Genomic DNA, 72,089 nt, shown 5'->3' on the forward strand with positions numbered 1-72,089 from the left:
AAAAAATGTGAATACACAGCGCAATTGCGTTGTGTTTCCGCTAGTTTATATATAAAAGGGATTCTTCTCTTTAACTGTCATTTTATTTTATTCCCATTTTATTCTTATATTTATATTTTATTTTATTATTTTAAAAATATATGAGGAAAGATATTTGTAATTTTGTGAGAAGTTTTAATTTTATATCTCAAAAGGATAACAAAAGATATAACACCATTTTTAATTATTTTTTTTTTAAATTCAAAACTAAACAAGCAAAGTGAGACTTGTCGAGGAGCGTTGCACAATTGCATCTTTTTCTTTCATCTTCTTTTATCCCATCAAACACCTTTTTGTTTTCTGTTTTCATATTCAAAATTCAAAATACGAGAAGTCGTAGTTTTCTTTAAGAACCACGAAACCAACCAGTAAGTGTTGTTTTTCAATTATAAAGTAGAAGATGAAAATGCAATGTCTGAATTTACTTCTATTTTTTATTCATTTATGCATGTCCTTGGCATTGTATGATAACAATATTGTTATTATTGTGCTAACACAGGTAACGTCACAAAATACATGAAAACAACAATTTAATCAAACTTATAACAAAACTATTAAAGAAAACAAAACAAAAAAGAATAGTAGGATTTTTTTTGAATAAAAAATTGAAAGGAAAAAAAACCTACCTGATAAAAGTGCGTCGGTGAGAGTGAAAGGGGTTAGTCTATGAGACAGAGAGGACTTAGGGAGAAAAGGGGAGGCACGTTAGTTTATGAGCGAAAAGAGTGAGAAAATGGATCAAGAGAAGAAAGAAAAGGGGGTGGTGGTGAGGTGGTGGTGATGGAGGATATGAAGGGGAAGTGGTTGACGGTGATGGTAAATGATATGAACGATTTGACTAAGTCTCTATGCGGGTCTAAGACAAAGAAAAGATAAACATATTTCATTATATTTTCTTCTTTTGTATATAATATTTTTCATGATTAATATTAATGTTGATTGAACCGTTGATGATGAATTTTTTATTATTGCTTAATGGTGTCACATGTGTCATAATGATACAAATAATACATCGTGCTTCTGTTCATGCTAGTGTTTTATAAGTTGTATTAATTTGACTGTTATATTTTAACATCATGTGTCTAAACCTCCTTTAATATTGTTATTAGGATGTTTGATTAAAATTTAATAAAGTAGTTTTTTGTGAGCCGTCTATTATTAACTAAATTTTATATATATATATATATATATATATAAATAAATAAATAAGATTCTCGTCTCTAACTCTTTTTAGCTATATACATTTTTTTTTCTATTTTACCCTTATATCAATATTTTATTCTATTATTTTATTTTGATTTTTCTATCATTTTATAATTAATATCCGTAGTTATCAATTTTTTAAAATTTAAATAAAATAATTATATAAAATAATTGATAGAGTAGTTACAAAACAGATTTTTTAGGTTTAAATAAAATAATTAAAAAAAGAGTTAATAAGTAGTTATCAAACAATTTTTTTAAATTTAAGTTAAATAATTATTGACAAAGGGGTTGAGAGATAAAACGGTTTTTTTTTAATATGATTGTTTTTATATCTTTTTTTTACACAATTATTTTTTGATTTTATCTTTATATTAATAATATTTCATTTTATTATTTTATTAATAACATTTTTGTCAAATTTCAAGGATATTAAATAAACAATGATTATGAATCTTAAACATGTTAACTAGTTATTAAAGAAGTTATTGGTGAAGTTAGTTTCAGTGGTGAAGTTAGTTTCATTGACAAGTGTGAGATGTTACCAGTGTGAAAAAAAAATAAGGGTAGTTGAATCTATATAAAGGATTGAAAGAGAAAGAAGACAAAAAATAAAAGATTAAAAATACAGGGAGTGAAGAAAATTGTGGAGACTGTAAAGGAAACCGCAATAAGCATTTGTTCATCTGTCTAGGTTGGAGAAGACCAAAGCCACTCTCCATGAGAAGTTTAGTCTCTTATGCATTTCTGGTCATTCTCAATGTTCCGTCTTCAATCAACCACAATTTTTCTTGATAGTGAGTATATGAGTGCACATGATCGAAAGGAAAGAACATGACAACCCAGAAGAAATAAGAGAAGATAAATGATACTTAGATGGAGAAGTGTCAGGCACATCAGCACAATGTTGCCACCAAACAATCTTTCGTCGCTGGATAGGCCCACACCCCATGTACTCGGTGAATATAATTAAATGATAACAATGATTGGGTCTAATAATGTGCATGTTCATTTATCATGATTTGAGCCTGAGCATGAGGAATTTTTAGACGTGCTCTATAAATATTGTACTATTTATTTATTAGAGTAGTTTATTAATCTATTTTTTTTTTCTTTTTTAATTTCATAAAAAAAAAGTATCTATTGGAGGGTGATGCTTCATGTTTCAACTTTCTCACTTTTTTCAATTTTATATATTTTATCACAAGTAAACCTTTTTCTTTTTCATATTAATAAACACCTTTTTATTTCTAACTTCTACTATTTTTTCTTTTACAAATTCTAAATAGGGTATCCAATTAACTTCCTACCTTTACTTTTATATGCGTTCTGAAATTTTATATATTTTTATTTTAATTTTAATTCAATACTTATTCAATTTTATGATCTAATTATATAATTATATTGAAACAAATATTAATTTCATCTTATATATTATTGAATTTATCAAGTTGGTCTTATATACTATACAATTATGAGTCAAATAATAATTAAATAACTTCAAGTTCATCCTAACATAACTGGGTATTTGATATAAGATAATAATATATTTAGTTTTTTTAATTTTTTTAAAAGATAAAAGTAAAACGTTGGATTTTTTAAGGAAAACTTTATTACATATTAACAGTACAAGTTGTTAACTTTTATATTAACTAATTTAAAATTTATATAATAATAATTCTTAATTTATTAACAATATAAATTATTTTACATAATAGAAGTAAATTATTAAATAATAATTAAATTTAGAGGAATTATTATCAACGCCAAAAAATAACAAAATTGAAGTCAACTTAACACCAAATAAAAGCATTAAAGTGTTTTTAATTAAAGAAAGCGATAAAAAAATTATCTAAAAAATTACATGAGAAATAAATTTGCATCTATGGGTATTATCTCAATCTGTGTGGACTTTGATGAGAAATATTTGCATACATCAAATATAAGTATATGTATTTTTTAAATAGGGTGCGAAAACATAAATATGTATGTCTATATTCATCTTAAATTATTAAAACATTATTAGTTTATTAAGAAGAAACCTACAAAATTTTATGTTTCACTTTTATTGGTTTTTCTTATTTTTTTTTCATTTAAAGAAACATTATTTATTATATAATTTTCTATTTTTTTAATTATTCGATATCCATTAAATTCACTAATTTTTTAAGTATTTTTTTTTATCTTGTCACAATCTTGATTATGCATTTTATTTTTTCTTTATACTATTTCGTCGAAATAGTATATTTATCTCAAAAAATTAAATATCAATCTTATCACATAATTGAAATCCTACCCAAAACAAGAACAGTTCTTAGAAACTGGGGTGACAGTTTCATAATTGATGGAGTGCACCGACACAGTCATTTGTTGTGACAGACAGCTTCATTCAACCATAGGTTATGTTCCTGTTCCTGCCATATCAATAATGTTTTTGTCTCTCTTTCCAATGCATCACCCATGCAACCATTGAAAGCTCAACTCAAACATTTCCACTTAATCAATTTAACTCACTTTCAAAAGAAATTAAAATTTAACAAACCATAAACTACTTTCATTTATTATTTTATTGGACATTTTTTAATTATTAAAATAATTAAGTTCTATCAAAGTGGTGTCATTTTATTTGTTGATATGATTTTAATGAATTTGAACTGTACCATCTTTCAAAATTCAATTATAACATAATTATAACAAAATTTATCTATTTTGTTAATTATGATATAAAATTACATTACATTGGTAAAAAAAATCTATTTCATTTGCATATCTCAATCTAAATCACAATAACTTATGTTATTGTCATGTGTGTATTCGATGTACGTATATTATCATAGAGAAATAAGAAAGTATAGTTCCTTAAAAAAAAGTTTAATTAATGTTGATAAGTATTAAATAACTTTTGTATGATCCAAACTTTACAAATCCTTTACAACTTTTTCTGACTTTGTTTAATATGTGTATGTTTCTACAGATATATTAAAATCAAACAACTCGAACCTATCAAAACAGTAAATGGTGAATTTGATTGTGTTTAACGGATTTAAATTGAGTTGAGCTTTATTTTTTAATCAAATTGGATATATTTTTGTCTAAAATTAAAAACGATTATCATGTCTACAACCATATATTAGAAAAAACTAAAAATATTAAAACACCTGTTTTTATAATAATTTTTTATACTTCTACTTTTTAATAAAGTTCGAAAAAAAGTTAGTTACCCTTTATCGATAAAAAGAGTCGACATGCTTTAATAAAACTTAATACATTTTTTAAAAAAAAAACTATAGGCACTTAAAGATATTTTTACTTCAAGGTATTTTTTTCTTAGGTAGTGCAATTTTTTTTCAAATATTTTAAAATAATTTTTTTTCAAATATTTTAAAATAATTTTTTTTTCATAAATGAGTAAATTACCGATGTGAAATACGTTTAATGAATACTAAAATCACCAATTTTAGTTAACATCGTATATAAAATATACGTTTTTAATTTTTTAATATATAATAATTTTAATATTCGGATTTAATATTTAAAATTAAAAAATATATATAAGAAATTAGATAAGTTTAATTTATTATTTATAATTATATATATATATATATATAATTAAAGAAATTTAGTTTTTCATCAAATATTTTTTTTAACTAAATAAGTTTTTATAAAATAATTTTTTAATTATATACATAGTAAGACTTAATGACGGGTGGTGATTCTAAGGAGTTTCAAGCTTTTCGGTTTTCTTGTGCTCATATTACCGTTGTTTGTTCGGCATATCATTTATAAGTAATAACATTTGTTGATGATATCTATAGTCTGCAATATATTTTGAAGACTTACAAAGTTAAATTTCATCCAGTTTGAAATCAAATTTATTGATCTATTTATATGGAACTTAATTTAATCTAACACTTTCACATGTGCAGTAAGGAATCAAGCAGACCAAGAACTAATCATATATATAATGAAATTGATGAATCACTTTCAAATAAGTTAAACAAATGCTCTTACATGAATAAAAGTTACAGTAGAATAAATTGTCCATGACCAAATCCACCAACATTAGGATTACTTGTTAATGGTTGATCAAGTTTGATACATTCACCTTCTGAAACAAGAAGTTCTGGTCCTGGAGGTATAATATTAATCACTTCATGCTATTGACAATAGTGTAATGTAGACTCTTCGTATTGTTTTTCTGATGACAATTAAAGTTTCCAATTAACCTTCTCCATTTTAATTTTTCGATTAAATTTTTTGTTTTATTTCGAATTTAGGATTTGACCAACATATTTTTTTATTATGAATTAAATTTACTTTAATCCATTTTTTTAAAATAAATATTTTATATTATTTTATACTATTAAAGTATTATGTAATTAATTTTGCTAAGAACTCAAAATATTTTAATGTATTTAATTTTTAATTATATATAATAAAAAATTATTTTCTAAAAATTCAACCATTGATTATATACAATAAAAATATTTTACAATTTTTCCCAAAATATTTAAAAAACACAAATTTATTTAAGTATATATATAGAAAAAAGTTATAAATAATAAATTAAACTTATTTAATTTTCTATTATTTTTAATTTTTTAATTTAAAGTATTAAAAAACGTAGATTAAATTTATTATATATTAAAAAATTAAAAGCTTATATACGATTTTAACTAAAAATAGTATAATACACGAATTTTAGATTTTGATTTTTTTAAAATTTATGTTACTGCATATTGTAAAATTAGAAAATATACAATTTCATATATAATTTTTTTTAAAAAAGTATATACCATAGGCCATTTTAGTATTCTATTTCACAACGTATCTTACATTGATGATTTATCCATTTACGAATTGTTTTGCCCATTTTGAAAAATTCGAAAAAGAATTGCACTACTATATAAAGAAAAAAAAATCCATTATTCAATTACTATATATTCATTTATAATTACTTTAAAAATCATTCCCGAAATTCTTCTTCAGATAAATGGTATAAAATATTTATACCTTTATAACAAAATAAATTATTTATCTCAATTAAATGGTATAAAATATTTATACCTTTATAAAAAAAATAAATTATTTATCTCAATTATTCTTGTTCATTATTTTTTTTAAACAGTTACTTATACTCAAATAATAGCAATTGTCTTTCACTAATTATTGAACTCTAACAATAATTCCCTAATGCTGAGTTTGTTTTGAAGTATGAGAAGAGAGTGTATATTTTGTGTGTTTATTTTAATAATTTTGAGAGTGGAAGAATAGATAGGGCGAAAGTGAAGATCTTTTTTTCATTTTTCACATAAAGAGATTTATTGTGATTGATATAAAAATTATATATTTTACCTGTGTATATATTTCATTATAATATACAAAAATATTATTAGAATAACAAATTTGACAAAATCCAAGCATTTCGAAATTTGTTTTTAATGATAATTGAGAGAATAATGTAACACTAGAAGCAAAATAACCAAATATTTAGCATATGCTTCTTTTATATAACGATTCCAAAGATAAATTTACTAGTTTTCGTGGGCAATATTCACATCATAAATGAACCACAAAAGTGAATATAATGGACCATAGAAGTATTGGGTTTATATGTGCAGTGGGCGAGAAAAAATTTGATGTGCAGAACCATCCTCCTCTGCATATAATATCTTGTTACATTCATGCGGGTGCGGGTGTCAAATATACGATCAAATAAAGAGATTGCTGATCAAATAATCCAATCTTGTTTGACTTAAAAACTGATTTTCTCAATTTAGTTTCCAATGACAAACGCATTTTACCAAAAATAAATGTTTCACATTAATTAGGACAAAAACCTTGATTTCGAGTCTGAACACAATTTCCCCAACTTCAATCCCAAAATAACACTAAAATAAATAGACTGAAAACATGATGAGTCTACATTGCTTAAAAAGTAAAAAACTAGTGATCAAAGGCAGCAGAGTATAACAAAATCATAAAACTGGAAATCAAAGCTCAGATTCCAGTAAATGCTTTCTTTGCACCGCTAGAAGATCCTGCAGGAATCACTTTCAAGACATTGAACCTCACTGTCTTGGAGAGTGGCCTGCATAGGTGGTAGAAATAAACAATCAGACAAATGCATATACCTATAAAAATACCCCAAAACAATTACATTCATAAAATCTTACCTGCATTGTCCAATAATGACATGATCACCTTCCTTCACACGGAAACAAGGTGATATATGAGCAGGAATATTGGAGTGCCTCTTCTCATACCTTAACATAAAAAAAAAAAACAGTTATAATTACATTTCTGCAATCACAAACATACAAAAATAAACATGGCAGGATAATACCTCTGGTACTTCTTAATAAAATGGAGATAATTCCTCCTAACAACAATAGTCCTATTCATCTTAGCACTGTGACATGTTCCTGCTAGGATACGGCCACGAATAGAGACATTGCCAGTGAAGGGGCACTTCTTATCAATATAGGTTCCTGTAATTAATCAAAGAAGTAGAAAATGTTTAAATTACCTATTTAGACAACAGAACTAAACATATCCTTTCATATGAAATAAAAAAGCAAACAGTGATAATGATATGACAAGTGCAATGCCAAGGGTCTTTTTATCAACACAAATTTTGGATGTTCAATTGCATATTATTAAGTTTGGCATATCTAAGAGACTAATCCTTAAATCGTGTACATAAAAATGTTCATATCAGAAAGATCTCTAACGACTTGGACATGAAAGGAATGTTTAAACAACGAATTGGGCATGAAAGGATTGTTTAATCAAAAAGACATTCCAACGTATCTATAATAAAAATGCACCGACTAACAACCAAAAACCTAATTGGGTATACACTTCTATAACATGAAACATCCCATCAAAGGGACGGATTCAGACGAAGTAAATTATAATTCACAAATATTCCATCCGAAATCTAACTTCTACAATAATAAAAAAAAACATACCTTCGATGGCTTCCCTGGGAGTCTTAAAACTAAGACCAATGGATTTCCAAAAACGGTTACCCCCTTTGCCAGGTCTCTTCCCCTTACCAGTTTTCTTTGAACTGGGAAAACCGGAAAAATAAGAAAACTAATCAGCACCAACACATTAACAAACCACTACATTAAAAAAAAAAATATTGTAGCTTACCTGAGGAACACTTTTGGTTGTTTCAGAAACGCCTTCTCGGTCTGCAATACGAGATAAAGAACAAAATCAACAAAAGACCACACAGAAATTGACAAAGCGAAATGGAGAAGAATCCTACTTGTTCAGCCATGGTGGAGGGATTGGACGGAAAATGCTGCAGAGGAGAGCGCTGGAGTCGCCGCACACAAAAACTCTAATCACTCCTCTCACTAGGGTTTCAAGGGTAAACGCTGCGTTTTTAGAGATTTCCAGTTCTGGGCTTTTCATATTGGGCTTGCTTGAGATTGTTTTTGAAAAACAAATTAATTAGTTTCGTTTTAAATATTTTTTAAAAAGGTTAATAAAATAAACTTATTTTGTTCTAACTTTTAAATCAATATATAGTTTCTGGACAATTCCTTCAAAAAATTTAAATTAATATCATGTGAAGGATTATTTAAAAGGATAATTTATTGTTAAATTTGAATTAAGCTGTAATTTCGTATTTCGTGTGTAAAGTTAGATATGCATCTTCAAATCCATAAATTATGGATTACAAGTAGCATTTTTGTGTTTTTATGTTTTTTAAACTGCATACAATTATTTATTATTAAGTTTTATTTCTTTTTAAATAACAAATTTCATATATTATTTATATATTAATTATTAATTTTTATAAAAAATATAAATAATTATAACATCTATACCTATATACAACGGGGATTTACCTCTTAACTGCTCTTAATTTTTTTTTCATTTTATCTTTACTTAATAATTTATTGTATTAATTTATTTTGGTTATTTGAACATTTAATAATTTCAAAAATTAATAAAATAATTTTTTTATTTTAAAATTTATTTTATTTGTTATTATTTAACTGGAGGGTGGAGAGAGTGAAGAGATTGATTAGTTACTGTTTTAAATATCTTCTTCACTATTAAATAAAGAATTAAAGATATTTGTAATATTTTATACGTTACTTTTCTGATTTAAACTTTATTTTAAAATTTATTTTATTTGTTATTATTTAACTAGTGGAAAGATTGATTAGTTACTTTTCTGTTTTAAAGATCTTCTTCTCTATTAAGTAAAAAATTTAAGATATTTGTAATATTTTGTACATTACTTTTCTGAGATTTAAACTGATATTCTTTTTTATTAAAATTGTATAATTTTAAAATTGATTTAAGAAACAAATTTTATGATTCTATACACATAACCCACGTATCCTACTTCCCACCTTCTCTATCCTATATAGGTACTACTTCTCACTTTCTCTCTCCTGTATAGGTATCTACTCCCCACTTTCTCTCTCTACTGCACATAACACATTATTTTTTTTTTACCATACTCTCACTCTCTTTTCTCTTTCCTGTAAAATCATACTTTCATTTCTTTGATTAATCTTTCTGAAACCCTAATTTGACATTTGTTTCATGAAATTGTAATTGAAGTTTCTGACTAGAGGGAACGAAAAGACTCAAAAACTTTGTGAGCTTCATCACAATCATAGGTAATTCTCTTTATATGCATTTCAATAGGATTCAACAAGAGGAGACAAAGGTACCTGATGAAAGTCATCATAAGACCCTTTTTTGTAACAATTTTATGAATTTAAATGAAATCATAGAGAGCATTAACTAAACTATATTCTCATTTCCTCATATGTATGGTAATGATTGTCATATATTATTGGTTGTTTATAGACCTAATGAAAAATATTGGTTTAATTCTTATAATTGATCAAATATTAAAAATTATTAAAAAAAATATGAAACTCAAATTTTATTTAATTATTTTTTCGTTGAGTTTGTAGTTTTAAATAAATTTTAACTATTACCAAATACATATATTTTTACCCATAATTAATAAAATATTAAAAATTATAAAAAAATATGAAACTCAAATTCTATTTAATTATTTTCTATCTTGAGAGACGGTTTTGAATTCAAATAGTAATTTTAAATTTTAAATTTTGAAAATTCATTCATTATCTTTACCATATGTTACCGTTCTCACTATTTTATTAACCTACTCTTTAACTGTATACTCTCTAACTTCTCATTTGAATGTTATTAAGAGAAATTGTTTTTGAAGAATAAAAAAATACTAAAGAAAGAGAAATAAAAAATGCGGATACACACTATTCTTTTAACTGTATACTCTTTAACTTCTCATTTTAATGTTATTAAGAGAAATTGTTTTTGAAAAATAAAAAGAAAATACTAAAGAAACAGAAATAAAAAATGCGGATACACACTACTCTTTTAACTGTATACTCTTTAACTTCTCATTTTAATGTTATTAAGAAAAATTATTTTTGAAAAATAAAAAAAAAATACTAAAAAAACAGAAATAAAAAACAGTGCTGTGTTCCCGCTAGTGCTTATAAATTTAATTAACAGGTACAAGAAGTAGAAATATAATTTATTAATCAGTTTTAGGTTTTGCAATTTAAGATAAGACAATAATTCAATTAAAATTCATAATAATAATTTTAAAATTTAATTAAGTTTCAAATCATGATAAATTTTTATATTTCAAATTAATTTTATATTAAAAAAAATATTATTTTTAATTAATATATTCATTTAACTTCACTCACTTGTTATGATATTGACAAAATTATCTCTTTTATTATTAACAAAAAATAACACTTAAAAACAACAATGTGAAATAATAAACAATACAAGAGTCACGTCATTCAATTATTTCAGAAAACATAAACAAAAAATTCAATTAAAAAATATATATTTTAAAATATTTAATCAAAATTTGATTAAAATATTCAAATTTATCAAAAACTTAAAATCTAATTAAACCTAATTTCAACAATAAACTCTTAACCTTAACAAAAACATAAAATAAGTGACTTTGACTTGATGAAAAAAGTTTTTATTAAAATGACTATATTTTTTCATGGCTGGTAACTAATATTTAAAACTATATTATTTATTTTGATAATTGAAAGTTATATCATGGTTGTGGTACAGAAATGGTAATGAGTAGGATTTGAATAAAATATTTGTTGAGAGGACCATCGATCCCTTCCATTTTCTCTGCTTCGGTCCCTCACCCTCAAGTTTTCATTGAACTAATTGGAGATGACACTCTCTTATGCTTTCACTCCCTCACCCTCAAGTCCGTTGAACCAAATAGAGGTACTCTCTTAGACTAGGTTTGGATTGAAGAGGGAATTTGTGAGGATTGGAGAGGATGTGTGAGGATATGTGAGGTTGTTTGAATTGAGGGATGATATAGTGGATTTGTGAGGATGATTTATTGTAAATTTACAAAATTATATTTATTAAAAATATTTAAATAATGAATTATGATTTTTTTTTAAGTTTGAATTAATTAAATATTTTTAATATATAATATCCATAATTATTTATATTTTTAATAAAATAAAATATAAAATATTTTAGTGTTAAATTGAAATATTTTTATTATATATATATATTGTTGATATTATAATTTTATTTTATTATTTTATTATTTATAATTATATATTGTTATTAATAGTATAATTAAATATTTTTAAAATTATAAATAATAAATAAATTTATGTAATATTTAATTTTATATATTAAAATAAAATATATGCACAAGAGTATTTTAGTAAAATGCTTACTAAATCTTCACAAATTTCTTTATTCGGTGAAGAACGAAAAACACCTTCCACCTTCTCTCCACTATCAAAATCATAGAAACAGAAAAAAAAATTGGAAACAAATACATACAGTATCAGCCCATAACCAAAGTGTAAAAGATTTAATAATTAATCTAATTATTCGCACACGTAAGTTTTTTTCTTTTATTTATTCCTACTGAAAAGAATTTATATACGAACGTATGGATTAAATTTTAAAGAAAAAGCAAAGAACAATATCTATAGTTAGATTCCAATATCTATTGTTTTACTCCTATCATTTGAAGTAAATTCTCCCCCAACAAATCTCGCTAACTTCAAATTAAAAAGTACAAATTGTTTATTTTAATCTCAATTGGGATATTCACGGATACCTATAAATTCAAATGATCCAACACACACTTTGATTTGATTATTGGTTATTCATATTTTACTCAATTCAACACAATCTATCCCATTAATCATTAGATTGATTTTAGGGCTCAAAATGCAAACTCAAGACATAATTACATAACCACTTATCAACACTGGTTATTTGTTTTGTTGTGAGGTGACCAGATTTTCTACCAATCCATCTTGATTCAATGATCTAGAACGAACTTCAAAGAAATCTCAAACCACGAGATTGTTGAAACGAAACAATGCATTTTGAAGTAATTTATTAAGAAAATTATTTTTTTTCCAAAAAAGAATGTATTTTTTGTTTTCGGGAATTTTTTTTTATTTCGAAGTAGAGTATTACTATGTATTATAGAATTTTAAAGCTAAATAATATGATATATATTTTTATGTGCTTTTTGAATGATAAAAACCTATAAAATTATTATTTTTAATTCTTAGGATTATTAAATTATAACATTATATACATCAGTGCATAACAATGTATTATTTGTTATCTCAAACTACTAGTGGAATTTAGTATGTTGATTAATAAAAAATATTATAAGAAGAATATAGAAAAATATCTTTAATAGGCACTGAATACAAGATTTTAAGAGTTGTTTTTAATCAATGTAGAAGGGAAATATTACATCATGTGAGAAAAATTTACCTAAAAATACAAGTTCCCAGAAGGGATAAATAATAAAATTTAAAAGTCCTCTCTATATAGCTAAAGGATGCTATTGTGCAACAATTACAAAGAAACGAATTATTATTATAAAAAATTATTAAATAAAAATTAATTTTAGAAAAAAAAATTAATTATTATATTGAATAAATTAAATATTATTTTAAAAAATAAAACATTATTGATATTTTAATTAATTTTATTATTGATAAATAATTTTTAAATTGATCATTAATTTTCAATTAAGTTTTTAATTATTAATTTTATAATTTAAAAAAATTATAGTTAAAATCATGATAATTAATTAAATATTAATTTATAATATATTTATTAATAATAAAAATTAATTTAAATATTACTATTTTTTATTTTTTAAATTAATATTTAATATTTTTTAAAATATTTTTTTTAATAATTTATTAGTTGTTAATGAAAAAATTATTTATAGAAAGGTAAGTAAAAGTGGTTGATTGGTCCTCCAAGACTAAATTCAACTACAGTTATACACTCATATGAGCATAATAACATCTATCCAACTCATCCAATTTTTCTACTTTTAAAGTTTATACGTTTAACCTAATAAATTAGACTAGATAAACTTTAAAAATATGAATTTTGCATGGCATAATTGATTAATAAATATTAAATCATTTTTTTATTAAAAAAAATATATGGCTGACTTTATAACCACGCTTTCATTTACATGGATTGTTTCACTTTTATTCTTAATTTTTATCGTATGTTTACTATATTACTATATTTTCACTTTCAAATGTAATTGTAGCATAATCTATATATTCAAAATATTTATTTATTTTATGTTTTAGTTATACAAAATACAAATTTATTTGTATAATACACAAAACTGCAGTACTAAATAATATACGTCTTGTCTTAAACTTATATATTGATAATTTTATTTTATTTTTACCTCTTTGAAGTCTATTTTTAATTTAAATTTCATGTAAAAGTTATCCAAAATGCTACCCAATCTTTCTGATATGAAATTTTATTACCCAGAAAGTAATTCCCTGTTAACACTCTCTGCACAAACTTCATAAATAATTGTACTTTCGATTATCCAACTCAACTTTGTAATTGTTGTAAAAGCTTAACTTTATATATAGAGAATAGAAAGTTTTGAATAAGTAACAAACTGTTAATTTACTATAGATATAACCTAAAATGTAATTAAGACTTTTAATAGTCATGAGAAGGTTTATACTATTATTTAATATAAATTATTTAATTATAAATAATCAGCAGAATCTTACCAAAAATAATGTAATTAAGACTTTCAATAGTCATGAGAAAATTTATACTATTATTTAATTATAAATAATCAGCAGTAAAATTATGAATCTTAAAAAAAAAGTATGGAGTGTATCTGTCGGATAAGGAAAGTGTCTTGTTTCTATTATGCGCGAATGTTGTTTGTCCTGAAATTTCGGTAATATTGGAATATGTATTTGTAAAAAAAAAATAAAAAATAAAAAATAAAATATATATATATATATATATATATATCGTTATATTTATATATAAAGGAAATTTTTATTATAATCATTTTATATGGATATAAATATTTTTTTATTTTACTTTTATTCAATATATTTGATATTAGTATAATAGAGTATTTTGTTATTTTATATGAATTATTTAAAAAATAAAATTATTGTTTAATTTTTTAAATTAATTAATGTACAGTTTTTATAGCCAAACTAACTTCTCAACTCTTTCCTTAATTTCTTATTTCAAGACAACAACAGGAATGAAGAAAGAACATACTCTCATTCATTCTCACACCAAATTTTACATATCAAATAACCTTCATTTTCAATCACTATTTTCACTCTATTTCAAGCAACTATATTCTCGGGTAAAGTCATTATTCTTTCGTATCTTCCATAAAGTTAGTCTTAACCTTAACGTGAATATCATCACACCCTCCGATCCCAAAACTACCGATGGAAGAAGAGAAAAAGCTTGAAGAAAAAGAGATACTCAAACGAGAGAAGAAAAAAAAGAGGTTGTTTAATCAATTCATCATTTTTCTTTTACATGGTTAATAATTTTTTCTTTTCAATTTCAACTCATCCAAAATTATTTTTGTATGTATGTTAAATTTCTATTATCACAAAATATGAGTAAAAGAAAAAAAATGTGAATACACGGCGCAATTGCGTTGTGTTTCCGCTAGTTTATATATAAAGGGGATTTATCTCTTTAACTGTCATTTTATTTTATTCCCATTTTATTCTTATATTTTATTTTATTTTATTATTTTAAAAATATATGAGGAAAGATATTTGTAATTTTGTGAGAAGTTTTAATTTTATATCTCAAAAGGATAACAAAAGATATAACACTATTTTTAATTTTTTTTTTTTTAAATTCAAAACTAAACAAGCAAAGTGAGACTTGTCGAGGAGCATTCCAGCATCTTTTTCTTTCATCTTCTTTTATCCCATCAAACACCTTTTTATTTTTTGTTTTCATATTCAAAATTCAAAATACGAGAAGTCGTAGTTTTCTTTAAGAACCACGAAACCAACCAATAAGTGTTGTTTTTCAATTATAAAGTAGAAGATGGAAATGTAATGTCTGAATTTACTTCTATTTTTTATTCATTTATGCATGTATTTGGCACTGTATGATAACAATATTGTTATTATTGTGCTAACACAGATAACGTCATAAAATACATGAAAACAACAATTTAATCAAACTTATAAGAAAACTATTAAAGAAAACAAAACAAAAAAAAAATATTAGGATTTTTTTTGAATAAAAAATTGAAAGGAAAAAAAACCTACCTGATAAAAGTGCGTCGGTGAGAGTGAAAGGGGTTAGTTTATGAGACAGAGAGGACTTAGGGAAAAAAAGGGAGACACGTTAGTTTACGATGTTTGATTAAAATTTAATAAAGTAGTTCTTTTGTGAGCCGTCTATTATTAACTAAATTTGATATATCTATATCTATACATAAATAAGATTCTCTTCTCTAACTCTTTTTAACTATATACATTTTTTTTTTCTATTTTACCCTTATATCAATATTTTATTCTATTATTTTATTTTGATTATTCTATCATTTTATAATTAATATCTGTAGTTATCAATTTTTTAAAATTTAAATAAAATAATTATAAAAAATAATTGATAGAGTAGTTACAAAACAGTTTTTTTATGTTTAAATAAAAAAATTAAAAAAAGCAGTTAATAAATAGTTATCAAACAATTTTTTTAAATTTAAGTTAAATAATTACTGACAAAGGAGTTGAGAGATAAAACAGTTTTTTTTTAATATGATTGTTTTTATATTTTTTTTTACACAATTATCTTTTGATTTTATCTTTATATTAATAATATTTCATTTTATTATTTTATTAATAACATTTTTGTCAAATTTCAAGGATATTAAATAAACAATGATTATGAATCTTAAACATGTTAACTAGTTATTAAAGAAGTTATTGGTGAAGTTAGTTTCATTGACAAGTGTGAGATGTACCGGTGTGAAAACAAAATAATGGTAGTTGCATCTATATAAAGGATTGAAAGAGAAAGAAGATAAAAAATAAAAGATTAAAAATACAGGGAGCGAAGAAAATCGTGGAGACTGTAAAAGAAACCGCAATAAGCATTTGTTCATCTGTCTAGGTTGGAGAAGGCCAAAGTCACTCTCTATGAAAAGTTTAGTCTCTTATGCATTTCTGGTCATTTTCAATGTTCCATCTTCAATCAACAACAATTTTTCTTGATAGTGAGTATATGAGTGTACATGATCGAAATGAAATAACATGATAACCCAAAAGAAATAAGAGAAGATAAATGATACTCAAATGGAGAAGTGTCAGGCACATCAGCACAATGTTGCCACCAAACAATCTTTCGTCGCTGGACAGACCCACACCCCATGTACTCGGTGAATATAATTAAATGATAACAATGATTAGGTCTAATAATGTGCATCTTCATTTATCATGGTTTGAGCGTGAGCATTTTGAATAAGAATAAGCTATTATACACTACTTTGTGATAATCGATTTTATGAATGTTTTATGAACTTAAGTAAGAAAAGAGAAGAGAAGCGCGTTTTAAGGAGCCGTTGGCCAGCCTTGTGAAAATCCAAGCACATTTTTGCGTTCTGACAATCCTGACTTTACCTCCACTAACACTAACAAGTGCAACAAATATAAATAGATAAATAAATAATTAAATAATAATATTTTTTACTGTTTCTCTTTGTGCTTCTGCTGCATTGGAGAGTGATGCTTCATGTTTCAACTTTCTCACTTTTTTCAATTTTATATTTTTTATCACAAGTAAACCTTTTTCTTTTTCATATTAATAAACACCTTTTTATTTCTAACTTCTACTATTTTTTCTTTTACAAATTCTAAATAGGGTATCCAATTAACTTCCTACCTTTACTTTTATATGCGTTCTGAAATTTTATATATTTTTATTTTTATTTTAATTCAATACTTATTCAATTTTATGATCTAATTATATTATTATATTGAAACAAATATTAATTTCATCTTATATATTATTGAATTTATCAAGTTGGTCTTATATACTCTACAATTATGAGTCAAATAATAATTAAATAACTTCAAGTTCATCCTAACATAACTGGGTATTTGATATAAGATAATAATATATTTAGTTTTTTTAATTTTTTTAAAAGATAAAAGTAAAACGTTGGATTTTTTAAGGAAAACTTTATTACATATTAACAGTACAAGTTGTTAACTTTTATATTAACTAATTTAAAATTTATATAATAATAATTCTTAATTTATATAAATTATTTCACATAATAGAAGTAAATTATTAAATAATAATTAAATTTAGAGGAAAAAATAATTATTTATTATATTAATTAATTTGGATGTTATTTTAAAGATTAAAAAATTATTTATATTTAAAATGATTCTATTATAAATAAAAATTTATAAATAATTTTTAAATTAATATCTAAATTATCTATTAAAGTTTTAACTATTAATATTTTAAATTTTAAATTAATTTATAAGATTAATAAAAATTAATTTAAAATATAAAATAGTAAATAATTTAAATTTTGTTAACTTATAATTAAATATCAATTTAAAAAATATTTTATAAACTTTTATTTTAAATATTAATAATATTTTTAACTTAGGAAATAATATCTAATTTAATTAATAATAATTAACTATTTTAATATTTAAAATTAATTTTTATTTAATAATTTTCTTCTACTCAAACTTTAAAATATATAACCATTAAACACAGTTTTCAAATGTGTTAAGTTACACTACTTTCAAAATAATATATTATGTATATTTGACAATATTTTAAGATCACCAAATCAACAACTGTGGACGTTAACAAAAAAAAGTTAATTGACATTCTAAACTGTATAATGCATGGAATAAATACTTATTTCATTATCAGATAAAAATGTTTTATATGATTAAATTTTACAGTAAATAAATATTTTTAAATATATCAAATCTATTTCTAATTATATAAGAATACTTTGAATCATATAAATTATATGTGTGGTGTTAGATTACTTAAGAAGAGTGAAACTATTAAATTTCATAATGAAGTTTACAGTGTAGGAATAGACGTATAAATTATATAAAATCAAAATTATAATGATCAATACGTAAATATTTTAACATAAAATTATATTTTTCATAATAAAACAAAAAGACATGGTTGTTTATTTATTCTCTGAAAATATGAAAAATATATCAGTTTTAAATTAGTATCTAAATATTAATATACTATAAAAAAAATAGGCTTCTTCTTCCTGCAACTCCCATGTTTTTCTTCCTTCACCCCCACAATTTTAAATATTCCAACATTAACCTTGAGCAATAATTTGAAAAGGGCAACGTTCAGCCCTTCCACAGTCACTGCTCATGTTCATCCTTGGGTATCAACTGTTGTGGAGGTTCTTCATAATTGTTAGGAGCTAGGAGGAGGAGTACACAACGTTGTCGAAGTGTTGTTTGAGTTATAGAGGTAAGATTTAAGGTTTTTTTTAAGGAGCACGGTGGTTATGGAAATTTTGGGATTACCGGATATCAGGATCCGGTAATATATTCCAGATTCATGCATCCGAAATTAATTAAATTATGTGTTTCAGATGAGGGGGTGTTTCGGAAGGTAAAATGTCATAATATGTTGTTCTCCAGATTTATGAATCCGAAAGCTTAAATTTCATTACATATGGTTTGATCCGGTATTGTATTTTGTGTTATGGATTCATAAATCTGGAATGCATCACTTGCATTATGTATTTATGAATCCAAAATTGTATTTTGTGTTATGAATTCATGAATCCGGAATGCGTCACTTGCATTATGGATTTATGAATCCAGAATTGTTTTTTTGTGTTATGGATTCCTGAATCCGGAATAGTCTTTTTGAATTAAGGATTGTTGGATCCGAAATGATTTTTTTAACTTATGGATTCATGGATCCGGAATGCAATAATTTTGTTTCATTTTTTTTTATTCGTAGAAGCATGGACAGTAGTGAAGATTTTGAACAAGAATTATATGATGGTGTGAATGTGTGGGATGATGATGATATTGAGAAGTCATTATCTAAATCGAAGGGATATGAATGTACAGATGCGTTTACTACAAATGAGGTAAAGTTAAGTTTGTAAAGTATGTTTAAGTTGTTTGTTAATTAGTAAATAATTTGTTATGATAACTTTTGTAGGTATTTCGTACTCGGGATGAGCTCCTAAAGTGGGTTAGAAAAGTTGCGTTTGACATTGGTTTTTGTATTGTGATATTGAGATCGGATACTTCAACTGGCCAACGAGGAAGGAAAACATTTGTATTATTAGGTTGTGAGAGAGGAGGTCAATACAGACGATATAAGAAGGATTTACAGGTTATTGAGAGTGGAATTAGGAAATGTGCTTGTCCTTTCAGATTACGAGGGTATCCAGTAAAGAGTGGTGAAGGGTGGATATTGAAATTAATCTGTGGGTCTCATAATCATGAGTTGGCAAATACATTGGTTGATCATCCATATGTTGGTAGGTTCACATGTAGTGAGAAGTCAATGCTTATGGACATGACAGACAGTTCGGTGAAGCCTAGAAATATTTTGCTGACAATGAAAGAGCATAATGAGAAAAATGTGAGCACAATAAAACAAGTTTATAATGCACGATATATGTACAAAAAATCAGTACGAGGTGATAGAACTGAAATGCAACAATTGATGATGTTACTTGAGCGTGATATGTATGTCCATTGGTCTAGGTTTGAAGAAGGGACGAATGTTGTGCAAGATTTATTTTGAACACACCCTGATTCAGTGAAGTTATTGAATGTCTTTAACATTGTATTGATGATGGACAATACCTATAAAACTAATAGGTATAGGATGCCCTTGTTTGAAGTTGTTGGTGTAACCTCGACGGGATTGACCTTCAGTGCTGTATTTATGTTACTCGCATCAGAACGTCATCATAACTTTGTATGGGCCCTTGAGAAGCTGAAAGGTTTGTTTTTGAGATTTGATTCATACCCGAAGGTTGTGGTTAGTGATAGAGATATTGCTCTAATGAATGCAATAAATGTTGTGTTTTCCGAAACTGCTAATTTGTTATGTCGTTTTCACATTGATAAAAATGTTAAAGCTAAATGTAAAATGATTGTTCATCCAAAAGAGGCATGGGATCAAGTGATGGAATCTTGGGGAGCAATTGTTGATTGTGAAAATGTAGAGTCTTATGAGCATCGTGTTGAGGCACTTAATGTTGTTTGTTCACCATGGCCTATATTTACTGAATATGTTATTAGTACTTGGTTAAATCCACATAAAGAAAAGTTTGTTAAGGCTTGGACGGATAAAGTCATGCACTTAGGCAACATGACAAGTAACAGGGTTGAGGCTGCACATTGGAGTTTAAAGAGGATCCTTGAGACGTCAATGGGGGACTTATGCTTTTTTTGGGAATCCATTAATAAGATGATCATTTTGCAACATAATGCAATTAAATCTTCATTTGAAAAGAGTTTGCATGTAGTGAGTCATGTCTTCAATGTAACAAGATATAAGAAATTGCTTGGCTTCGTATCGAAATATGCCTTGCAGTATATTGCAGAAGAGAGTGATCGAGTTGAATATGTTGGTTTAGATAAATCTCGTAGTGGGTGCACCATCAGATCTACTCATTGCCTTCCTTGTTGTTGTGTAATTGGCTTCCTTTGGTGTGGGTAGCATACCATTGCAATCAGTGCATCTCATTTGGACACGATTAAGCTTTTTAGGTATTTCAAGTGATGATACTTCAGCAGAGTTGTCCATCCAACAAGAGTGGGTTGTCATTATGAATCGGTTCAATGAGGTTGACATGGCTGGTAAGATTAACATCAAAGCCAAATTACGTGAGATTGCCTATCCAGATAACACATATTTATGTCCACCAAGGGAGAAAGTCAAAACAAAAGGTGCACTAAAAGGGCGTCAAAGTAAATTTGGTAAATCAACGAAGCGAATTCCTTCTTACTTTGAACATGTTGATGCCATTCTTTCACAACATGATAGTTCATCTAGTTTGAAATGTAGCAAGGGATTTATTTCGGAGACTCCTCCGACCAAATCAATACCAATGCTACAACAATTTCCGGTGGGAATTCATCCTTACATTGTTGATATTGTTGATGTTAAGGCTGACGGTCATTGTGGCTATCGTGCTGTTGGTGCATTATTGGGTATGGGAGAGGAGTCCTGGGCTATTGTACGCATGAACTTGCATAAAGAACTTTGTCAATGGCGTCAAGAATATATTGATTTGTTTGACGGGGATGAACGATATGAATTTTTGAAAAATTCACTTCTAGTTGACCACATGGTAATTGTATTAATTATGAATGATGTTACATTTTCTTTTGTTTGCAGATAAGTGGATTAACTTGTTACATTTTCTTCTGTTTGCAGATAAATACAGATAAGTGGATGACAATACCAAATATGGGATACGTTATTGCAAATCGATATAATGTGATTGTTGTGTGTTTATCTCTTAAACATTCATTGACTATTTTTCCATTAAGATCCCAACCTCCAACAGATTTTAAGCATCACCGCATCATCTGTATTGGACATGTTCATGGAAATCATTTTGTTCAGGTTTGTTAAACTTCATTATCAATGAATTTTATGAATCATAGAAAAACATAATTAATGACATTGCTTACAATTTTTAACAGGTTCAATTGCAAGAAGGTTTCCCAATTCCACCAACAGATATTTTATGGTCTACTTATTGTTATCCAATTGCCAAAACATGGTGTTCATATTATATTAGTCGGATGCAAATGTTTACACAAATTATGTCCATTAGACGATATTTATAGTTGTAATTGTATTGACAAATGAATATGTTAACATTCTGACTATCATAAATGCGGAAGAAGAATTGTCTAATTTCATAACCAAAGTGTTCATTCATCAAATTAAAAAATAATTGTAAACTAAGTCTTTGTTCACGAAATTACAAAACATAACAACAACTAAAATGATGATGATCATCATCGCCCGTGTCGTCGTCTGCGGACATACACAGACATGTCCTCAGTGGCTGATCGGGCTAGCATCAAGGCTGTTTGTGTCCCTTCCCATGCAGGTGAATACTCGGTTAGATGACCATCATCTATAATCAACTGCAAGGTGGATGCTATTCTTCTACAAAGACCCTATAATTATAAACAAATTACATTAATTGCAATTGAGCATGTATTATTTAAATAAGCAAGTAATAAGTTCTTACCACTGCGGGATGCTCAGAGATAGTATCATTCCCGCCCTGACGTCGTCCATTATGGGTAATCACCGGAGGTCGATTATCCTCAGCCATCTGGATGATATATGGGTGTGATATAGACCGAAACCACTCCAAATATGCAGGAACACAGGTTCCAACATCAGCTGCTAATACTGCACCCTGTACGAGGTTAGCATTAAAATCTAACCATCGATGGTCGATATCAGATGTGGATGGATCGCCATGAGGAACGGTGGTTGGGTGACTAGGGATACATTGTATATATCCAAACTGTCTGAGTACACGTTCAGGCAAATGCATTTGCCTACAACCCCTCAACCGAATGTACCCTGCAAATAATGAAATCCACTCAAAAGGACGCACCGCTCTATGCTCTTCACAGGACATCCATTGAACAACACCTACACAAAGGCTATCTAATTGCATCCGAACTGAGGCAAGTGTGGACAACCTACTCCCGACCACATATTTCATACACCGCGGCTGATCCTCAACATAGTCATCCTGAAGCTGTCAGTGCCCAATACTCGGAAAGTGCTCATATATCCATGATGAAAATAACGTGACATACCCAGCTAACTGTCTAGTATTTGCATATGAACCATCTCCCAACTGCTCATACATGTGGGTTAAAGTAGCTGTTGCCCACGAGTATCCTCCGCTGTGCCTTAAATCTACAAATAATACCAAGTAGGATACACTAACCGACGTAGCACTCTTATATGCAAAGATGGTGCAACCTACTAGGTGTAGCAAATATGCCCGTGCAGCAATAGTCCATTGTCTCCTGGTACATGCGTCCTCATACATCTCCCTCAACCAGCTTAGACGCACATGTCCACCCCTACAATGACGAGTCTCAACAGCTGCTACTCCCCGATCTACACGAAGTGAATCAACAAGCAAATCGGTTGCCGCAGCTGCATCCAAGCTCGGATACGTGTAGAATTGCCCCATAATTGGGAGGTGCAACAAATTCGACACATAATCCAATGTAATGGTCAACTCACCTACAGGCAGATGAAATGAATTTGTCTCTGGGTGCCACCTTTCTACAAAGGCACACAACAGTCTTTTGTCTATCGTGTCATAGCTTGCCCCGACAAGTGCAGCTAAACCTGACAACTCCACTGCAGGTAGTATCCGAGGATGAGGAGCACCCATCTTATTCATTTTTCGGCCATGAGACACCAATTTTAACTCTCCTCCATCCTAATTTAACCAACCAAAATCATATAAAATATACAATTTAATCAACGCAAATCATATCAAATTAACAGGGAACAAGTATCATATTACAACATATTTACTTACCACACCATTTCATAATTGCATGGCCACATGGGCTTCATAACCTGTCAACAGTGTCCTATCCCGTGGACCTCTGGGATAACCTTCATCTTTTACTTCAGGTGTGTCTTCATCCTTCACCTCCATTTGGGGTTCAGCTTCTTCAGGTTCAACATGTTCTGCATCTTCATGTTCAACATGTTCTTCATCTTCATGTTCAACATGTTCTTCATCTTCATTCACATGTCTTCTTCTAACAGAGGCTGTGGGACGTAGACGATCACCTTGTGAACCTCCACCCCTAGTCTTCACCATTTTTGTTCAATTACACCATTCAAAGTCACCAATATTCATTTAGTCACCAATATTCACCCCTAGTTGCATGATGTTGACTTTCAAAAGTATGTTTGCACACATTATCCAAAGATTCACTAAGACTTAGTTGGGAGAAAACTACGATATTCAGTCATATTCTTTAATTTACACAAGGTTAGGTTTCATAATCAACATGAAACCAATAATAAAGTTAACTAGCATACAAAATTAATCATAAATATAGCCAAGCCCACTCAAGTGAGAGTACAATACTATATAATACTAAGCAAAACACTACAAAACCTTGACCCAATACAATTGTTGTTTAGTAATTCGAGTAACACAAACACAAACAACAACTCATTAGTCCGGACACATCAATCCGATACAATAACGGATCCAAAAATTTGGTAGCTTACCGGATCCATAAATTCAAAAGCTTACCGGATCCCGAAATCCGGAACATTCCCGAAATCATAAATTCAGGATTTTATCGGATGCATCAGTTCGGAATGTGAAAAAATGATTACGGAAACATAAATCCATGGAAAAAACGGATGTCTAAATCCGAAAACAGAGAAATTTACTTGCCTTTACCAAGAGAAGGAAGAAGAAGCCTCACAAAAAATGATTGTGTGAGATTCAAAGGAGAAGAGGAAGAGGAAGAGGAATGTGGAGGTGTCGCCGCTGCTATGGAAGAGGAAGAAAATTGCGCGCGTAAAAATCAGAACATCAACACTGCCTTGAGTTTAGGGCTTTTTTAGATTAGGGATATGTTTGGAATTTTAGAAACTAATGAGGGTGATTTCGTCTTTGGCGGTGCAGGAAGAAAAAAGTGGGGGTGGAGGAAGAAACAGAACTTCCGTTTTTCAAGTTCCTTACTGACAAGTTCTTATATATTATCATTAAAGTATATTTTACTCTATGTCTAAATTGAAACTGTATATTTTACAAAGTTCTTATATATTATTATTAAAATATATTACTGTCACTATTATTAGTATTAGTATTTTTTTTCAATGTAATGAATGAAAAGTTAGAAAAGTGAAAGCAAACACAGGGACCGAGGTTCATGAGTGTGGTAGAAAAGTTATCTGCAGCATATCCAATCACTTAGGTACAGGAGTTCCTTAAAAAAAACAAATTTGAGCATTGTCTAAAATTTTTTAGTTGATACTGTAAAATTTAAGAATAAAAAATAATATTTTGTATGGGTTTATAGTTAAGAGTAAATAAAAAATAAAAATCATAAATTATTTAAAGTTTATTATTTTTATTAAAATAAATTAAGTATAAATTACTTTATTAGTGATGTGATATCATTAGTTAATAAATCATATTTTTTTGTGTTAGGGTAAGAAATTTCATTTTATTTGAAGTGCGTTTCACTGTGTAACTTATTTTAAAGATTTTTTCAATAAATTTTATTTTACTTTAAGTATGTTATATTGTGTGGCTTTATTTTTTTAAATAAAAATGTTTTAATAAATATATACTGTTGCAGTTGAATTTATTTATTTTTAAATTCCAGACCAGCTCTTGTGACCCACTGGATCTGAGTAATAACTGCTGCAGAATTACTGGAAGTGGTTCACCATTTTTGTTTGTTTCTCTTTTTCCAACTTTTTTCCATCTCTGCACTGCACAATGCTCCTTGCTCATTGCCCGGGCCTTCTCTGCAGAATCCCTGCTACAAGCTTATTTCATACATACTCATAAACTACCACCACACACTGCTACGCTTCAGGTTTCCCTTGAAGCCTTTATTTTGATGACTTTTACCTACCCTCATTTTCTCTGTCTCTCAGAAACTAGCTTAATAACTTTACCACCACCAATTCTCTTTCTTTTCCTTACCTGCCTCTAACAAAGGGTCTTGTCCCTTTCCTACTACCCTAAGACCTCTCATTTCCACAGTTGCTGCATCACCATGCAACCTGGGTGCTCACTGCTTCTCTGTTCACCGCTGTCTGAAATATAATAAAGATCACATTTTGACCAAGGAGGTTTTGCTTTTCCAGCTGTCGAGGTGAAAGGTGATGATATCTTAGTTTTCATCCTCATTGGGTTGTTTTGTTTAAATTTTTTTAAAGTGGGCCTTTTCCAATGTGGTGTGAGATTATGAATGTGGAGCTATGAAGAAATATTCATGGATTGTGGTGAGGGTTGTCAAAATACAGCCTTTTCTATGAATGATCAGTGAATAGATGTAATCTAATCTGATAAAAGGGGGGAAATGGGTGCTACGAACTCAAGAGCAGAAAAGAATGAAGCTTTGAGTTTGTGCAGGGAAAGAAAACGGTTCATCAAGGTAGCTATTGATTCAAGGTATGCTTTAGCAGCTGCACATGTTTCGTACATTCAATCTCTTCGAAATGTTGGCACTGCTCTCCGTAGGTATGCTGAGGCAGATGTAGTGGTAGAGTCATCTCTGTCTATATCTGACAAAACCCCTTCTCAAACTAGTTACCCTTCTCCATCACCTTCACATGTTGCTGAGGTTGAGGTTTCGGAGTCACCTTTGCACAATGAGAGTCCTCTTTCGCCACCTGTGGCCACCACTCTCAGTTACATGAGGTCAGGGGGTAGTGCTGCTGTTACTGTTACTGTCAATGCTTGTGGAAACATCAACTATTTGGATGATGAATCCACTGTGGTTCCAATGCCTCCACCTCCACCACCTCCTCCTGAGTCAGGTGCATCTTGGGATTTCTTTGATCCGGGGGAGGATAGTGAGAGCTTCAGGTTTGCGGTGCATTGCAGTGAGTCCAGAGAGTGTAGGGATGAAGAAAATGGAGATCAATGGTTACATATTGGTTCAGATGGGCATTGCATGATGCAACCTAATCTGGATGAGAAGTTTGGAAAGTTCAGCAGTGATGCAATGGGAAATGAGGGTGGCAATTGTTATGCACCCTACCTTGATCATTCAATTGTTTCAAGAGGAGTTGAAGGTGGCAAACAAATGGTTGATGGAGAAGTGGAAGAGATAGAGTTGCCAAGTGTTGCCGGTGAAGTAAGCCCGGTTGTTGCACACAAGGGTGCTGGTGGAAGATCCAGTTCAAAGAAGGAGAAGAACATGGTTGGAAAAAATGTGTGCACAGAAAGAGAGGATCCTTCAGAGTTCATCACCCACAGAGCTAAAGATTTTCTCTCTAGCATAAAGGATATAGAGCATCGGTTCATTCGAGCTTCCGAATCTGGTAGGGAGGTCTTGAGGTTGTTAGAAGCAAACAAGATCAAGGTGGGATATTCTGAAGCAAAAGGTAATTTCTTGATATGATATTCTGTTTTCCGGATGCTAAACTTCGTGTGAATTTTGTATCTGGTAGTGCAAGATACAACTGGTTAGTCTTCTTTATTATTACTAATCTGCTGCTGTCTTCTGTTAGTGAAATCATCTACTGTGGCTATGCTGTCAGCTTTCCAGCCTGTTTGTTGCGGTGGAAAGGCTTCCCCTGTTTTCCAGGGTAAGTTGTGTTGATTCTGTAATTAGACACCGATTAGTGACTAATATAGTCTGATTTAGTCCTAAATATTAAATCCTTCATGATTTGGGTTTGCTAATTATTCTTTGGGTTAGGTTTGTTACTCTCTTGAAGATTTCTAGATGCTTGATTAGCTCTTGTTAGTTTCTCCATCTCCTAACAAATGAAATGAAACTCTTCTGGATGTCACAAACTGTTAGATTCTCAATTTTCTGAATGTTGTAATATTGGTGATGAATATGGTTTCTTAGTTCTTACATCTTGGATTAAGGTACTTTTTGTCTGAACCAACCTGCAGTAAAGTCCCTTTCAATTCGTGAGGTTTAAATTTTGTCAATTAATAAATAATGGTTAGCAGTAAAGGTAAGCCATGTTGGCTTAAGGTTTTACTGTGTAATGAGTTTGAGAATAAAGTGGCATACAGTATTGTTTTGTATTTGAAACAATCTATCTTTTTAAGTTCAATATTTCTCAAATTTTTTCTTGGCTAGTTTTTACTATTTAACTGTGAGGTCACTGTTTCGGTTGAATGTCAAAGTTTGATTCTTTAAAGATTAATATTTATGGAATAACGATTCTTTTTTTTGCAGAACCTGCCCAAAAAATTATAAGTTGGAAAAGGACAGCATCTTCTCGGTCATCCTCATCTAGGAATGCTTTGGCTACAAAATCAAAGGAAGATATTGATGATAGTGGAAGTGACTTTGTTGAAGAAGTCTGCATGATTGCTGGAAGTCATTCTTCCACCCTTGACAGACTATATGCATGGGAGCGAAAACTCTATGATGAAGTAAAGGTATTACAAGTTGCATAGAAACTAATAGTCAAGGGACTATGGTGAAAACAATGAAGTATTCACATTAAATTGTGGCTTAAATGGATAAACCTGACGCTGCCTGATATATGAATATGCTAATTTACATATTAAGCAATTGGAATCTAATATCTTCATAATATCCAGTGAGTGAGTCGATTACATCCGAGTTCCTTGGACATTTATGCCTATAGCAGAGGCCACATTGAAACCATAATCTGTGGTTATCTTTGAGATGCTGGTTATTAAATGATTGGGTTTAAGACATGAAAAATTATGATCCCATGTTCCTTGGAAATTCTTGGGCAGATAATGCCTAGCCTACTTCTGGTATTTGAAAATGCATAACCAACATAATGTTAATTTGCTGTGCTTATTCTCATTTCAGGGCTAATTTTGTATATATCTTATGGTGTTGTAGAGAACTGCATACAAAACAAGTTGTATAAAGATTTTCTTTTCATTCATTATTCATTGGGAATCTGGTGTAGAAATTAAAAATAACGTTGTTAAACTATTGTAGCAGAAAATTACTGCATTCTCCATTTGAATCAAATCTTAGTAATATTTACCTTAAATAATACCTCACTACTTCAATTCAAATTCTCGGGTGGGTTCATGCAATTTGTCAACAATAATCAAAGTAAGTGTCGCCTGTAATTTACTCAAACCGTTTGACAGATAAATAACTGATACTAGCCCAAATACGCCGTTATTCCTTTCTCTCCAAATGATTCCTTTCAAGGGGACGAGAGTTATTATTTTGTCATCAATGTGTGCAATGTGTGTGCTTGTTAAGTGTATTGCACCTGTTTTGTGTCTTTATTCCTTGATACTTTTGACCACTTATTGTCTGTCTGCAGGCTAGTGAATCCATCATGAAGGAGTACGATCGAAAATGTCACCAGCTTAGGCATCAATTTGCAAAAGATCAAGGCTCTCATGTGATTGACAAGACCCGGTCAGTTGTGAAGGATCTGCATTCACGGTTAAGAGTGGCTATATATTCTGTTGATTCAATATCTAAACGAATTGAGAGAATGAGGGATGAAGAATTGCTCCCACAACTTTTGGAATTAACAGAAGGGTGAGTTAGAGGTTCTGGATTTTACATGATATTATTGTTGAAATTTACTATCTGCTAATTTTAAACAACTATTCCTTGCCAGTTGAGTGTTAAAGCTATGAGCCTATAACCACTAATGACTTGAGAAACTACTGGTTGTGCAGATTGATCAGAATGTGGAAGGCCATGCTGGAATGTCATCATGCACAGTACATCACCATCTCCCTGGCATATCATTCAAGGAGCTCAACAGGAACATTGTTGCAAGGAGAAGTGCGCCGAGAGATAATGAGCCGGCTTCTAGAAGAAGTTGAGTTGTTTGGTCTGAGTTTTGCTAACTGGATTAACAGCCTCACTTCATATGTGGAAGCTCTCAATGCATGGCTGCAAAACTGTATACTGTTACCAAGGGAACGTTCCAAGAGCAGAAGACCGTTCTCCCCTCGCAGACTTCTGGCACCGCCTATATTTGTCCTTTGTCGGGACTGGTCTGCTGGGATCAAGGCTTTACCCTCTGAAGAACTGAGTGAGGCAATCATAAACTTTTTGTCCGATCTTCACCTGCGGACCGAGCAGCACAATGACCAACTTCTCAGGAAACAGGATTCTACAAATGCAAGAACTGCAGAAACCGAGAGCAAAACTAATGAAGATAATGAAGATGAGTCCGCAAATTTGAGCTGTATTCATGCAAGATTAACCAAGGTTCTTGATCGACTTACGAAATTTTCTGAGGCATCATTGAAAATGTATGAAGATACCAGGCAAAAAAGTGAAGCTGCTCGAAATGCATATCATAATTGCAGAATTATCAGGGCTGAGAAAGTTTAATTTTCAAGTATATGAAAATTTTCTGCTGTGCTTGCTTGACATTAATTTATATAATTGGAAAACGTCCAAAAACAATTATAAACACATGATCATGAGCCTGTTGGAAAAAGAAATTTGAGATGAAAAAGAGGTGTTAGTGTCTGTAACTGAGCTTTCAGTACATGTTATGATGATGACTAGCAAAGCCTGTCTTGTTTTTGTTAGTAGAATCTTGTGGTACTTAGCTGGGGGTGTTCGAGACACTATCCTCCATTTTTATTTTTTTTCCATGCATGTGGATCATTGAAACTGCATCCATTGGCATGACAGCGTAATTGATTAAATTCTCATTACTTTGGTGTCGACGTTGATTTATTATTTATAAATTAATTTCTTTTTACACATAAAATTGACACAAAATCAACTATACCTTTATAAATATCTATATACAATCATTTTTTATTTCCACAGATAATCTAATCTTCAACTGAAACTTCATTGCATGACGCTTCACTTATGGCTGTGCAGAGTATGGCGATCTTGGTGACGAGCAACCACTGGTATGCCACAATTTTAACACTGGGCCAAAAGAATTATAGTGTAATTCCCAAAAGAAAATATGAATCTTTTTGCGCCCTTCGTTATTAAAATCCCACATATTGTGTGTACTGAGAGTAAGCTCCTGAGCGCTTGGCAATAGGGGCCCGTGTAACATGATCCGGAAGATCAAATGCATCCACAAGTTCCCTTGCAACATTCCTCACTTGAAAACTAAGATACTCCGCAAGTTTATGGATAGCCTGTGAAATGAAAAAACTTCAATATCCAATAATAAAATTACAGCGTAAAAAAAGGCAAGGTCCTTGCATATCCATCCTCAGACAAATGCACTACTGTTATCTTAAGGTTTAAAAGTGATTGCCAAAGACCAAAACTTTTTAACAAAGCCAGCTCACGCTCATTATTGATTTATGTTTTGTAGAGCGAGAGGGAAAAAAGTGTATCGACATGAAATCTTCATATCCCAAATCTTATTTTCCTTATTATTGAAATTTCTCACGGGTAAGAAATGAAGTTAAAAAAAAGTGCTTAAGTAGTTAAACAATGAGCGACATTGCCCATTATTGGATAAAAATGTCATTCAAGGTTTCTAACGAAGGTTATTCAAATTTTCATGAACATCATTCACTTTTGTCCCTAGCAGACCTAGTACTCTGCACGTAGGTTTTTACTAGTTATTCTTGCCTTTTTAGAACGGTTCCCCGTAGTGGTTATTACACCATTCATATTAAGGGTTTCTGAGCTGTTAGGAAAACTAGAAACCGATCATTAATTTGTGTCACTTGAGCATTAATTTCTTTTTCAAAACATTACACCAATTTTATTTCAAGGAGATTTGTCTATACCTTAGCTTTGTTAGGAGCCACATAGTCAACATTTCGATAGGTTCCAATGTCATTCCATATTCGATCCAGAGCATAAAGATCACACACGAGCTTCAGAGCAGCTTGCGAGCTTGGATCGGGACAGCTGGCACATATATAGGTCAAGATAAAATTGGATAAAACGCACAAACTAAGTATACAAAGGAGATAATACACAAGTACAAGGAACTACGAAAGCACCTCTGCACGGCTTCAATAAATTTAGCAAGGATGACTGATTCAATATGTGACTCTGCAAGTGTCAAAAGGTGATTTAAACATCTATTCCATGCACCAAACTCCCCAAGGGATTTAGAATGCTTTCGGAGTCGTACAGCAACACTTTGAAGTAATCTAGATGTTCGATACTGCAGAGTAAAAGTCAATATAAATTGTTGATTTACTTGTGTCAGCATGAACAATGTTTAGTCATTAGTCAAGGAATGAAGATAATACTCACTCTGAAGGCATCCAATTGAAATTTAGGATCTCGTAAATGATCTCCGCCTTCCCACCGAGAAGTAACCGGATTTGGCTGTGACAGATAAGTATTCATGGATTCTCTCAAGTAGTTCCATGTCACAGCCAAAGTTCCTCCTGTGAACTTTCCCTTGTATTGTTTCAAAAGATCAGCTGCAACCTTTATTTGTAAAGGAAAAATACAAACATATCAGTTAACGTGCTTCCAATACAAGAACAACAAAACCAAACAAAATGCATAGTGCATGGCCTTAGAGATGTAAAGCTACAGTTGCCATCAGACAAAGGTTAAGCTTTTCCATAATTCCTCGCGGTTTTAAGTATGAACTTGTACCCTCCCCGGGATCCCATCCATTGCTTGTACTCTCATTGTGTTTCACACTTGAGACTAGAGAACTGTGTACCTTTCCCAGGATTGGATACTGACCCTATCCATCAATTGTAGCCTTGTCATGCTTGGCAGCACTTGAGGCTACGCACTCTACTTGGGATATGTTACTGATCCGATCCAGAGTCAATAACTTAGAATCCTTTGCAACTAGCAACTATTACAAAGGTCGGATATCACGACACCTCTATCCGATAGTTAAGGATCAAACTGTCAATCAAGATCTCAGGAAGCATGACGCTGGCCCAATATCTAATATACACAGAACGAATATGAGGGATCTTGGCACAATAGAGTATATGGTGTAATGTCTGTAGCCTGAATATGTCAGTCTGGACTGGCTGGTTTGGTAGGATAAATAAGGGGGATCACGGGCCAAAGGTAGGTTTTTATCATCTTACTTTTTAAGAGAGAACACAATTTGAACGCCCTAGCTTCTGTCACCTTGATCTACAAGGAGATTTGTCCTAGAACAAGATCTATTTAAAGTGATGGTGCAAAAATATCTTTCTACCAGCAATCAAATAACTCAATGGATTATTTTATTAGATTGCTTTGGCATTTTCATTTGGAGACTAACAAAAGCAAGACCCGGAAAAGCTTTAGCAATAGTTAACATCAGAAGAATGCAAATGACCGAACAAGGTTAAAGTGGTATTCAATCCAAAGTAAGGGCAAACCAGTTGCAAATAATTCCAACCAGCTGCAACTTCCCTTTATTGTTCTTTTATTTGAGCAAAATTTCGAAGAGGCTTTGTTCATTGATAGGAACTTGGATATTATGGGGTGTTTAGGTCACACATTGAGCAGAATGGGATGCTCATTGTAGTATGCGGTTCTCCCCCTTAATAGCTAATCTTTTAGGGTGAAGTAAATGCTTTGGGTGCTCTCCAACTAAATTTGATAGATATCAAAAAAATAATGAGTACAATACTGGAAATTCACTGTATCAACTTAATTCAGTTCTGTTGCAAAAGTGATACATGATCTGATCAAAGGAAAACTGCAGATGAAATATAATACTTGACAGTTAAAGAGGTGTGCCTATTCTCTCCTGAAAATCCTTGCTCATCTTTTTTCTGGCATTTTCTATTCTGCTAATTTATGAGTTAAAATTTAATATTTATATTAATTTTAATTTTATAGATTTTAAAAGAAAACAGTTTACATTTGAAAATTTGAAATTCAAAGAACACATCACATACCATTATCACAATAGGTTCCACCAAACACAACTGCATTCTCATTTTGCTAAATCTAACTGCTATAGTGTAGAAGACAGTAAATACATTTGTTATACGGGAGGCACCAACCAAACACAGACACTGATTTAAATGACCGAGTTCTAAGGCCCTTCTTTCCAAATTGGATATCTGATTAAAACATACCAACAAACTACTTATAAACGTAGACTCGGGCGGAGCGAGTGGGATGGCCGAAGGGAGCCACAACCACCCCAACATTTAGAAATTCAATTACTATACATGTATAAAAATTAATATGGGTCCTTCTTATTGACATTGAAAGATAAGTGGCTTATTGATGGTCTTGTATTTTATACATTTCATCTCTTTTTCGAAAATAAGGGATGCCATGTTTGTATTTTGTTTTGAGAGGGTTGTTGCTAATACTTCTACTTTCTTGTATTTTCTTTCCATTAGCCATTGGGTGTTGCACCTATGTACTACTCACACTGATTAGTTACTATCTCATATACTCAATATAATTATATATTTAGTGTGTACATTAGAAAATTTATTAAATTTTATTCATATATAATGAATATCAAAATTTAATTGTTCTTTTTAAGTTATGATATTTTAAGTTGGTCACCCTAATCTAATTCCTGACTTCCCCCATGTAGGCTGGTTATTATTATCTGAGCGAAAATAAGGCCCAACCAGCTGCAACTCGCCTTTATTTATTGTTCAGGTATTTGAGCAAAATCCCAATTCAGCTTTGTTCACAATTCCCTACAGCACAGAGGTGCAGAAGAGTGCAAATATCTTTTTTATATGGGAAGCAACAAACATAGTCCCAGATTTAAATGAATGAATTTTAAGACCATTATTTCCTATTTTATGTTGGTTATCTGATTAAACATACCAATAAGCCTAATTACAAAGGTAAGGGGGTATTAAATATTAAAAGTGAGAGTTAGGCTTTGGTAAAAAAACCTGTTGAAGCAGAACTGTGTTGTCTCCTTCAAATGTCTGAAAAATGTCATGATCGTTCCTCAAAATACCAAACCGGTTTACAGCAGCATAACCATGACCTCCACAGGCTTCCCTACAGATGCTGAGTGACTTTGCAGTATAGGATGTTATATAAGCCTTTAGACCGGCTGATAGAGCATGGACATCTGCAACTAATTCTTCATCATTAGTTTTTTTCATTTGAGAGTATTTCTCCACCAAAGTTGTTGTTGCAAAATAAAAAGCATACGTTGAAGCAAGCATTGGCATAAGCTTGTGCTGTTGAGACTGGTAATCAAGAATACTAACTTCAGGTTGGTTTGGAGGTCCAAATTGCTGACGAAGTAGAGAATATCTGATGGCAATTGTGGCCGCAACCTTCAGGACACTTACTGAAGAATATGCAAGACCTACCCTACCACCAACAAGTTCACCTAGAGTTGCACCAAATCGCTTATTAACTGTAGGAAGACTACTTGTGTATTTTCCATCACGGGAGACATCTCCAAAACGGTTTAGAAGATTGTCTCGAGGAATTCTTACCGAGCGGAATCTCAATGCTCCATTATCCACACCATTGAGGCCAACTTTATGGCCACAATCATGTATCTCAATCCCAGGGAGTGGTTGATGGGTCTTCATATCCCTTATTGGAACTATGAAAGCATGGACACCCATGTCAGTAACTCCTTTGGTGTCATAAGTGGGTAATTTCAACCTAGCGAAAACAGTGGCAAACTTTCCATGCACTGCAGCATTACCAATCCACCATTTGATGGCACCATCATTTGGTGTGTCAATGATAAATTCATCAGTGATTACATCAAAGGTGGCAACAGTTTGGAGGCCCTGCACATTTGAACCTTTTAAAAGCACAAAAAGGTAAGCAATTTAGAAATGTGTACCTGTGGTGGTAGCATGTTTGAGTAAAATTCCAAGGAAAAAAAAAGACTCACAATCCAAAGTAGTTTAAGTTGGGAATGGAAAACAATCTAACTAAGGAAGCAAGGGTTGTTGGTTAAAGACTTGAACTCACTTTACTGGCAATTGAACATACATGAAAACTGCCATTTGTTAGATTATATCAAATAGGGTTCAGTGACATCTTACATTTAGCAGTTTATATTTTTATTTCTTAGTATTCACAAATAATTACAAAATTAAATATTGTTTTCACTTTTATTACTTAGTTTTAAAGATATGTAAAAGAGTAAACAGAGTCCCTGTTATAAATGCTTCTGTACAAATCCCTGTGTTTTATCTGTCCATAGAAATTGTTGTAAACATTTTAAAATTATTTGTAAACACAAAAACCTTCTCTCATATCAATCAAGCCTCTCTACCCTAAATTGATGGCTACATTTCTTTACTACGAGTTACAAGTTCAACAGTGTCCTCATAAGTTCACTCCATCATCACGAGTCAGTGACACTAACCAAACCAATGGAATGAAAAAACAAAGCACACAATTACAGTAGTCAACAACTTCACCGACATAAAGAAAAAGATGGCATTACCATGGTGAAGCTCGGTCATAGCAAAACAACCGGGGTAGTCCAAGTTATCAATCCCATCAAAGTACTTGTCCTTATGCTTCTTTGTCCCCAAATTGAGAACAGAACCACCCCAAAGACTGCGCAAGAAGAGTAGTCAACAAAAACATGCACACTAACATGAATGAAAAATAGACTCATTCCATTTGACATTAGCGAAAGCAGTGAGTTACCTGTACTGGACCCCCATCTTGATCCCGAGCGACATGTCAACACTTCCAACTGCTTCCAAGATGGCGAAGTACTTGGCGGGCTCGTTGACCACGTAACGGAGGGGTCGAATCCCCGCTTCTCTGACGAGTCCCGTTAACTGCTTCATGCACAACTCTCGATGTTCGTCTTTCGAGATCTCAACGGGCGTTTGAAGGTGCGGATTGGCGTTGAAGTAATCGAGCACCTTCTCCTGAATGTCCCAGTGCTTACCTCGTATGTAACTCGACAGAGATGGCGTGTCCACGCTCAGCTTCCCTCGCCCGCCGCACGCTGCCATCTCCAACTGCTCCGCCGCCACGCAGGCGACGGGGTTCAGGTGCAGGGTCAGCCTTCGAATTCTCCGCTCTGCTTCGGAGGCTGGCTCGGAGTCGGAGTTGGGTTTGGAGTTTGAAATTTGCATTTTGGTTTGGAGGAATTGGAGAGAAGAAGGAAAAAGTTGTTGGTATTGTTGTTGTTAAAGGACGAGGAATGTGGTGGGGCTTAAGGGGGTGTTTGGTTGATTTTTATGTTGGATTGGTGATGGTCGTTATCCAAACGTGGCTTTGAAGCAACTATGGATAAACTCGGAATTTGTCAGATCTCCAACGTTTCTTACCAACAAAATTGTCATCTTATCATTTATTTAACTTTAAATGTTAAAGTAATTGTTTTTTGCTCTTTCTTCTTTTTTATTTGTTTAAATTATAAAAAGTTTTTTTATATATACTTTTAGAATTTTAATCATATTTTTTATTATATGTTTAGCCTTTACAAAAAAAATTAGGATGTTTTAAATGAACTCAAAATCATTATATTTTTAGATTCCTGTAACGTAATCTTAAAAGACATTAAAAGAATGAGTTGTAACTAATTAATTTAAAAAATTCAAATCATTTTAAATGTTGATAAATTTTGAATATAGTGTTATATATGTATGAATTTTTAATTTATTTGATGTTTAAAACGTGCTGTTATATTTTGTTAAAAAATGAAAATTATTTAAATTGAACCGTTTCAATATAATGCAGAACAAGATAGAATTTTTCTATTTTTTTTTTAAAAGGAAACACAGAATTGGTTTATCTTTGAATGTTCTTTGTGAAGAAAAAACAAAAAAAACTACATGGCTGTGACTCACACGGAATCTTTTGTCTCTTTAACACGTTACATCAAGAGTCAACTTTCTTGCACGCATATTCACACAGTCATTAATACAATATGTTTTGTATTAATAAATTTTAAGAAAAAAATTAAATATTAATAACGAAAATCAATTTAATACATAATTAAATATTGATGTTCGTCTTTCTTTTCTCCTTTGTACATGGATGCTCACTTGAAAATATCATTAAATATCACTAAAAACCACGCATTTTTTACACATAACAAAGATAACAAGGTAAAATAACACAATCTAAGTAAATTTCATTTATGTTCTTTGCAACTCACCACGGAAGAAAAAAGTAATTGTACCATCCCGGGAGCATACCCGGTGTTGGGTCGACCGACCGATGCCAACTGGGCCAGCATGAGACATTATTGATCTAGGCCTGATGCATCGAAGCCGACTGTTTCTTCCTGCACCTTCTGGCACCTCCATACACAATATGAAAATACATTTTTATCCTTCTTGTGCTATCTCCATAGAATAATTTCCAGATTATGTAATTCGGAAACGCATTTGAAAAAAGACTTCTGGATTACATAATCCGGAAGTTAAAAAAAACTTCTGGATTATATAATCCGGAAAGTAATCATGCATCTGAAAAAAGAGTTTCGGATTATATAATTCTAAAGCTAATTACAAATTTAAAAAATGACTTCCGGATTATGTAATTCGGAATGTTACAGAGGGATATTTTTGAAAATACGAAAATCTATGGAGGTAAGAGAAGAAGATATGGAGGTGCAGGAAGAACCAGCCATCGAAACCCCTAGCTAGAGAATACGTGATTTGGCAGTATACAATGTCAATAATTATCTCATGTTCTGATTTACTTACACAATATTCTTAATTACACAATATTCCTAATTATATTATATTGCGTAAATGTTCTGATTTAGTTACACGATATTCTTGATTTACTTACACGATATTCTTAATTATATTGCGTGAATGTTCTGATTTTATGACACGATCCTACAATATGTCTCATTAAAGCTTGAAAAATCAATATCAAAGGGTCAAGCGCATAAAGGCTTATAAAAAGACAATCAATCACAGGAATTTCCTCAACTCACATTCTGACACTAATTTCACTGATGCACTTAAGATTTTGGTGTTCTAACTAAATTGAACATCGGCATGTCATCACTGAAAGAACTCCTCACGTTTTTTTTGAAGGTTGACCGCTAAGACTTGGAAGGAAACCACCAGGAATTCGTCTGGATTCCGACACATTTCAAGCCGGCAAAAACTGTAACATAAGTCCCATTTGGACATTCTGTTGAAATGAATTGATACAAACACATGCAATCTTTACAAATTTGTTCTCGCTACAGTGGAAAGTTAGAAACAAAACAGGATTAGTTGAAAGTACTGAATTTAAAGTAAATATTCAATTCTGTTCTTATAAAATTGAGACTATGATTAATAGGTATTTATTAAATTTGTATATAAATAAAGTTTTTAAATATTACTTTGGCGTCAAGGTTTATTTATTATTTATAAATTAATATGTTTTTACACATAAAATGTTGCCACAAGACCAACTAAACCTTTATAAATATCCGTTTCAATTCCACGGATAATCTAATCTTCAACTGAAACTTCATTGCATGACGCTTCATTTATGGCTGTGCAGAGTATGGCGATCTTGGTGAGGAGCAACCACTGGTATGCCACAATTTTAACACTGGGCCAAAAGAATTATAGTGTAATTCCCAAAAGAAAATATGAATCTTCTTTGCGCCCTTCGTTATTAAAATCCCGCATATTGTGTGTACTGAGAGTAAGCTCCTGAGCGCATGACAATAGGGGCCGTGTAACATGATCCGGAAGATCAAATGCATCCACAAGTTCCCTTGCAACATTCCTCACTTGAAAACTAAGATACTCCGCAAGTTTGTGGATAGCCTGTGAAATCAAAAAACTTCAATATCCATTAATAAGATTACAGCGTAAAAAAAGGCAAGGTCCTTGCATATCCATCCTCAGACAAACTGCACTACTGTTATCTTCTCAAGGTTTAAAAGTGATTGCCAAAGACCAAAACTTTTTAACAAAGCCAACACACGCTCATTATTGATTTAAGTTTTGTTGAGAGAGAGGGAAAATTTTATTTCAAGGAGAATTTTCTATATCTTAGCTTTGTTAGGAGCCACATAGTCAACATTTCGATAGGTTCCAATGTCATTCCATATTGGATCTAGAGCATAAAGATCACACACGAGCTTCAGAGCAGCTTGCGAACTTGGTTCGGAACAGCTGCCACATATATAGGTCAAGTTAAAATTAGATAATACACAAGTACAAGGAACAACGAAAGCACTTTTGCACGGGTTCAATGAATTTAGCAAGGATGACTGATTCAATATGTGACTTTGCAAGTGTCAAAAGGTGATTTAAACATCTATTCCATGCACCAAAGACCCCAAGGGTTTTAGAATGCTTGCGAAGTCGTACAGCAACACTTTGAAGTAATCTAGATGTTCGATACTGCAGAGTAAAAGTCAATATAAATGTTGATTTACTTGTGTCAGCATGAACAATGTTTAGTCATTAGTCAAGGAATGAAGATAATACTCACTCTGAAGGCATCCAATTGAAATTTAGAATCTCGTAAATGATCTTTGCCTTCCCACCGAGCAGTAACCGGATTTGGCTGTGACATAAAAGTATTCATGGATTCTCTCAAGTAGTTCCATGTCACAGCCAAAGTTCCTCCTGTGAACTTTCCCTTGTATTGTTTCAAAAGATCAGCTGCAACCTTTATTTGTAAAGGAAAACTACAAACATATCAGTTAACGTGCTTCCAATACAAGAACAGCAAAACCAAATAAAATGCATAGTGCATGGCCTTAGAGATGTAAAGCTACAGTTGCCATCAGACAAAGGTTAAGCTTTTCCATAATTCCTCGCGGTTTTAAGTATGAACTTGTACCCTCCCCGGGATCCCATCCATTGCTTGTACTCTCATTGTGTTTCACACTTGAGACTAGAGAACTGTGTACCTTTCCCAGGATTGGATACTGACCCCATCCATCAATTGTAGCCTTGTCATGCTTGGCAGCACTTGAGGCTCGAGAGCTAAGCACTCTACTTGGGATATGTTATTGATTCGATCCAGAGTCAATACCTTAGAATCCTTTGCAACTAGCAACTATTACACAGGTCGGAGATCTAGAATGAACCATTCTATTATAGTTAGCCATTCACGACACCTCTATCCTGATAGTTAAGGATCAAACTGTCAATCAAGATCTCAGGAAGCATGACGCTGGCCCAATATCTAATATATGCAAAAACAACCAAATGCGAAAGTTAACACGCATACTCTTCTTTCTAAAATTGAAATTCAAAGAACACATCACATACCATTATGACAACACAATAGGTTCCACCCACCACAACTGCACTCTCATTTTGCTAAATCTAACACCTATATTGTAGAAGACAGTAAATACATTTGTTATAAGGGAGGCACCAAACACAGATACTGATTTAAATGACTGAGTTCTAAGGCCCTTCTTTCCTAATTGGATATCTGATTAAAACATACCAACAAACTAGTTATAAATGTAGACTAAGGGGCAGAGCGAGTGGGATGGCCGAAGGGAACCACAACCACCACTACGTTTTGAAATTCAATTACTATACATGTACAAAAAATAATATGGATCCTTCTTATTGACATTGAAAGATAAGTGGTTTATTGATGGTCTGGTCTGTATTTTATACATTTAATCTCTTTTTTTAAAATAAGGGATGCCATGTTTGTATTTTGTTTTGAGATTGTTGCTATTACTTCTACTTTCTGGTATTTTCTTTCCATTAGCCATTGGGTGTTGCACTCATGTACTACTCACACTTGTTAGTTACTATCTCATATACTCAATATAACTATATATTTAGTGTGTAAATTGAAAATATATTAATTTTTTTCATATATAATGAATTTCAAAATTTAATTGTTTCTTTTTAAGTTATGATATTTTAAGTTGGTCACCCTAATCTAAGTCCTGACTTCGCCCGTGTAGGCTGGTTATTATTATCTGAGCGAAAATAAGGCCCAACCAGCTGCAACTTGCCTTTATTTTTGTTCTGGTATTTAAGAAAAACCTCAATGCAGCTTTGTTCACAATTCCCTACAGCACTGAGGTGCAGAAGAGTGCAAATAACTTTTTTATAAGGGAAGCAACAAACATAGTCCCAGATTTAAATGAATGAATTTTAAGGCCATCATTTCCTATCTTATGGTGGTTATCTGATTAAACATACCAATAAACCTGATTATAAAGGTAAGGGGGTATTAAATATTAAAAGAGACAGAGTTAGGCTTTGACAAAAAAACCTGTTGAAGCAGAACTGTGTTGTCTCCTTCGAATGTCTGAAAAATGTCATGATCGTTCCTCAAAATACCAAACCGGTTTACAGCGGCATAACCATGACCTCCACAGGCTTCCCTACAGATGCTGAGTGACTTTGCAGTATAGGATGTTATATAAGCCTTTAGACCGGCTGATAGAGCATGGACATCTGCAACTAATTCTTCATCATGAGTTTTTTTCATTTGAGAGTATTTCTCTACCAAAGTTGTTGTTGCAAAATAAAAAGCATACAAGCATTGGCATAAGCTTGTGCTGTTGAGACTGGAAATCAAGAATACTAACTTCAGGTTGGTTTGGAGGTCCAAATTGCCGACGAAGTAGAGAATATCTGATGGCAATTGTGGCCGCAACCTTCAGGACACCTACTGAAGAATATGCAAGACCTACCCTACCACCAACAAGTTCACCTAGAGTTGCACCAAATCGCTTATTTACTGTAGGAAGACTACTTGTGTATTTTCCATCACGGGAGACATCTCCAAAACGGTTTAGAAGATTGTCTCGAGGAATTCTTACCGAGCGGAATCTCAATCCTCCATTATCCACACCATTGACGCCAACTTTGTGGCCACAATCATGTATCTCAATTCCAGGGAGTGGTTGATGGGTCTTCATATCCCTTATTGGAACTATGAAAGCATGAACACCCATGTCAGTAACTCCTTGGGTGTCATAAGTGGGTAATTTCAACCTAGCGAAAACAGTGGCAAACTTTCCATGCACTGCAGCATTGCCAATCCACCATTTGATGGCACAATCATTTGGTGTGTCAATGATAAATTCATCAGTGATTACATCAAAGGTGGCAACAGTTTGGAGGCCCTGCACATTTGAACCTTTTAAAAGCACAAAAAGGTAAGCAATTTAGAAATGTGTACCTGTGGTGGTAGCATGTTTGAGTAAAATTCCAAGTTAAAAAAAAGGACTCACAATCCAAAGTAGTTTAAGTTGGGAATGGAAAACAATCTAACTAAGGAAGCAAGGGTTGTTGGTTAAAGACTTGAACTCACTTTACTGGCAATTGAACATAAATGAAAAGTGGCGTTTGTTAGATTATATATATCAAATAGGGTTCAGTGACATCTTACATTTAGCAGTTTATATTTTTATTTCTTAGTATTCACAAATAATTACAAAATTAAATATTGTTTTCACTTTTATTACTTAGTTTTAAAGATATGTAAAAGAGTAAACAGAGTCCCTGTTATAAATGCTTCTGTACAAATCTCTGTAAAATTGATATTAGTTATAATAAATCATTACAAAGTAATTATAAAAGAGAATCTTTCTTTATTAATAGTTATAAATAATATTATTTATACTTATATATAAAAGAATTTTTCTTCAAATTATCTAGTAATTAAAATTTTAGTGTACATAACTTATTTTTCTATTTTATTCATTTAATATATTTTATTTTATTATTTTATTTTTAAAATTTTAAAACTATCAGAATAATTATTTGATTATTTTATCATTATTTTTGGCATAGTTGAATTTTCAATTTGATGTATGAACCATTTTTAATTTGATTCAGAGAGGAGTTGTCTCCGTCTAATTCTAAATTAGAGTTATTTTTTACATCTTCTCTCCATCATTGTTCTCTCTCCAATTTTTTCTCATTTACTTTAGGGTTTTGTTTTTCTTTATTTCAAAATCAAAGTTCTTTTTCATGTGTATGGATTTAATTTATTTTCTTCTGTTTATTTTTTTTAGGACGAAATTTTTTACTTTGAAATGAGAATTTGAGTTTCAGGAGGAGTTTATGTTAAATAAATATGACTAAATTTGAATATAAGGGTGACGTGGTTACATGATGAATAGATAAAGGTTAGGCCCATTGGGTCGTTGATTGGACCCATAGATAACCCGCGACATTTATTTCGAAAAGCTTCAATTCAAAGTTGAAAACCCGCTTTTACCCGCCCCAGAATCTTTGCATTTTGGGTTACTCACTTTGTTCTGGCGCTAATTCGAAAGAGGGAACAAGTGAGTGTTACTAACCTTCTTCTCTCTAACCCTAATCCCAACAACATTCAAATTGGCTTCCCGGTCCTCTGCATTTCACAAGGTCAATTTATCTTAACCGATTTCTTTTCCTTTTCTTTATGTATTTTAGTTGTTAGGGTTTCAAAGAGACAAATTCACTGATTCCCTTTAAGATCTCCATTATCAAAATTTCATGGGAAGCCACCATGATTCCAGTGATGGGTTTTTCAAAATCCGTCCCCGTCTGGCGGATGTCACCAATTGTCCGGGGAAAAGGCCGTTTTCTTTAGTTTCTGGCGACGGTGGGGAATCACAGTTCACAAAGCAAATGCGAGTAGGGGTAGAAGGTTTAGCCAAAAACAAAATCCAAATGCAACTAGGAGCACAGACTCACCTTAACAACGAGGTTTTGTTGCAACCAAAAGAAAACCAGCCTATTTTGTTGCCGTTTTGCGATGATACTTCAAGTTCGTTTCAGAGACCGGGCTTGCCCAGTGAGGGATTGAAGGAGGAGAGTCCGTTGGGTTTAGAGGATTTTGAATTTGGGGAGAAGGGTGAAGGAATTGCACCAACTGATCGTGCTGTTGAAAGTGGGGACAAGGATATTTGTGTTGTCGAGAATTCGGGATCACCCAGGTGTGGGACCCTGCAAATGCCATCAGTCTCTGCCTCTGATGATTCTAATTTTCCGTGGTTGAAACCGTGCTCGGGGCATAAGGGCGATGGAGCATCAAATTCTGTCACTGATGATGTGGACCTTAAATCTTGCAGTTGTTCTTTATGCTCTAAAGGTGATTACAGTTTCTCTGTATGCATCTAATTGTTGCATTTTTTTTGTCATGAATGAGATACATTTGCTACATTTCCCAATTAAAATTAGAGCTTCATATCACTTAATAAAGATTTGCATTAAAGGTTTAAATATATTACTGAGGTAAACTCTAATTTTTATTGAAGAGCACCACCGAAAGTACTTAAGGAATTATATCAAATTTTTTCCTATTTTTGACAGTTATTTATTTAGTATGTAATAACGGGTGTTGCTTATGTTGATCACTAGCTGCTTATATCTGGTCGGATCTCCATTACCAGGATGCCAAGGGTAGATTAAGTGGTAAGTTCTACTAACCATTAAGGAATTTTGTTCTGTTACATTCAAGTGTCATTGTATTATTTCTTCTGCCATTTAGCATCGAGGTTTTAAATGCTCATCCTTTTCGCTAGCTATAAAGAAGAGTCAGAAAGAAGCAAAAATGATCATTCAGAAATTTTCTGGATTAGAGGATACAGTCGCGCATGGCCAGCACCAAAGCGAGGAGTCATTAGAGTTAGAATTGTCCCTTGTGCATCAGTGGAAGTCGCTCTTTCTTCAAATGCAGGATATGTATGCCCAAGAAAGTAGCCAGCTTGTAAGTTTCAATGCTATGACTTGCCTGGTTTATTATTTCAATCCTTCTGGAATTGTTGCTTCCGTTGCGGTACAAGTTTCTCAATTGAATTTTCTGTGCTTTGTTGCACTATCTATTTTCTTTTATGGAGTGTGTAAACTACTCTAAATGTTAACTTGTTTTGAATGGAGGGGAGTGAGAGGTTTAGTTTGCTAGTTAGCTTGATTGGTTAATTTCTTAATTGTTAGTTGCTATTAAGTTTTTTTAATAGAACATTGTCTCGCACACCGTTTTATCCCTCTCATTTTTAATTCCAATTTATCGATTTTCACATTCTCAGTTTCCTTTATGGGCAACCTCTCTTAAAGTCATTTCTTAATGTTTTAGGGTTTAAGGTCTAGTGTCAACTTGTAAATTCATACTAGTTTACGAGTTCACTCAGTGTCTACCAGTTCACTTGAATGTAAACTGATTTTCCAGGAGACTCGGAATAGAATCATGCTAAGTCTATAAACTCAACTAGACTTGTAAGTTTGAGTGCGAGTTAGTGAGTTTGAGGGAGGTTTTGTTTTTGGCCCTCGTTTGGCACTTCCTACTTTTTGAACGCACTAGGGTTTGCGCTTTTAGAGAAGCAGTGAATCATGATAGAGTTTGCATTTTGCAAAGGAGCACCACATCACACCGCATAGTATTTTTGAACATCGCCACTGCCTTGATGGGATTTGACCACTACAGTGCATCATGTTTCACCTTCTTTCCACAGTTGCGTCACGTTTTTCCTTTGGGGGCTTCAACGGGATTTGCTCTTTGAACTGGTCACCTCTTCGTTCTCCCTTTCCTTTATTTTCGTTCTCCTTTGTTGGGAGATTTCGATCCCTTCATTGTACTTTGTTTTTCGTTCTCGATCCTCCCTCTATTTTCGTTGTCCTTCTGATGGAGTTCGCTCAATAAACAGTTGGTTGTTGTTTTGATCCCTTTTTGTTTTATGTTTTCATTTTAAGATCCCGCAATAAAGACTGTTGCTGTAATTTTTACTTATGTTTTGTAATTGTATGATTTTATATATTTGTTATAGATTTTGTAGATTTGAACTTATGTAGTAGTCATTCACTACTGAACTTCGTTATTTTAGAATTATGAAATAATTGCTTACTATTTTTAATTTATTGATTGATTATGGTGTTGAATTGATATGATATATACTTATTTTTTTCTTCATGACATAGAGTCTACTAGTTGGGTCCGTGAGTTGAGTCCACGGAACTCCCTCGAGTATTCATATACTCTCTAGTTTGTTAACTTGTCTAACCTATAACGCAATCTATTGTTTTCATTTTCTCACCCAATGCTTTGAAAGATTTGATTTTGCTTTCAGGAATCAAGCTTTGAATCACTAAAAGATTTGAGAGAACACTGCAAGACTGATCTTCAGTCGAATGACAACAGCCATCGTGAAAATCAGTAGTGTTCCAATCCGTTTCTTCATTGTAAGATTGCTTGGCACATAAGTATCTTGGCTTCAAATTTCAATCAATATGCAGATGGTCATCTGTTGCTTTATTACCTGTATATTTTTGTGAATTCGGTGGCTGTAATACTTGCAAGTCTACATGTACATTTGTCACATCAGCTGTGTCTACCGATTCCAGTATGATTTGAATCAACCTACTTTGGAGGATAACTATTCCGCATTTTTTTGGGATGTCCCTGAGAGGACTGAAAGATGCTATGCTTTCTGTTCAAAGTTATTCGGTTGATTGATTTTTTTAATCCCAAGATTGGTTTGGGTGACTGTTTGACAACAATTTTAGGATCTCTACAATGGTGGATAAGTAAAATTATCTTTTCACAGATTTAGAGTGTTTAAGATTGTTGAAAAAAATCAGATTACATTAATTATAGGTATCAGTGATTATATTTTTAATTTATCATTGTTATAATAGATTATAATCAGAATTAATTTTGTACATAAACCAATTCCATTAACTGAAGGTCTTAGATTTGTCACTGAATGTGCATTCTAAATAATAATAAAAGTTATTGTTATTATTATATTAAATTATAAATTGTTAATTTTCTCATTAATTAAAATTTGTTTTTATCCTTCCCAGGTTTTTTGTTATTGATATAGCAATTGAGAAAAAGACTAAAGTAATAAGCTTCTATTGGAAAGCAGCTCGTATGTGTAGTGTGAGAAAAATTGGTGCTGGATGTGAACGGCAAAAATTCACTTTTTCTACTAAACATAATTTTAATATGTATCTACTTTTATATTGGAAGTCTGAATCCTCTCATCTATCATTTTAGTAGTTTATTTAACTTAACATCATTCGACGCGCACTTCCTTTTTAAAATATTTCTTAACTCTAATTTTTAAAGTTAATATAATTAATAATTGGTTCATTCTTTTACCTCGATAACCTATATCCTTTTAAGTTTATCCACATAATCAGTTCTGTCAACCTTTTATAAATTTTTCAATTCATTATTTTATTTTTTAAAAATGAATGTTAACATTTTCAAAAGAATTATTATATCATATTATAATTTTTTAATCATAAATCCAATATATATATATATATATATATTTAAAAAATATACTTATTACTAACCTTGACTATAATATGATTCAAATATTTAAAAATTATTTGTCATGATAAAACAATATTCATTTTGTGCATTACATAAAGCTAAAGTTATAGTTGCTTAGAAATATAAATGTAAGCTCTATCTAAAAAAAAGTTTAACTCGTGGGAGAAAAGTAAACAAAAAAAAATAATGGCTGTGAATTGGTGAATTGAAATATATAATATTATTTAATTATAAATTACTATTGGTATAAATTGTAATATCCCTATTTACATCACTTAAATACTCTCTATATATAAATAACTAAATATAAAAAGAAAGGAAAGAAGAAACTCTGTTAAGATTAATTTAGAGTTCCACAACATTAATATAATTTATTTTTGTGTAACACATGATCATCACAAATCTTAATAAAAAACAAAAAACAGGGTGATCCATCACAACATAGTATTCCATTCACTAAATCCATCATCATACAATATTAGTGTAAATTCGTATGATTTGCTCTCATAAGTTATCTTTCAAACCTCAGATTCACTAATATGAACCTCCTTCGACTCTCATGACCTAATGCTCTTCATCTATATGATTCCAAAATAGAGTCAAGATCGTCCCTTTAACAAAGTCACACAAACCAATACACCCTTATAACAATATCAACATGATATTTTCTTTCTTGAAAATACTATGTCTTGATCACACTTTCACTTGATTCATCAATCATTTGACACATCATACATCCATTAAAGATCAAATATTCAATTATAGATATATAAATAAACATTAATAAAAAACCAACAAAAATCATTACACCATAACTAAACAAACAAAATCAAAAGAAGTTTTATTTAGCTTGAGTGAAAAAATTATTTAGCTTAAGCGAAAATGGGTTGGCTTGAGCGAAACTTTCTTCGCTTAAGCAAAAATGATGTCAAGAACATGTTCAGTTCCAATACTATTTTCGCTTAGGCGAGAATCCTATCGCTTGAGCGAAAATAGACCCGAGAAAAAATGTTTAATCCATTTTTGCTTAAGCAAAAATCTCATTGCTTGAGCAAAAATGGACCCGAGAACAAGATAATTTTTCTTATTATGTTATCACTTGAGCGAAAATATTTTGCTTGAGCAAAAAATATGAGAAGAAAACTTTATAAAAATGACTACTTTTCAAGTTTTTCACCAAAAAAATAATACTCTAACTTGTATTTTATAAAATATATAAGATCAAAATGATATCACCTTCCTCAAAATTGGAGTTACCCTCGTTGAACTCCTATTTGAATGAATATATATACATTCATGATTTCTAAACAAGATTAATTCAAATTCAAATTCAAGCAACCAACATTCATTACTATTTGCCCTTCAAACAATTCAACTTAAATCATATTCAAAAACTTCTTCAACATCACTCTCAACACTCTCAACATGTACATTCCCAAATTATCAAAGTGTAATATTTTTATACTTTCAAAATCAATCTCAACCAAACCATTATATTTCACTCAACAACAAACCTTATAAGAAAATTTGAAACTTGTGACCACATCACATTCACATTCGGATATTCTAACCTAGTGATCTATTGAAAAGTAAAATTAGTTTCTCTTACCTAATTAGAAGTAGGCATGCTCACAAAGAGCTCTAATTCCTAAGGGAAAACATTGATAGTTTAACATGCACCACAAAGTCCTGATCAATGATCTATACATATCACTAAAACTTTGAACTAACATAGACTAATATTGAAGCTATAATCACCACATGCAAACACATCTACCCAGACAAATCATAAGACCCATGGAAACACATCTACACTTTGATCGGGCATTTTTGCTTTATTCATTATTAGAAGTCTAGTGGTGACCTCTTATCCTAATCTAATGAATAAGGTGGTCAGAAATTTAAAGAGAAGTAGAAGAGAAAAAAAAATAAAAGTTTATAGAGAGATTGTGATTATATTAAAATGAGACATGAATAACTAATTTTTCTATTTATATACACTTTTCACTTTAATAATAAAATATTCAGATGCTCTTTTAATTATACCACTTTTACTCTAAAGTTATTTTGTAGGTCCTTACACAAATTTTAAAATAATTATTATAAATTTTAATAAATGTATCATGAGTAATGTCTTGAGGTTAGATAATAATACAAAATTGTTTAAATATATATTTTTCAAATAATTAAAAAAATATGACATTGAGATATGTATAATATCATGTAATAAGTTTTAACAACTAACAAAATTGGATGAAGTTGTTCTAAAATAAATTTTTAGTAAGAAAACAAACTAATTCAAAACAGTTATTATAATAAAATCACATAGAATATAAATAACTTTCCAATAAGCATAAGATGGTTCAAATTCATATAGTAGTTTTTATAGTGATTATAATTTAATAATTCTCCTGCACTAACCTTTTCATTATTTAAATATTTTCGCTCATAGTCATCTAAAACGTGAATTGGTATTGTTTAATGGGTGTTAGGAAGTGATAAAGAACAAATTATCCAAATGATTATTCAATATTATCCAAACCCTAAACGTCTTATAATTGAACCAGCACAATGTGAAGGAAATATAAAAAGAATATGCATCCTATGTTGGTTAGTTTCGGATTAGTTTAGGAAGTGATGACTTTGTCCTTTTTGGGATTATTTCCAAATTATTTATTGGATCTATACATGAAACCCAAATATAAACACCCCCCTTCCCGGCCCATGGCCCATGTGGTTTTGAAGCATGACAAAAGTTGGAGTGTGTCAATAAAAAAAGACAGGATATATTTATTTGAAGTCTTATATAAAATTATTATTCCGAATGTGAGTAATTCTTCAATTTAATGTAAGTTATGAATTTTTTTTTTCAGACATTAGATGTTTTCATCTTTTTCTATTTTTATGTAAAAAGTTGGATTTCATCTATAAGTAACAATATTTCTTTATTCTCACCTTAACTCTTATTTTTTATTTTTTTTATCTTAAGGTATGGTTTGTTTTGAAATTTCGTCACCATTTTATTTTTAAAAAAATAAATTAAAAGAGAAAGTGTATATAAATTGTTTATGAGAGCGACTATTAAGCTTTAAGAGAAATAAAATTTTTTATAATTGAAAACTAAGAAAAAGAGTTTGTCTTTGAAACCTTGTTTCGTTCTCCACAAACGACGTCAATGTTACGATCTGAAATCCATTTAGATAACATTGCTAAGGAAAAAGGTGTATATGAAATATTTTTCATCTAAACTCCTAAATGATATGAGACTATATTAATATATTAAATGTACAAGAATTTTTTTAAATTAAAATAAGTTTAAAAATGTTGTAAAAACATAAATATTTTTCAGAATCTTTTAAAGGTGAGAAATAACATTCTCAATTAAAACATTTTTAGAAATATGACTCTTCTTCGTAATGTAATTAATTTCGTGAAACAAAATATCTGTTGAGGATTTTGTTGACACCAAATTCCATTTGATTATGAGCCATTTTACTTCAACTCCCTTCAAGCTTAAAAAAAATGTGCTCCGAAGATAATGGAGCTTATGATAATTAGTATAGACCTGGCTATCTATTTTCAAAAATGCTGATTATATTAGCCCTTAATGGAGATAGATTAGAAGAATAATCGAATCCATTGTTGACAATTTCTAAGATCTACAACTTCGACTAGACAATTCATTAACATCATCACTCATTAGTAAGGTCCCAATATGATTAAGGTGGGACATGTATAGTTTATGTTGCTTTGTGCAGATAAAAAAAATGTTGTTTTATAAATAAAAAAAATATAAAAACTTGTCACTGTAATTGCAATTCAGTGTTTATCGTGCTTTACCAAAACTGTAACATGGACTCTAAATGGTCGACCAAGAGATCATAACTATAGTTCTAATCATTAGGCTTCATCAACACTTTAAGAATTTCGAGTGAATTTGTAACTGGAAAATATTGGATTCATATAATATTTTTAAAAAGATATTTATTAGAGATATCAAATCCATAAGATATTAGAATATTTTATAATATATAAATGAGTGTAAACTTATAAGTCAATTTTATAAGATTGAGTTAGGATTAAAATATACTTCTTAATATAGTATATCAGAGTCATTAAGAGTCTATTCTATTGAAAGTTTGTAGGACTTATTGTGTCACTTGTTATCGAGTCGTTATTAGATCACCCATAAATATAAAATATTATACACGAGTTGGGAATTCAAATGAAAGAAATAGTTAGAAATTTCTCATTGACTAAATATAAAGACATTTAATAATATATAAGTGAGGACAAATCTCACTCTCTATACACAAGTTTTATAAAATTAAGTTGGACTTAATTTTTTTTTAATAATATTCTCATTCAAAATTAATTATTAAATAATATTTAATAAAAAAGCACATTCTATACTTTCATAAAGGGGAGGGTTTTATTTTGTTCTCACAACATGAAAGTATTTTTTTGACATGTGAAATTGTGTAAATGCTTACTCTTATATATTATTAAGCCATTCACCCACCACTCTTGTATTATTTTTCTTCTGTTACTAGATTCCAAAATTGAATCACCAACTATTGCATTTCAGCTCATTTATAATGAAATAGTTGAATACATGTTTTAATGATTTTTTTTCCGCTAAAGACTTATAGGAAAGAGAAAAAAAAAATAGTTTCTCAACAAATTATGATTTTAATAAAAAAAACATAGAGTTACCAAACTCATAACATTCAATTATATCACAAACAGTTACAAATCCTATTATGTCGTGTTGAACACAAAAAATTAACATCCTGCAAAATGTTATCACAACTAAAGACTTTTCCATGACCTTGCTATTTCATCTTGTCATGTATTATATGATCATAACTTAGGCATTTTACTAAACAATATGATAATATATTATTAAACCATAGTATTTTTTTTCGTGCTGACATCTTATAATAGTTAAAATATATTTTTTCACGTCAATTATTCTAGTTTTTTAATACTTGTGTTTTAAAAGCATGCTATTAAGAGTAAGATTAGTGGGGACCAGCCAATATATTAGACTTCTCCACAGTTTCATTGGGTGATGTATTATTATGTGGCACACATGTCAAAGTCGCTTTCTCTGCCTTATTCTAAAAATGTCACAATCCATGTGATAATGAAATTGTTTTGTGGAGTGATGAAGCATGGCAAAATCAGTTTTTTTTCTTCTTATTTCTACGTTTCTTCTAAATTATCTATCATTATACAATATGACAAAAATTGAATATATATTTTTTTTCCTCTTGAATAAGCAAAATTTCTAACTTTAGGTCGAGTCTTGGAATTTGAGAAGGAAAATTAAAAGTACAGAAAGAAACAAGCAAAAAAGTGGCAGTAGTTGTTTTGCGTTCCTTGAAAGTGATATCCACGTATGAATCGACGTGTGAGCGCGTCAAAGATGGCCCCACACTCTCATCTTTTTTTCTATATTCAATTCACAATTATTCCTCACTTGAAATATATATATATATATATATATATGAAATTGAGATATTAGTTTATAATTTTAATATGATATAATGTAAATTTAAAATTGTTCAACTTTTTCATATAAATTTATATTTAGTAAAAAATTATTTTTAATTGTAATCTGGTACAATTAGTTATCATATAAGAAAAAAAAATGGGGATTGCTAGGCCAAAGGTGCAAGTTTTTGTTTAATCATATAAGAACAAGTATGGAATATTTTGAAGACTGTCTTCATAGAATATTGTGATTAGGAAATGTTACCTTTTGAATGAGTTATTTTAATATTTTTAAAATTCAAATAATAAAAAAAAAGAGGTAGAGAAAGTTAAAGATTGAATTATAACACAAGTTCAATTCTTGAGCATTGACAAGCCTAATTGCCTCTCAGAAAAATATAAATAAGATAAGAGAGTGTAATTATTTTAGAATACAAATATACTAAAGATGAAAATATTTATTATACTCTCCTTTACCTTAAAAAATAAATTTTAATATTGCTATGCTACGATTGAGAAATAATACACAACAAGTCACATATTTAAGAACAAATTTTTAATATATCATATAGGAGATAATTTTATTTTTAAAAGACGTTTTGATAAAGTAAAAAAATAATATATAAATTATTTTTAATTTTGAGTCTTTAGCTTTTATTTGTAAAAGAAACCATATAAATTAAAATTTTATTATGATACATAATTTCCTTATTCATAATATAAAACAAGAGATGAATGGAGGCATTACGGTTCTTGAATGAAAAAAGTTGGGGGATGCTTGGTGCCCCGCACTTGTTGATTTGTCAACGTTCTGACCATAAATAATACATATTTTATTTTTTACAGTCATCGTCTACTCAGTTTTTACAAGTAGGATGATGTATAATTGAAAGAATCTCGAATGAAAAGTTTGTGCAAGAGTTATTTTGAAGAATAAAATATGATTTGAATATAAATTATAGAAATAGAAAATTGTTTTGATTGATAAATAAGTAAATTTAGAAAAGAGCGATGGAGATGGGTCCACTATGACCTTTGGCGAACACGAAGGGAATAGGATCCAAAAGTCACTTGCCCTCTCCACAAAACAAACATTCGTCAACACTCTGCCGCCGCAATTCATCTCCACACTTTCTTTTCGAATCTTCATCATCTCAAACACCAAAATAATGGACACAAATATAACTATAAACTCATTTTAAATTTAAATTATTGATATGTAAGAAATTTTGATATGTAAGTTGGAAATATTCTGATAAATTAAACCAGTATATGATTGACACGTGTAAGGTGGGCATGTGGCAGTGAGTAATGAGGTATTGCATAGGTGGAATTTTGCAATAGGATAGCCACCACGGAATAAAGAAAGTTGACGCGGCAAGTGAATCATGAAAGAACAAGAACAAGAACAACCTCTGTATATAAACCAGCCCTGCCTCACCATGTTAACGCAAGCTCACAAAGTGAGGCCACTCAAACCTCAAACCCTTCTTCTCCTTCTCCTCTCTTTCCTCAACAAAACTTTTCTTTTAACAAAAAAAAGTGATTTTCTTTGCTTGTTGTAAAACATGGGAACCGCTATAGATATGTACAACAACACCAACATCGTACCGGATTTCATAGATCCGTATAGTGAGGAGCTGATGAGAGCACTTGAGCCTTTTATGAAAACTGATTATTTCTCTGCCTCTTCTAATTCTGCATCTCCCTCACGTCAATCACACCCTTCTTCTCTCATTTCATCTACTTCGTATTCCTCCCCCAACCAAATCAAACTAAACCAACTCACCTCAGATCAAATCCTCCAGATTCAGGCCCAGGTCGGGATTCAACACCACGTGGGTCATTCCAACCAACGTCAAAATCAAGCCCAGATGGGGCCAAAACGTGTCCCCATGAAACACGGTGGCGCGGCCGCGAAAGCTGCGAAGCTGTACCGTGGGGTGCGGCAACGGCATTGGGGGAAGTGGGTCGCCGAGATCAGACTCCAGAAGAACCGCACGCGCCTCTGGCTGGGAACATTCGACACCGGAGAGGAAGCGGCGCTGGCGTACGACAACGCAGCGTTTAAGCTCCGAGGCGAGTTCGCGCGCCTCAACTTCCCTCATCTGCGACACCAGGGAGCGTTCGTATTCGGCGACTTTGGAGATTACAAGCCGCTACCTTCTTCCGTGGACTCCAAGCTCCAAGCTATTTGTGAAAGCATGGGAAAACAAGAACAAAAAAAGTGTTGCTCCGTCGAAGACGTGAAGCCCGAGGTACACGCTGCCGCTGAGCTGGCGCCGGTGGATTCTGACGTGGCGCAATCCAACGTTTGTCCCGAGTTGGACAATATTAAGGTAGAAAACATGAACGAAACCCCAATGTTGTCATGGCCTGTGTCTGGCGAATCTTCTTCGCCTGAATCGGGTTTTACTTTCTTGGATTTGTCGGATTTCTCATATTCTAATTATGAGTGGGATGAAATAGAGAGTTTTGGGTTGGAGAAGTACCCTTCGGTGGAGATTGATTGGGCGGCTATATGAGTGGGTGAATTTTCGTTGCCTACGAGAAATGGTTGGTTTTGCTTTGCTCTGCTTCTGGGTTTCATATATGCAGTTATGTTTTGTAATTTTTAGGGTTATGTTTGGATGTCTTTGGCTGCTTCTGCAATGGAATTTTTGACATTTGCGGATGTTAAGTGAGTGTATTTTATTTGGTGGGTGTCAAAATATCACCTCCCTTTTGCTGAAAAACGGCTTGCAAATTTTAGGCAGTGAATTCAGAGAGGGTCGTCGTGTGGTAAGGTAGTGGCCAATGGTCTTCTTGGTCTGCTGGTGTTTTTTGTTACTTGCACGACCATGGGACTTTTCTACTTGTGTACTTAAAGTGTACTTCCAATATATGAAAATTTTACATCTTCTTGTAAAGCATGGAGAAGAACTAAGTGATGTTACTAATACTTGTTTTATGCTGAATAATTGTTGTATAAAAAATCGCTAACATTTAATTTAATGATTCTAGCAAGGACTGTTGTCAATTGTCAGTGGTGCCATATTGTTTGGGCAGCTTTCTTTCTCATCCATACAAGAGCTTTAACAGTACTTTCGTCTTTTTTATATAAACTTTTTCACTAATGCTTAGAGGAATGTTAATAGTAGAATTTAATATGATTTTATTTAAACATATTTTTAATATAATAAATACCTTTTATTAGAGTTTGATTAGCGTGCATGCTTGGTAGAGAAGATTCCTATGGGCTAACTAAAACTTATCTTTTATATTACTTTAAAAATTTTTGTTGTAAAAAGTTAACATGTACTATTTATTTTTTAATTAATAAATATTTAGGGTTTTTTAAAGGACAACTTGGTACTAAGTGGGTGATTCAAAGACACATAAAAAACTTATTTCTTTAAACTCATTTCCCCTTTTAATAATAATAATAAAAAAATCTAGTGATCTCTCATTTAAATAGTAAAACAAATTTATTATTACTTTTAATTAAGATATTTTTATAAAAGAATTGAAAATACATGAAAAAAATTGTTTTATGCTCCGTGTTATATTTTCTTGTGTCAAGGTTACAAACCTAATTTTCTTTACCAAATGGGTGCAACTCATCGAAAAACTTACATACACAATTAAATTTGAAAAGAAAAAAAAAACTATTTATTAAGAAAACCTGCGTTCCTGAGAACACCACATTCACGAAAACCTTTTTATTGGTGTTAACTGTTTTATTCCATTAGACCATTCGAGAGTTGGTGGGACTTGTGATTCCATTTGCGACATGAAAAACAAATCAGAATTTAGACAGGTTTTAAAATAAATTAAATCTAATGAAACAAATTAGTCGCTCAAAGAATTATAATTAAAATTTAAATACTGTGTGTTTTGTCACCCAATTAAAAATAAACGATATTATTATACATATACACAAAATTTAAATTTATAAAATCTCACATTATTATTAGTTAATTATTTTCATTAAATCGAGTAACGTTGAGTTTCTCTCTCTCTAATAAATGGAATTAAATCTGTTAAAAATGTTGTTCTTCAACTATACCTTTAAACTTACTGTATATTAAAGGGTTTAATTAAAAAATGGCACTTTGAAGTAATTTTGATAATAATAATAATAATGAAAAAGAAAGGTTGGGGAATTTGGAGGGAAGAAGAAGTGGGGTGGGGTTGAGATAAGGAATTTGGAAGGGCGTCCCTTGTCCGTTGAAAAGGTGGAATGAATAAAGTAAGAAAGAAGATGCATCATATTCATATTCATATTCATATTCTTATTCTTATTCTTCCTTCTCCACAACCACCCCAAGACAAAGGACCTTCTTTCTAATTAAATCCATGCTTCTTCAAAAGGAATCTCAACCCAACATTGCATCTTCAACTTGCTAAAAACATTCTTTACCCTTTAATCATATGCCTTACCTTACCATAAGAATCTTTTTTCTTTCCACGCTTTCAACCATAACACTACTAATTCACCTTTTAATTCAACATCTCAAAAGCTACCCCTTTATATGCACAATATAAATCCTTTTTTCTTCTATTACTTTTTTTTTTCTTAAACAGTGTAACACAAATTTAAATTTGTTTTCATTGTGTTAAAAAAAAACAAATCAACGGGGTGAACGCGTGTTTTTATTGTGTTACTTTTTAAGAAAAAAAAAAACAACGCCGCCAAAAACTTGTTTTTTGTGGGGGTTAAACTTAAAAAAAAAAACGCAAGGAATTATTGTTTTCGTTGTATTTTTAATTTTTAAAACAATAAACACAACGAAAATATATTTATGTTGTATAATTTATTCCATATACATGTAAAGTTACTTTAAAAATCAATGTGAGAATAGAAAAACTACAAAATATAAAATTATTCATTTTTTCATAATTAATTCGGTTCATTTGAATAATTATGAAACTATTAAAATGGTAAATAGATTATTTTGTTTTTGACTTATCTGATTCATAACAAATTAATTTTCAAAATTTTAAATTTATTCGATTTTTCAATTAATTATGGTAATATAGAAAGAGGTTTTGTTTCACTCATAATTAGTTTAAATACAGTCGTTAGCCACAGTAAAAAACGGTAGCCTGTATCGTAATTAAGTGTGATAATATTAAAAAGGAGAATTTAGTGTTTTTAATGTGTTTTGTAGCGAATGTGGAACAAAGTATTTTTTTTTTATTAGTGCTAATTGAGGGTTAAATAAGTTCATTGGTTACACGTAAGAACATCTTAATCGAATATTGTGGGCAACTGTCTATTATCTTATATTTAGGGTTTTTTTTATTATCTTAATATGAAAATCGGGGGCCTCCTAGTCATTAAAGCGTAGGTTTTTCAAGATTTTAATTCCTATATTTTAAAAAATTATTATTTTTTAATTCTTAATTTTTTATATATTTTATTTTGTTTATTTTTGGTTAAGTTTTACCTAGATCTAATCAATCCATTTAAGATACCATCAAAAATATCTTTTTATTACTTAAAATATAAAAAGAAAAGAAATAACATATAAAATTGAAGATTAAATTGAAATTTGAGATATTTTAAATCAGTGAAACAAAATAAAGAATAATAAAATCATGAATAAAAAACGAATGGGCGATCAAAATTGCTATTTAGCCTATAATAATAATTTTTTATTAAAAAAGTATTGAGTGATCAAAATGAGTGTAATCTGTATTAGGGAAATTGCTTCTTGCACCATATAATTGCACCCAATTACAGGGTAAAAGACAATAGTACCCTTAAAAAAATGGGTACATATAAATTTACATTTTAGATCTTCCTTTCCAGAACACAATAATCTCTTCTTGATAAATTTTTCCAAAATGTATTATTTTTAATTTGGATTTTTTTATCTGGAATGAGATTTTGATTTTTTGTTTCCGAATTTTTATATTTGGAACACAATAATCTCTTTCGGATTTACTTTTTTGGAATGCATTATTTTCATTTTCAGAATAAAGGGTATTTTCGGAATTATATAAAATTATGTTGAGTACAGGTTCAAAAGTGTTGGGTGCAGGAAGCAATTGCCTTGTATTAGAAAGTTCTAATCCCTTGATAGCTGGCCTGAAAATGCTAAACCCAGAGGGAATGTTGAGTTGCAATAGGCCCAACACGAAGACCCAAACTCAGATGAAAAAAAAAACTAGTTGATATTGGCTGAAAAACAAAGTTTCGTATTAATGTTCTTAAGAAAATAACCTTGATTATTATTCTAATAGATATTGGTTGAAAATAACCTCGTCAGTTGAAAATAATATATATTGATGTTAAATGAAAAAAAAAATTTGTATTTGACATCAACAAAAATATACGGTTAATGTTAACAAAAGAAAGCTAATTAAAGTTAGTTAAGAAATAAAAGTGACCTACACCGTTAGAAAAAAAGCTTTAACAAAAATTATAAAAGAAATTAGTTACGATAAACTTTAACTTGAAAAAAACTGTTAATATTAACAAAAAAAAAATCTCAAGCTGATGCTATACTATGATTTCGGTGAAATCGATGACATTATAATTTTGGTTAAGACAATGACATATTTACCAAGATTGTATTAAGAATATTCTAATCAAATTCAAAATTAAAGGGATAACATGAAGAGAAAAAAAAATCAACATAAAAATATGAAATCTTTTATATTCTAAATTTTAGATAAATTTTGACATTCTTTAATTTTTAAATAATTAAATTATTATTTTAAATTTATAAAATTTTGTAGATTTTTAGTGAAATTTAAGTCTCACATAATTTTATAAAACCAATTTATAAGTTAAGATTTGTACCTATTTATATATAATGAAATGTTTTTTTCTCTAGTTTATGTGAGATTCCAATATTTTGTTTCAGTCTTCCAAAACTTGGACTTGGACATTCAATATGTAAGGTTGCATGTAAAGGTACGGAATGACATAACAAAAAAAAAAGACCATAATAATATTTATATTTTATTTATTTCAGTTTGATGAAATTTCAATGTTTTATTATTTTGAGGTTATTTATAATATCTTTATTAATATTAATTGTTTATTATGTAGATTTAAATACGTTTAAATTTTACTTAAAAAAATACATTGATTACCTTCGTTCATAACATGATCAGAATGTTGTACTTTGTTCGTTTTAACGTGAATAAAGTGTGTGCTGATAGCAATAAATACTAAATAGATACTTTTATCTTTGTGAAATTGTGGTGAAATGAGTTTACTGTGAAAAGGCCTTTGTTTTTGTTTTTGATGATAGATATAAATATCTTTTTTAGTTATGTTGTGAGTTTATTGTTGTGATGAGTTATTTGAAATTATATCTTTTAATTATAAAAGATTGTTTTGTTGATGTTTGAGACTGATAAGGATGTGAAATTCTTTTTTTTTTCTTTTTTATAAAGGTTGAATATTATAATTTATATTTATTTATTTATTTTTGTCAATAAAAGAAAATAGTTTTTTTATGAATATTTTTCTTTTTACATTCCTCTTAGCGTCTATAATAATTAATTTTAAATATCATAATATTAATTTAAAAACGTTTAGAACGCGAGAGAGAGAATGCATTATAATTAAAGTAGGGGGTGAGAAATAGTAGTTTTGGTTGTTGCATTTAAAATACACATTGAGTTTAAAGATGGGCTGAAAGTATACAAGTTAGATCAGAAAACAAGGCAGTGGAGGAAGTGTGAGCTTAGCAAAAAAATAATAATAAAATCTCACGACAATATTTCTTTGTTAACTCACAATAGAAACATAATTTCTTAAAGTAAATTCAACTACTCAAAGTAAAGGATATATTCAATCATTTAATTAGTGATTAGAGTGAACAACTTATTAATCAACAAAAATATCAATTTTTAAAAATTGATTTCCATTCAACACAACCATTCATAGGAAATAAACTTAATCACACTTTAAACATCTCAGCTTCATTCAACATATCTACAAACAAGTAGACATCTATATCACACATTCTCGCAATTTCTGCAAGAGAAATTTGAAACTTAAGACTACGTCAATTTCACATTTAGATCCTATAGCTTATGGTAAATTAACTTCTTTTAGCATATTGGACACCTTTTTGCTTCCTGAGAGCTTCAACAACTATTAAAGATGCAGGAATAACCTAACTTGCACCATAAAATTTTAATTAAGGATATGAATACTAAGACCTTTTGAACTAACATAGACTAATCATAGACATCACATGCAAAACATGTTTAGAAGGTACACAAAAAAAACTCAACTAACTCAAAGAAAAAATTACCAAAATTAAACTTACTCTAATATAAAAAAATGGATTGGGCAACTTTGCTCTAATAACTATGAGGAGTTCAAAGGTGACTCTGATTGTCAATATGATAAATGATGAATTAAGTTTTTAAAGAGAAAACAAATAAAAAAATCAATTAAAAAAATATTGTTATTTTAAAATAAGACTTCAATAACTTATTTTCCTATTTATATAGAATTCTCACTTTAATAATAAAATATTTTATTGTTATTATACTAATTTTACTCTAAAATTATTTTATAGATTAACATTTTATATGCTATCTTGGGTAAATAGTTTAGATAAATATTTATCAAAAATGTGTTTTTATTGAAATTTGGAATTTAAAAAAGATAAAAAGAGACTGGTGTGATGTGAGATAGTGTGGAAAGAATGTGGGTCCTCACAATACATATATATTTGCATAGTGCAGCTCACGGTTGCTAGTTATACGTGTGTGTGATTAAAAAAAAAACTACAAAATCCTATAACCCCGCGTTTACTCGTGAACAATATATTAAATAATACAAAAAAAATGACAGAAATATCACCATTTGTTACAGTTAATTATCATCAAAATCTTAGGAGTATCCTTCATTCCACACTTGGATGACCTGTTACATCATTGGATTTTATGCCCTAAAGAATTAAGATCTTCTCCAGTTATAAAATAAAAAGAAAATCTTATCAAGAATAATAATATAACGATTCTGATTGAATATTTGCTACATATAGCTTACTTTGATCTGGACATGACTCCACAAATATACTAATAATGTCAATTAGACCTGAAAGTGGATGAAATTAACCTTTTAGAGTGCATCTGGTGTATTAAATTAATCTATTAACAACATGCTCCTTAAATATTTGTTCCAGTTTACATTGTCAAAGCGTTGGAACAATGAATCTTTGTCAATTTTTTCAAAGTAACGTATTCGAAGTTATTGGTATAAGATATTTAGCCAAGTTATTTTATTTGGCATATGTTTTGAGTAGTGGGATAGAAAGGGATTCTGAGGAGAGAAAAAGAAAGCACAAGCTTGAGTGTCCAAGATTATGCGTTGAACAAAAAGAAAAGAAAAAGTGTAATGATGCATAAACATGTGTTGCGATCAGAAATTTGGTTAGGCTGCTGAACACACACTTGGGGTCTTTACGTAGCTTTTTCATCTTCATATCATGCATCTGAATTTGGTGGAGCATGCTAACTTGTTCAAATGGGATTCTATGCACGCAAGATGTTTTTAGCGTTTGGTCAAACCAATGATCTCGTTTGAACGTTGAACATTGAATGTTGAACAATGAACCAAGATGGTCGTACATTGAGTAGTGATACAAGGGAAGGAAATTATCACTCACCAAAAGAATCGCATTCAGCTTTTAAACCATTCTGTGCAATTTAGTTATGCTCTATTCGAGGGCGAAAGTAAAACTTGTCGTCAACCCTAAATCTTCATTGATGCCGATTCTTTGATTAAGACATTGTTGCTGAGAAGCAAGCATAATTGTCATTTGTGTTGTTCTTCTTCTGTCATCGAGTAACACTTTGAATCAGCTTTTGAAGTTCGAAATCCACCTTTAAAAACAATAGTCATATATTAGTTTCTTTATCCTCCAAGTTATCAACCAAGTGCGATATTCATTTTCTTTCTCTTTGACTACTGTGTTGTAACGTGAGAGAAGAGATTACTGGATTCTAATGTTTATGGTGTACGATATTATAAGAATTCCTTATTGTTTTATGACATGTTTGAACCTCAAATTTTGGAAATACAAATTTATTTTTCTAACTTGAAAACAATAAGAAGAATATGTTCTTTACTTCAAATAATGAAATAATATTTTTTAATTTTATTAATCAATAAGCATTTAGAAAAATTGAAATCTTACTCAGTATTGAAAATGAAGATTCTACATTTTTTAGAATTTTATCCACAGGAAACAAATGATATCAGATGCAAAAGGAGATATAATAAGAAAGAAAGTTCAAGGAGATATTAAATTCACGTTTAAGGTTTTTCCGTGATTGGCCTTCATTAGAAAATAGAGAGTTTAGGAGTTAAACATTATAATTCAATATATAACTATGGTAAGCATATGCATGAATTTCCAAAACCTAATATTTATTACTAATTTTGGTCATATAAGAAAGAAAAATATTCCAACACCTAAAAATTTTCCTTAATTAAATTTTCTAAGACATTTTTTAAATTGTGTTATTCTTTCTTCCAATTAAATTAGAATTCAAAAATTTGTTAGTTCTTAAATCAATAAAGTAATTAATAAATTGCATTAATGTTAAATTATACATTGAGTAAATGAATAATTTGATCCTCAAATGTCTCAAGCATACCAATTTAATACTTAAACAAATAAAAAACTGATTTAGTTTATGAATATGTAATTAATCTCTAATATTACAGCTTTACAATTAAACAATCTGAGTCTCAAATTGACATTTAAAATTGTATTGTTGAGAAAAAAGAATCCTATAAAACTTTTAAATAAGACATAATTGTAATTTATTTTACAATTTCAGCATTAATAGAATTGGAAATTTTCCGTAATTATCCATAAATTTCTAAAAAGTGTTATTCAACATTATTGATTTTGAAAACTAATTGCGGTGAAAATGTAGAAGGCGTAACTCATATTGGCCTAATTTTTGGGACTAAGATGGATGGATGACAATAGCATCCCCACCCAACAAAATAGGGTTTCTCATTCTTCATCCCCAAGAATTTCAACCTGCACGCCCATAAATTTTAAATGACTATTTTGCCCTTATAAAAATAAATGTTCAATGTTGGTGGCAATATGTTGGTTTGGAGCGATCTTCGTGGGTCACGATGGTTGTGCTTGGTGGCTCACGGTGGTGGCTGGTAGCGGGGCCAATTTAGTTGAAGGGTAATTGCTGTAATGATTTCAATGAGTTGAAGTGTTTATCCTTCATGAACAATATCACCATATTGTCCTAAGTCTTTCATAGACACAATTCATTGACTCATATCTATATGACATGTGCACAATTCACCTTTTTTTAGGTATTTTTTAATGTTTGTTTTATACATTCATATTCTCAACTACATACCAATTATATTATATAATGAAAATTGTTGCAAGTGAAATTGCAAGATGGTTGTCTCATACCAATTGTAGACATAATGTGGTTTACATAGAGTTATGTGAAGGCTAATTTATGGTCTTTATATTATGTTAGTGGGATGTAATTATTTACATAGATGTTACGAATGACACGTTCATATGTTAGCCTTGTAAACGTTTGATGTTATTCACGCACACTATTCATTTTATTGTTGTATATGGCTTTGAGAATGCACACTCTTATATCTCAAACTTAGTTTCTTTATTCATAACGGTTTTTTAAACACTTACATTTTGGAATGCGTATATCTATAATGTAAATATATTATGGATTGCCTAATGTAAAACATATTTCTGAATAAAAAATATGTTTCAAAATGTTTAATTCAAAATGTTTTATTACATTTTAGACACATTTGAAAATGTATTTTTGGATCCATAAGTACATTCTAAATTATACAATTTGAAATGTATTATTACATTACTTAGATCCACTCATATTTCAAAATGTTCAATCTAAAATATAAAATATATATATATTTTTAAAAATATTTTTCTCATTTGAAATGATAATACATGTTGAAATTCATGAAAATACAGTATAGAAAACCCAAGAAAATAATAATAATAATAATAAAGAAAGTCCATGATTAAATAGTTGAGGAGATAGTTTGTTATGATGAATAGTCCTTGTTGGTAAAAGGTTGTGTGAGTGTAATAATATAAAAAATAGAAGTAGGTGGGAAGAAAGGTTGGTAGGTTGATTCAAGATACAGTGAAGAGTTGAGAGAAAGTAGAAGGAACACACACATGGGTTTATTTTAATGTCGACAACGATGTTAAGCCATGCGGAACTCCATCATTCCGACCTGGACCTTAGTAGGAAGGGCCCCATTTCTCTCTTCTCAAACTCTTTTCACTTCAATTCAACATGCTCCAAATAAGCCAAAAATAAGATAAAGACCAACAAAATTATATATATTATTTATTTAATTAAATGTATTCAATCTCTTTTCATAAGAACCAAGTTCCGCAATCTCAACAGTAGTGATTGAATAATGATATGATGCTGAATGTAAGACAAAGTTGGAAGGATTTGCCGACCTTAGCCCCCTTCCCTTTAATGGAGGGTTTGGGATAAGGCAAAACTGATGATCATGAGATCTACTCATAATTTGGCCTTCAACTTGAACACTGCATGCATGCATGCAAGCAAGGGGATAAGAATTCAGCTTTCTGCTACTAAAAGAGAAGAGGATAAAATCATGTTACAAAATAAAGGGATCAAATGCAGATGATATCCATTTTGCTCAAAAGTGCATCCAAAGTGGATTCATTCAACTTGTGTTTCCATAATTTTTTATTTATTTATCAAGATTCCTAATCTATGGCTCACACAAATGCCATATCCATTTCACACCAAAACCACTCTTTTTTAAGTAATATCTTCGCGATTCAAATTTATGCCATTCCTTTCAAACCAAATATCCCCTCTTCTTTATCCTCTTAATAATATCTTTTTTTCCAACTTGGTTAACAAATCATTTTTATGGCATATGTATCGCTTTTTAAATAATTTCACCTCTTTAAAATATGCATTACTTTAATCATCACATTTAGATTAGTTAATTTGAAGAAACATTATAAAGGTCAACATATGATTCAATTTGAGTTTCTTTCATATACCTAAAACTGGAAGAGTATATTATGATCCATGCCTTGCTTTAGATTATGTCCATTCAAATACAACGGGCTATCGGTTAATCCATTGAATATCATGATCCCAGATTTTTAGAAGATACTTTGTTTTTATGACAAAATAAATTATTTGAGTGTATAATTTTAAGAAAAAAATGAAATTCTATAAATTTAAGAAAGTAATTTCATTACATAAAATTAAAAAAAAATAATTTTTTTTTAATTATTCGTATTTTCTCTTATTTCAAAATTATTGTACTTCTTCATTTTATACTCTCTTTTCTGCCAGATCTTAACTAGGACATATTCGTTTCGGCTTCCGTTACTCATTCATTTAAAAGCAAAATATTATTATTTTTAGGATAATTATTGACTTCTTTCTATTCATCATAAAATATAGTTGAATATTCTTATAAAAACAAAATAACAATTAAAAGAAAATTAAAAGCTAAATTTAACTTATTTAGTGAGAGAATTTTTAACCAGTTTGTGATGAGTGGAGAGAAAGTACCACAATTATCTTTTAATTAAAAGATAACAATTGTAAAGTGGCTTTGTGTGTCAATATATTAATTCCCATTAATATATTACTCTATCCTACTCTTATATTAATATTTTCTTATTTTTTGGACAAATACAATTAAATCATCTATTAATTACTTACACCATATACCAGAAGATGTAATTTTTTTTATCTTTATTAAAATTCTAAAGTTACCTATCTACTATTGGAAATTTGAATCTCAATTAAGTTGATATCCAAATTTCAATAATCATATATCTTCATACCAAAAAGAATACCATAAAAAGAAGAAGGAAGGATACAAAAGTATCTATCTATTTTGAAAAAAACAATCCTAAGTACAGGATGCGACTCGTCACATCTAGATTAGCCATACAATGTTACACAATTATTTTTCCTTCTAAACATATGATAAACTTTAAAAACAAATATTTTATGTAACTTTAAACATTTAATCCATTAACCTCTAATGGACCAAAGAACCGTATAAAGGTTATGAAAGATGTTTTTCTAAAATATATTTTGAATCGTTTAATGACTATGATGTAATACATAAAACAATTAAATATTATATAATAATAAATGTCGATAAAAAAAACTATATAATAATAAGTTTTTAATGCATTGATAAATAATCTAATCTTTTTTATCTCATTGACACAGTAGTTCTTAACTAAGGAGGAAAGTGAGTTCAGTAAAAACAACATATGATTGAGAAAACATAATAAATAATTGTTTTATCTTCCTATTATTTTTTATCAGAAAAATCAAATAAATAAAAAATAAATTGAAAAATATCTCAATCTTTATACAAACAAGTCAATCTAATACTTCAACACGCATAAAACAGAGTTACTAAGCAGAACAACAACCCCATTTTATTACTAACTCACCTAATACTTTTTGATAGATTTTGTACAATCGATTCAATACACTAATCAAAGTAAAAAAAGCTAACTAGTCGAGCTTTCATGTGATTATGAAAATTTCAATATAATGTATCTTCTATTTTTAAAAATCTTATCATTTTTATGTCTTTGTATTTCTCTTGGAACTATACCCATGACAAATATGAAAATTATAAGTATTATTACACATAAAATTGTTATTATTACTTCCATCATTAATATAACAATGACTATTTTCATTATCATTATTTAATTTGTATTAAATATAAGATAATTTAAATTATATCTCTAAATATTGAATATAATTTAAATTTGTTATGATTACTACAGTGGAAGCAGTGACGTGGATACATAGCGATGAGAAATTATTAGATTCAAAAGAGGGGATAATTCAGTTGGTCCACGTACCTCTCCTTTAACCGAAAGTGCAACTGATAGTTGATGTGGTTTGTGGTAGTTATTATGACTTTAAATTCTGATGCCATTCCCACTGCATCAAATGAGAATATTTGTGGATAAATCAATGTTCCAAACCCACTTTCCTATTGTTTCTTTCATTGCAGTAACTCCACCAGTAATTTTTTTTATTAACAATAAAAAAAAAATATAAAAGTTGGTTAAACCTTTATATATAATTATATAAAGGACAACTTTAAACACCCAATAAACATATTTTTTTTTTTTTTTTTACAGATATTGCTATATTAGTCATTGAGTTTATTTATTTAGTTTCTCCCAACTATGTCAATTCTTCAAAAGCTTTTAATTTTATTATTGTTCATCGTTTATTAACAGGTCAAACACATACGTAGTGAGAATTATTCCTCGAGTCTATTATTCTTGTTTTTCCTTCTCTAAGGTATCGGTATCCCAAGAATAGTAAATAGTAAATGATTTGTTTATTTTGTTAATGTCATTTATACTATTTTTAAATATTATATTATATTAGTAATCATAATTTTAATATGCCACTTCTGTGAAATCCTCCTTATAATATGATAAATTTTAAATTGTTAATATTTTTTCCTTTTAAAATGTGATATTTATAAATTATTTTAACCCTAGAATAATATTTTATTTTCTCTAATCTTAATTCATATTTTTTTTTCTTTTATGACCTTAATTTGGAAGAAAAAATAATTAATAATTATATTGACTAAACTAGATAATATTTTAGATACCAATTAATTAGTGGTTATAACTTTGGTTAGATACCAAATTAGAAATTAATTTAGAAATTTTATTAATAATAGAAAATACTTCAGATACTAATAATTTTATTAGTCTCTAGAATAATATCTAATTTAGTCAATATAATAATTAATTATTTTATGTTTCTAAAATTGATTTTTATTTAATGTTTTTTTAGTGTTTAAGGAGTTCAAATTTATCTCAAAACTTATACTTTTTAAAAATGTGTTTATGCCTCTCAAAATACTTAATTTTCACAAATGCCTCAACCTCAAAACTCTATTTTCTTTTGAAGTTTTAAAAAATATTTTTGATAATATTGACGCACCGAATTAATTCACTCTTCCACTTCACTCTAACCTTATTTTTCTTATAAAACAGAAAAAGAAACTACAAACATAGGAAAAAAAGAGAGAGAATTGAAGGAATATTATATTAGATGATCAAATACAATTTATAGCGAAGATCTTATAAAAATACCTCAACATACTAAAAGGATTAAAACAGTTTCAAAACTAATTAATTTTAGTTTCCTTTACTCCCCTCTCAAACTGATATCACGTGAAGTAGTGATCATCAGTTTGTTGAAAGTTAAAAACACTTAAAGACTTTGTTAGAATATCTGTAATTTGATGATGTATGATATTTGATGTTGTGTTGACAGATGAACAATCTAAATAACTCCATTAATCAACTTATTTCTCATAAAGTAAAGATCTAGTTCAAAATGTTTAGTTCTTGACTGCATGATAGGATTAGCAGCCAAAAATACAACACTAAGATTGTCATAATAGATTATAGCACAACAATGATAAGTTCCTTGAGAAGCGATTTAACTTTGATAATTTCAACAATAACAACCCTATGCTTTCATGATGACCAAGACAAAAGTTTGTTGCCAAAGTACACACAATACCCTATTGTAGATTTCTATCATCCAAATCAGAAGCCCAATCAAAATCGAAGAATGTCATTAAGTTCAAATTAGATGGTTTTTGAAAATGAAGGTAATGACTGATAGTCTCTTGTAGATATCTCAATATCCTTGTCACATTGTTCCAATGATAATCTTGAGAATTATGCATAAATTGACATACTTTATTAATTGAAGATGACAAATTTGGTCTGGTGATTGTGATGTATTGTAGAGAACCAACAATAGGTCTATAAATGAAGGATCAATGATAGATGTAAAGTCGTTTGCTGTGAGTTTTAAACTAGAAGTCATAGGTGTAGGTTATGGTTTGGAATAATCCATTTTGGCTCGATTAAGTAAATATCAAATATACTATTTTTGAGAAAGAAAAAGTCCTCCATCAAAAGTTTTGAATACCTTAATACCTAAAAGTGATGAAGAAAGATTAAATCTTTGAGACTAAAATTGGCTTGTAAAGATAGTATATTAAGAATGAAATTTAAGCTCAATTCAATCTTATAAAACCAACTTATAAGATGAGGTTTGCACCTCCTTATATATTGTAAAATGTCCTTATCTGTAATCGATGTGAGATCTCCAACGCCACCAACAAATTTTCATCTTCTAATTCTATTGCACTATGAAAAGTTTGGAGAGAAAACAATGATTGCTAAGTGAAAGATATGATCAATCTCACTGTTCTTTGGATACGATGTATAAGAAAAAAAATGAATAGAGAAACTAAATGAATATTATATTAAATTATCAAATACAATTACAAATAATGTTTTATAAAACACAGGATAAAAACAATTCCAAAACCAACTAATTTTAGTTTCCTTTACATTCAAAAAAATAACTTCAGTGTTAAAGAATTATAACGTTTATAGATTTTCACTAAAAACATGGCAATGGCAAGAGTGATAAACCTCGGATTTCAAACACGATTCCCTAAAAAACAGAAAAAAAAACTTTAAAACATGACTACACGACAACAATAAAAATAATTTTAGTGAAACTCGTATGGGAAAACATAACTGTTTTACCTTATAATCGTATTTCTAAACACAATTTATCTAATATATATTAGTGTAGGGAGACTTTCTCTCTCCAAATTACAATCTAATTAGGTAGGGTCCATTAATCATGTGATTGTATTATTATTAAATTAATTGCATATAATTAGGTACAATATTGCATACAATAATTGAGTATAATTTGATAATTATTATTTTCTTAATACTCTCCTCAAGTTGGTAGGTGAAGATCAGTGCCAAGTATTTGCAACTTGTGTCGGTACATATGAAGGACTGATTATCACAACTTGTAATTTTTCTAGCACAATGTGACAGTTTATCTTAATGTGTTTTGTGCGTTCATGAAATACTGGATTTGCTGGTATATGTAATGTCGCTTGATTGTCACATAAATGTTGAGCTGACAAGTTACATGACACCTTTATATATTGCCTTAGGGTTCGAACCGAAAATGCTATGTCAGGTCGAGTAACCGTGAGGTATC

At 30.1% G+C, this 72,089-nt stretch overlaps 7 protein-coding genes and 1 long non-coding RNA gene across 11 annotated transcripts; 4 read left to right on the top strand and 4 right to left on the bottom strand.

The window, feature by feature from the left end:
• Nucleotides 1-7,040: 7,040 nt before the first annotated feature.
• Nucleotides 7,041-8,664, bottom strand: LOC137812307 (small ribosomal subunit protein uS17-like). Its single transcript, XM_068614238.1, has 6 exons — nt 8,522-8,664; nt 8,404-8,444; nt 8,217-8,317; nt 7,589-7,733; nt 7,419-7,508; nt 7,041-7,333 (listed from the first exon to the last, which is right to left on the bottom strand). Exons 1-6 carry the CDS (start codon nt 8,531-8,533, stop codon nt 7,243-7,245), a joined length of 480 nt encoding a protein of 159 aa, XP_068470339.1. The 5' UTR covers nt 8,534-8,664; the 3' UTR covers nt 7,041-7,242.
• Nucleotides 8,665-19,636: 10,972 nt separating this feature from the next.
• On the top strand, nt 19,637-22,496 carry LOC137809510 (uncharacterized). The gene is made up of 6 exons (XM_068610618.1): nt 19,637-19,765; nt 19,840-20,375; nt 20,511-21,283; nt 21,408-21,991; nt 22,078-22,269; nt 22,350-22,496. The coding sequence occupies exons 1-6, from the start codon at nt 19,637-19,639 to the stop codon at nt 22,494-22,496; spliced, it is 2,361 nt and encodes a 786-aa protein (XP_068466719.1).
• A 49-nt stretch (nt 22,497-22,545) lies between these two features.
• Nucleotides 22,546-24,515, bottom strand: LOC137812302 (uncharacterized). Its single transcript, XR_011081246.1, has 3 exons — nt 24,239-24,515; nt 22,910-24,136; nt 22,546-22,835 (listed from the first exon to the last, which is right to left on the bottom strand). It is a non-coding gene; the product is annotated as an uncharacterized lncRNA (long non-coding RNA).
• A 1,555-nt stretch (nt 24,516-26,070) lies between these two features.
• LOC137812303 (protein ALTERED PHOSPHATE STARVATION RESPONSE 1) lies at nt 26,071-31,060 on the top strand. Its single transcript, XM_068614231.1, has 5 exons — nt 26,071-27,795; nt 27,922-27,999; nt 28,608-28,813; nt 29,695-29,918; nt 30,062-31,060. The coding sequence occupies exons 1-5, from the start codon at nt 26,766-26,768 to the stop codon at nt 30,726-30,728; spliced, it is 2,205 nt and encodes a 734-aa protein (XP_068470332.1). The 5' UTR covers nt 26,071-26,765; the 3' UTR covers nt 30,729-31,060.
• A 1-nt stretch (nt 31,061) lies between these two features.
• On the bottom strand, nt 31,062-37,559 carry LOC137812304 (acyl-coenzyme A oxidase 2, peroxisomal-like). Its single transcript, XM_068614233.1, has 7 exons — nt 36,921-37,559; nt 36,712-36,827; nt 35,177-36,057; nt 32,592-32,771; nt 32,333-32,499; nt 32,114-32,237; nt 31,062-31,507 (listed from the first exon to the last, which is right to left on the bottom strand). The coding sequence occupies exons 1-7, from the start codon at nt 37,358-37,360 to the stop codon at nt 31,352-31,354; spliced, it is 2,064 nt and encodes a 687-aa protein (XP_068470334.1). The 5' UTR covers nt 37,361-37,559; the 3' UTR covers nt 31,062-31,351.
• A 2,158-nt stretch (nt 37,560-39,717) lies between these two features.
• On the bottom strand, nt 39,718-43,341 carry LOC137809511 (acyl-coenzyme A oxidase 2, peroxisomal-like; the record flags this gene model as incomplete). The annotated part of the gene is given in 7 exon segments (XM_068610619.1): nt 39,718-39,919; nt 39,922-40,017; nt 40,245-40,366; nt 40,431-40,597; nt 40,689-40,868; nt 42,453-42,720; nt 42,722-43,341. Coding segments are annotated over 7 exon segments (1,512 nt in total), but the record flags the coding sequence as incomplete, so codon positions are not given.
• Nucleotides 43,342-44,349: 1,008 nt separating this feature from the next.
• On the top strand, nt 44,350-47,717 carry LOC137812305 (uncharacterized). Of its 4 annotated transcripts, none has more exons than XM_068614235.1 (5): nt 44,396-44,478; nt 44,609-45,269; nt 45,539-45,592; nt 45,703-45,887; nt 47,242-47,717. In XM_068614235.1, the coding sequence occupies exons 2-5, from the start codon at nt 44,672-44,674 to the stop codon at nt 47,329-47,331; spliced, it is 927 nt and encodes a 308-aa protein (XP_068470336.1). In that variant the 5' UTR covers nt 44,396-44,478; nt 44,609-44,671; the 3' UTR covers nt 47,332-47,717. The 4 variants fall into 4 exon arrangements, with proteins under 4 accessions (XP_068470335.1, XP_068470336.1, XP_068470337.1 ...); XM_068614237.1 differs by having other exon boundaries at nt 44,401-44,478; nt 47,224-47,717; XM_068614234.1 differs by having other exon boundaries at nt 44,350-45,269.
• A 7,431-nt stretch (nt 47,718-55,148) lies between these two features.
• On the top strand, nt 55,149-56,866 carry LOC137812308 (ethylene-responsive transcription factor ERF060-like). Its single transcript, XM_068614239.1, has one exon. It carries the CDS (start codon nt 55,526-55,528, stop codon nt 56,480-56,482), a length of 957 nt encoding a protein of 318 aa, XP_068470340.1. The 5' UTR covers nt 55,149-55,525; the 3' UTR covers nt 56,483-56,866.
• Nucleotides 56,867-72,089: the final 15,223 nt, after the last annotated feature.

The sequence above is a fragment of the Phaseolus vulgaris genome, chromosome 2 (genome assembly GCF_000499845.2).
Source record: "Phaseolus vulgaris cultivar G19833 chromosome 2, P. vulgaris v2.0, whole genome shotgun sequence".
NCBI classification, from domain to species: Eukaryota; Viridiplantae; Streptophyta; class Magnoliopsida; order Fabales; family Fabaceae; genus Phaseolus; species Phaseolus vulgaris.

What these genes read in the sequence shown, in the direction of transcription:
- LOC137812307 (XM_068614238.1), bottom strand. An exon ending in CAACCAAAAGTGTTCCTCAG is followed by an intron (nt 8,318 to 8,403) that starts GTAAGCTACAAT and finishes CGGTTTTCCCAG; the next exon opens with TTCAAAGAAAACTGGTAAGG. An exon ending in TTTATTAAGAAGTACCAGAG is followed by an intron (nt 7,509 to 7,588) that starts GTATTATCCTGC and finishes TTTTATGTTAAG; the next exon opens with GTATGAGAAGAGGCACTCCA.
- LOC137812303 (XM_068614231.1), top strand. Translation starts at nt 26,766, where the DNA reads ATGGGTGCTACGAACTCAAGAGCAGAAAAGAATGAAGCTTTGAGTTTG. An exon ending in GGCTTCCCCTGTTTTCCAGG is followed by an intron (nt 28,000 to 28,607) that starts GTAAGTTGTGTT and finishes TTTTTTTTGCAG; the next exon opens with AACCTGCCCAAAAAATTATA. An exon ending in CTTTTGGAATTAACAGAAGG is followed by an intron (nt 29,919 to 30,061) that starts GTGAGTTAGAGG and finishes CTGGTTGTGCAG; the next exon opens with ATTGATCAGAATGTGGAAGG.
- LOC137812305 (XM_068614234.1), top strand. Translation starts at nt 44,672, where the DNA reads ATGGGAAGCCACCATGATTCCAGTGATGGGTTTTTCAAAATCCGTCCC. An exon ending in TTGTTCTTTATGCTCTAAAG is followed by an intron (nt 45,270 to 45,538) that starts GTGATTACAGTT and finishes GTTGATCACTAG; the next exon opens with CTGCTTATATCTGGTCGGAT. An exon ending in CCCAAGAAAGTAGCCAGCTT is followed by an intron (nt 45,888 to 47,241) that starts GTAAGTTTCAAT and finishes TTTTGCTTTCAG; the next exon opens with GAATCAAGCTTTGAATCACT.
- LOC137809510 (XM_068610618.1), top strand. Translation starts at nt 19,637, where the DNA reads ATGGACAGTAGTGAAGATTTTGAACAAGAATTATATGATGGTGTGAAT. An exon ending in ATGTTACTTGAGCGTGATAT is followed by an intron (nt 20,376 to 20,510) that starts GTATGTCCATTG and finishes TAAAACTAATAG; the next exon opens with GTATAGGATGCCCTTGTTTG. An exon ending in ATGGAAATCATTTTGTTCAG is followed by an intron (nt 22,270 to 22,349) that starts GTTTGTTAAACT and finishes AATTTTTAACAG; the next exon opens with GTTCAATTGCAAGAAGGTTT.
- LOC137812304 (XM_068614233.1), bottom strand. Translation starts at nt 37,360, where the DNA reads ATGCAAATTTCAAACTCCAAACCCAACTCCGACTCCGAGCCAGCCTCC. An exon ending in TTCAATTGGATGCCTTCAGA is followed by an intron (nt 32,500 to 32,591) that starts GTGAGTATTATC and finishes TTTACTCTGCAG; the next exon opens with TATCGAACATCTAGATTACT. An exon ending in TGGCTCCTAACAAAGCTAAG is followed by an intron (nt 31,508 to 32,113) that starts GTATAGACAAAT and finishes TTCATTTCACAG; the next exon opens with GCTATCCATAAACTTGCGGA.
- LOC137812308 (XM_068614239.1), top strand. Translation starts at nt 55,526, where the DNA reads ATGGGAACCGCTATAGATATGTACAACAACACCAACATCGTACCGGAT.